Source organism: Varanus komodoensis, unplaced genomic scaffold (assembly GCF_004798865.1).
Source record: "Varanus komodoensis strain SLA01 unplaced genomic scaffold, ASM479886v1 scaffold29_1, whole genome shotgun sequence".
Lineage (NCBI taxonomy): Eukaryota > Metazoa > Chordata > Lepidosauria > Squamata > Varanidae > Varanus > Varanus komodoensis.
Window position 1 is genome coordinate 4,921,205 of NW_025335759.1, and position 68,673 is coordinate 4,989,877.

Below are 68,673 nucleotides of genomic sequence, written 5' to 3' on the forward strand. Positions count from 1 at the left end.
CCCATCCACCCCAGTGAAGCACTGCGAGTTCAAAGAATTATCTGGGGCCACTCGGGGGACATGAGAAGCGGAGGATGCAGCGACAGCCAGCAGAATGGAATCCCTGTCCTGGGACATGTTGGACCCAGGGGGCACTTCTCCAAGCCCTCTCCCAGGACACGTCTGAAATGGGCCAAGCAGACGGTTTGTTTGTGCTGCTCATCGGAAAAGAATGTTGCCTCGTTTTCCCCAGCCTCCCATGCACTTCCAGCAGATCACGCTGTCCTGCATCCATCACTGGAGACAGGAGAGGAAGACAACAAACTTCAGCTTGGCCTCACTATTCAGGGCTGTGGGTGGATTAAATGGTGAATGGTTTTTTTATTCCTATTTTAGATGCAGTGCACTTTTTTAATTTTTATTTTTTTGGTTGTTGTTATGGGTTCTGTTTTTTGGTTCGCTCTCTGTAAGCCACCCAGAGACTTTTTTAGTATCTGGGGCGGCATACAAAAACCTTAAATAAATAAAGCATCACAGTACCAGTGTACTATGACTCACTATTCCTTGTGGCTTATTGTCCGAGTCTCTTTACTAATGGCGAGAATGAATTACCAGGAGTCACAGGGAAGAATGAATCGCCTTGACCCTCAGTGTTTTTATTGGTGAATTTACTTACAACAGCATGCTCTGGGTAGTGGTTTCCCCGGCCAACTACAAGCTTTTAGAACATACACAGAGTGTTTCACAGATTCTGAGTCACATGGGCCCGGCAGCTGGGCACTTGATGACGAAATAAGGGGAACACAGTCAGAAGAAGGGGAGGGGTCTGCAGAGGGGGCTCGATACAATGGCATTTGATTGCAGGGCTGGCGTGGAAAGGATACCACAAACCAGAACTCAGAGGTTACACATACCCTGTGGCACTGCCGCTTTACCTCGCACCTTGAGTTTAGCTAGATGGCTGTCTAGAAAAAGCGCCAAGGAGAGGAAGTGGAAGATGCCAGGATGCCGGGAGGAATTCCAGCCTCTGCCCTTTTCATTGCTCTCTGAGGTGCATCAGGATATGGGCATTTGAGCGGGGGGGGGGGAGGAGGGGGATCAGGCTATTCTTTTTGCACTGGCTCAAAGAGGGGGCTCAGCGTTCAGAGCTCCCGCTCCAAGGTATCAGGATCTCAGACCTGGGATGCCAAATAATCCCCCCATGCCATCCCCACAACAGAGGGAGACCATAGGATGAGAAGGCCATGGAACTTCAGCCACTTGCAGAAGCCAAAGTAATCAAGTGGGAGCAAATGAGCCGAGGCACCAGCATGGTAACTCATTCCTGGGCAGCCTGCATTTCTGAGTAGATGCAGTAAATAAGCCCCAAGTATCAAACCATGAAATAATTAAATAAATGCACAACGCCATAAATAGTCGTAACATAAAAATAATCCATGACACGCTCTGCTTGATATTTCTGACCTCCTCTGGCTGCCTGATATGCAAAGGCGGCAGCTTTCTGTATAATGCCCCTATTTCTGTTACCAAGTGACTGTGCAAAGGTTCCTTCCCCAAATTCAGCCTGATTTGTGACTGCGCTTTCAGAATTCTTGACTTGGAGTCAGGATTTCCACGAAGGAGAGTGCACACACAGCTGGCATCTTGCCAGCTACCCAACCTAGCTGCTGATTTGTGTCTCTGGTGCGCGTTTGTTCTCAGCATTTAAATGCCTACGTCATGTTGAGAAACGGAGCCAAGCCTTATGCTGGGATCTTCAGATCAAGGAGAGCTGCTCTGGATTGCAAATTAGCTGCATGCCAAGCCTATTTGTCCTTGGGGTTGCTCTCTGCATGGTTTTGACTGTTCACAGGGAACCCCAGCAGAACTCGCCCAGTTCTAACCGTGAGAACCTTCCATGCTGCAAAATCCTGACTGAGTTTTCCAGCTTCTTTGGAAAAGAGAGCACTGAAAATGATCAGGAAAGATGGGGCTGTTTATCAAGCTTTTTCTTGGCCTTGCATGTGTGTGTAGTTATATTTCCACCCATGTGCAAACACATTTAATAAGTATACATACACAGACGATGTCTGTCTGAATGGACCAATTGTCCAGTGGAGAGAAACAATTCTTTTTTTAACTAGTATTTTTATTATGTATTTATTTATTCTATTTCTATACCACTATACTATTTCTATAATAGCCAAAGCTCTTTGGTTAGTTCACAGTGACTGAAATACAACATTATAAAATATATGTTTAAAACTACAGCATTAAGCAAAATAAAAACTACAACATAATCTTAGCAGCCATGCAGGTTGAAAATAACAGTAACATGTAAAACTGAAACAGTATTATTACAGCGCATTTATATCTCACTTTGTCCCTCTCATGAGGAACCCAAGTAGGGTGTTTAAGGATGTTTAAGGACAGGGTGGACATGCACATGGCAGGCATGTCAAGAGCAGAGCCAGCTAGAGTTGGCGCCAGACTAGATGGTCCAGGAGGCCCCTTCTGACTCGCGCTGTTTCTATGTATTTTAGTTAGCAGCGAAAAGGTGGGCGAGTAGATTACTCATTGGGCAGCATGCAAGAAATGAGCAGCAGAGAAGGAAATGGATTTCCTGATTCTTCTCCCCCATGACCTGTTGCCCCATCAGGGTCTGGGGTCACATTCCAGCTCAGTGTTATGAATAATAGTGAAAGGGGCAGCAGCAAGATGAATGCAACAGAAGGTACAGGCTAGAAGGTGTTCTGCCTGTTGCACCAGATTTGATTTATTCTAATAGGTTTTGGACAGTGTCCAGTTATGATTCCTTCCAGCCTTAAAAATCGCCATCGAAGCTTGTCTCCTCAGTTAAAGCATGCATAAAAAGAACATTTTCTTCTTCTTTTAATTGTTCTATTATTATTTATGTATGTTTTATGTATTCTTTGTGAGCCGCCCCGAGGCTTTGTTGCGATGGGGGCGGCATAGAAATGTTTTAAGTAAATAATAAATAAATTTAACAATGGCAGGATCATATAATAGAAGTCAGAGGCTTGGGACAGCTACTGATACCCTGAGAAGGAAACCATTCAGTGACTATTTGTTTCCCATTGAAGGATGTGATGAAATGTCATAAAGTTTTATCGATTTTTTTCCTTGCTGCCCAGCACCCACCCCCATTTTCATGACAGGGTTCATTTAAATTGATGGGCCACGTGCTTCCCTCCAAACTCCGCTTGCAAATAATCTGTGAGCCTCTTTATTCATTGTTGTTGGCACTGGATCTTCCACTGGTTACTCAGCCACATCCTTCAGGGCCACTTTTGATAGCAGTGAGGAAATTTCAGCATGTGCCACTCTTATTACTGTGTAAAACTGACCAAGAACATTTGGTTCCATAATCAATATTAATCTCTTATTTACTCCAGCAGATTGCAGTAGCCGCTCCATAATCGACAAACTGTGCTTTAAAAAAGGTGTAAACAATTCAAAGCAAAACCTTGCAACAATAAATACATTAAAACTTTCAAACAGTAATTTTAATTTAAAAAAGTATTTTTAGCATGCACTTGCAGACATATATAGTGGTTTGAAATTCTGCACAGACGATGTTGGGCAAGCCATGAATGCTGTTTCAATTTGCTAGCTGCATCATTATTCTCTACAAAAGCAATAGCATATTTAAGCTTATACTAACACAACGCGGGTTTTGTTTTGGGGATTTTTTTTTTTTTTTGGTGATTCCCAAGAAGTACCACCAAGCCCAGGCATGCAGGCGGAATTGCCCTCATTATCCACACCAGGCCACCCCAAGCTGGGTTTGGTGTGTTACCCCAGGGCCCCCCAACCCCCACCAGCACGCGTGCGCAGCCTGTTAGGAACTGGGCCACGCAGCAGGAGGCGAGCAGTGGGCGAGCGAGCAAAGCTCCATCCGTATTTACGGCCGCCGCCCCCGCTTTTTAGCGCCGCCCCCGAACTTTCAGGCGGCCCACGCGGGGTTCTCCGCAAGGGCACCGCGCGATCGCGCCCGCCCGCCCGCAGGCCTGCCCTTGCTCCTCCGCGCCGGCAGGGGCCGCTGCGGGCGACGCCGAGGCCTACCTGAGCCCGAGGCGGCCCTCTGCCCCAGCCCAGCCGCTCTAGCGGGAGGTGGCGCGGCAGCTCGTGCCGCCGGAGGAAGCGAGGACGGCGGCGAGGACGGAGGAGGAGAGCGGGCCGCGGCGGCGCCGTGAGGAGGCGGCAGCGGCGGCGGCGGGGCGGCCCAGCGGGGTAGGCTTCCCCGTCGCCCGCCCCTCCACGCTCGGCCCAAGCGCGCTGCGGCGGCGGCGGCGGCGGCGGGAGCAGCATGGCCGCCAGCCTCTGGATGGGAGACGTGAGTGAGGGAGGAGCGCGCCCGCCGCGGGGGCCATTCCTGGGTGGAAGCGCGGTGGGTGCTGCGGGAGGGAGAGGGGCGAAAGCGCGGGCGCGGGGGCCCGCGGCCTTGCCCTTGCCCCCCGCGCCCCCTTTTCTCCCCGCTGCCTGGCGTCGATTGGAAGCTCCTTGCAGGCAGAGACCTGCTGTTTCGCGGATTGGGGCCCCTTTCTTCAGGGCTAGAGAGTGTCCTCCTAAGTTGGCAGGTGGGTGTTGATGTTCGCTGTTAAACTTTCGTGCACTGGCAGGCACTTCATGCTGTAATAAATTGGTGAGCCGTTAAGGTTGCCCGGGAGTTCGGAAAAAAAGAAAGGTTTTGCTGCAATACCTCTCTGGAAAAATAATATTGCTCCCAATAATGTGCTTCTGCAACTTTATAAGGTGTGGTGGACACTGAAAGTACTAGTTATCGTTACTGTATTAGAAGATGTCAAGTACAGAGATGAGGATGATTAATTACTGCTACTACTGCTTGAAACTTAATAAGATGCCAAGTTTATTATTACTGCTACCACTAATTGAAACTTTTTAAGATGCCGTGGGCAGTGATGATGCAGTGCTGCTGCTACTGCTGTTGTTGCTACTATTTGAAATGTTATACAATGCTATGGGCGCTGATGGTGTCTTTTCCTACTCCTGTCCCCACCAGTATGATCATCTCGTTTGCTGTACTGCATAGGGGCAATAGAGAAGGGAAGCATGCTCCAGCCTCTGCTATTGGCCAGGGGATCAAAAGCCACTGGAAGGTCATACTCTCTACATCCAAGAAAGACCATCATACCCAGAAAAGCAGTTTGTCCACATACTGTATTCTTTTCACATGAGCAACCACCCAGCTCCCTTTTGCTTGATATTGGACCATCTTGTTTGTTTGCTTACATTGCAGCCAAGTTTGTGAAGTTGTGAGAGTTTCAAACTGCTGCAGCTTCACTTGCATTTTTTTCCTGTTCTGCTTGTGTGCAGTCATCTTGTTTTCCCCTGAGTTAGTTGCTTTAGTTTTACAAATGGCTAACAGGTATACTCATGCATGCTTGTTTGGACATTACTGTCCTGGGAAAACTATGCTCCACTTCTCAGATGAATCACCGGGCACCATCCTATGTGTTTCCCCAGCTATCATGGCTGGCTAGAGAATGCTAGGAATTGCAGCACTTTCAATGTCTAAGTATGCATCAGATTGTGCACTTAATTGGAAATTTTGTACTGTATGCCACATTATTTCCCCTCTCTTTTCTTCTTCCTCTCTAGTTGGAGCCATACATGGATGAGAACTTTATTTCAAGAGCATTTGCTACTATGGGGGAGTTGGTTCTGAGTGTGAAAATTATTCGGAATAGATTGACAGGGTATTTATTTACTGCATTATTGTACATGGTGGGGAGGGGGGACTATCTCTTTTAAATGCAAGTATGGACAGATCTGTCATTTCTGTACTTTGGGTTGGGTTATGGATTGTTTAACTGGTCAGATATTATCAAGTGACAACCTCTTGTTTGTTGCAGAAAGTTACCTTATGTAGAATCAGACCACTAACTCTATTTAGTTTAGTGCGGCCTATGCGGATTGTCAGCAGTGGTCCAGAGGTTCAGAAGGTGGGGTGCTGAAAGAATGGTAGGCAAATTTGTAGTGTCAACTCCATTGTCTCTCACTTTGCACAGATGAAACATAACTTTCTTCTCAAGTTATGAAATGTTGCTCTTTCTTCCAGGATTCCAGCAGGCTATTGCTTCGTGGAATTTGCTGATCTGGCCACTGCAGAAAAGTGTTTACATAAAATTAATGGGAAGCCCCTTCCTGGTGCCACACCTGTAAGTCAATTCCTTCATTAAGTAACCAGGGCTAGAATCCTAGGCACACACTGTCTTGGCAGTAACGCTCTTTCTACTTGGTGGGACTTATTATAGGTAAATGTACATAGGAAGGCATGCTGCACAAAAGAGAGAGAAAATGAGCTTAATGAAGTTTTTGTAAAACTCAACAGTCAGTTGGCAAGGGATGTGTTCCCAAGTAAGGCTTAGGAGTGGGGTATAAATATGCTGCTTGTCCAGCTTGTGTGCTTGCTTCTGAAGAAAAGTCAAAGCTATAGCCAGCGGTTTCTCTGCCACTCTTTTAGTTGGATGTATAATGACCCATCCTTTTTGAATTCCTTTTTAACAGCTGTGATGGTGTTATAAGCCAGAAAGACCCTAGCTTACCCTTTCCCAACCTGCCACCCTCTTAATGCGTTGAATGAGACTTCTAGCATTTCTCAAGTCAGCATCAACATCCATCAGCATTGGCTCCCTGTGTGTAATACAGGAATAATGAATACTGGCCTATGTCACAGAGCTGTTGTAAGAATGACTGCCTAAAGGAATTGTGTAAAGTGTCTTCACATGCAGAGTAGTAAAATCTGCATGTGGCTTGGTGCAAAATGTCCCAGCCCACCTCTTCACGAGGAGTGAGCTGCCAACAGCACATTGTACCAACATCTCTAACGACTCTGTCTTCAGGGTGTTGGCTTGGGCCCTGTGCACACACCTCCCCATTAGATATTTTCTGATTCTGCCAGCTTTTCGTTAGACCACGACACATTAAACAGCCATTCTCTATGGAGTATGCTGCAACCCTACCCTGTTAATCCTAGCAGGTTTAATTTTAGCAGCCTAGAAGTTGAAGTTGCTCTTGTGTGCTGTACAGCTTTTCCTAGTTTAAGTTCTCAGGTGGGGTGGAAAGCATATGGCCCTCCAGATGCAGCCTGCAACAATAATCTGCCCTAAGACAGCATCGCCAGTGCTGTGGGGGTGACAGGAGTTCAACAACATCTGGAAATCTCCATATTTTTCCATCACTGCTCTAAATATATGATGCGAGTGAGCTTCTCAGTCATTAATGTCCCTGGGATTAACGTCTAATATGTTGCCTTTCATGCAGAGGTAGATCTTTTGAGCCCCATTTCTCTGTGTTTAGTGTTTGTTAAGCCTGCTGTAGAAAAGGAAAGGCTGCCCAATCTCAGCAGGGTAAAGCTTGGTTATGTATTCAACATGTATGTTCAAAAAGTGCTGAATGTAGCACAGAAATAACATGTTAAAGGGGCAGTCCTATGCATGTTTAGCTGGAAAAAAGGCCTACAACTCCCAACATGCATCAGCCACCCATGCTGGCTAAAGCATGTTTGGGGTCTTAGGCTTGTTGTTCTGTCTGAACATACATGAGATTGTGCCTGGAGAGCCTTTTCCTGATGACATGCATTGCTTCAGAAACATGCTAGAAGGGCATACCCATTAATAATGTGTGTTTGTTCTATTTCAGACAAAGCGATTTAAATTAAACTATGCCACTTATGGAAAGCAGCCTGATAACAGGTAAGCCAAAATATGGTCAAAAGTATGGACTTTGTAATATGTTGTTTTTCTTCTATTTGCTGTAAAGGAGTCCTATTTAGTATTTTCTTTAACTCTGCTATTCTGTGTAAACAGTCTAATAAACTGAGGACTGTCCTCGGTGAATTGCCGGAAAGGGCAATGCATAGTATGTAAACAAGTAAAATTAGACTAAGCATAAAATTACCCAAGCACTCACGTCTGCCTAAAGGGGAGCTGGGAAATGTATAGCCTTCCAGATGTTGCTGGAATATAATTTCCGTCAGCCCTCACCATTGGCTGTGCAAGCTGGGCCCCAGGGAGTTGTAATTCAATATCTGGAGGATAACAGATTTCACCAGTCCTGGCCTAACATCATCTCTTTGAATCCAGCCAGATATTCTATATTATGCATTGGTCTTCAACAAATACTTGCCCTCTTAATCACCAAGTGGAAAGTCACCCATAACTGAATTTTTGTATTAAAATGCAACATTTTAATTGGATTGTAGTGAGCTCTCTTTGAGCTTTGCCAAATGACTGAGGCTGCAGTCCAAGGCATGCTCGCTGGAGTATGCTTAGAATTGTGCTATAAACTTGCAGCAGATTGCTTTTTAATATAAAGAAGGGACACTAAAGCAATGAGAGGGCTGTAATTTGGTAGCAGAACACAAAAGTCCCTTAGTTCAATTTGCAGTGTCTCCAAGCGGAAAAAATACCTGTCAGTACTGGGCCAGGTGGAAGAAAGGTCTGACCTATGTAAGGTAATCTTCCATTTTCCTATCATATTTGTGTCCTGTTTTGGCATCTCTAGACTCCAGAGAATTGATTCCAAATTTCACAGATTTTGTTAAGAGTGCAAGGTTGTTGCTCCTGAAAAAACATGGACCACAAATAGCCAGTAATTGTTGTACAGTGCATTTCAGAAAGAAGTGCCTACTTTGTGCCAATCTTGTGTATGCTGAACTCTGCATTAAAAGAGGCATTCCCATAGGTACGCAGGCAGCCTCCAGGTCACAAACAAGTTCTTTCAGAAAATGGAAATTTGTCTTTAAATCAAATTTGTATGTTAGTCAATCACATATAGTTGGCCCTCCAGATCTGTGGGGGTAAGGGGCGCAGGACCCCTGGGAGAATGGGAAAACTGCAGATTCCCCTTTCAACTCACCAGTGTCTCATCTTTCTAGCAAGGAAATGCCTGGGAGAGTTCCCTTTCTGGATGGGTGGGGTAGGAAGGCATGCTGTGGAGACCTCCCTCTCTCCCCTTTTGCTTCCCCTCTCTCTATGGTGGTGATAATTTTCTGCAGTATTTTTTTAAATTAACAGGCTGTATGGGAGTTCATTTGTAAGTACAGGTTGTTTGGAACTTGGACATTTGTAACTTGGGGACGGCCTGTACTTGTATTTCATGTCATATTGACTTCACTCCATAATTCTTTGTGTCTGATTTATGCCCACGGAGTAATCCTTCATGCATGAAAGTTTGTTACAATAATATTATTCATCTTCAAGGTACTACTACAGCCCATCATCCTATTGACCTTTGTTGCTGGGGGATGATGGGAGTTGTGGTCTAAAACACTTGGGGTGCATTGGATTGGGAAGCCTACTCTAATTATTATAGAAGATGTCCCTCTGGTTTTACTAAAACAGATTCCTTAAAGCAGACAGTAACGCATAAAAAGAATGCATAAGTTGTATTGCTGATTAAATTCATATGATTTCTATTCTCAAATTCACTCCTTGTTTTCTTCCTTTAGTCCAGAATATTCACTGTTTGTAGGAGATCTTTCCCCTGATGTAGACGATGGGATGATATATGAATTCTTTGTAAAAGTGTACCCGTCCTGTAGGGGTGGCAAAGTGGTTGTGGACCAGACAGGCGTATCCAAGTAAGCATCTTGATCCTCGCTTCTGTATTTGGTTCTGTACAAGGCAGCTTTCCACAGTCTAGTGCCCTCCAGATGTTTGCAATTCCCATAAACCCTTGATTTGGCTTGTTGGGGCTGCTGGGAGCTGTAGTCTAACTCACTTGGAGGGCCCTGGGTTGGAGAAAGTTGGTATAAGGAAAGGCAAGAGAAAGCTGCCTGAATGCAAAGCTGTTTCTTCTTTCCATAATGTAGCAAAGAGAAATGAGATCCAGAAAGGGCTTTATTTTGCTAGTTTTATAGCATCACTAAATCTATTCCTGAATATTTAAATGGGCAGGTGCTAATCCAGGGGTTTAGCGTAATACGTGTTTACGTACATTCCTAAAATATTTGTGTCTTGATATATAAGTGTTTACTTGACTTAACTCTTCAGTGCTTCATTTTGATGCATACCCTAAGAACTGTATGCTGCTGCTGCATTCAGTTGAGTGGCCTGAGAAAAACCCATGGTATTAATTCTAGGCCTTAAGCTATTTCATTCAAAGAGCATTTGTGGCTAGTGTAAGTTCCATTCATATCTTTGCTGAATTGGCAGCTTTCTCATAGGGCTGTCTCAGCATACACAGATGCAATGATATTTATATTTAACAATGTAATATGTGGTAATAGCACCACCATCTGTAGGTCCAAATGATTATTTGTAGCCCAATCCGTATTTTGGCTGAACTCAGAGACATCACTCCTTAACTCTCTAAGTGCACAAATGCTTTTAACATTAGATTTTGGGGCAGTTTTCTCTCTTCCTCCACACCAGTGGTGCAGTAGCAATTTTTTGAAGTGCAGGCCTTCGTTATGACAGTTCCCCTAGCCAACCCCCTAAAGAGATTTCAAAAAAAAAATTAGGTTGCATTGTTGATCATTATCAACTGTTCTAGCAGTTTTGCTCTCCACCAGGAAAAGATCTTCTGTAAAGCTAACAAGTCTTAAGATGCAGTCCTATGCCTGTTTGGACCAAAAAAGACCTACAACTCCCACCATCACCCAGCCAGCTGGGAGTTGCAAGCCTTTTTCTGCCTAAGCACGCATAGAAATATGCTCTTAATCACCCATTCAAGACCAAACCCCAAGGAAACAATATATTGTTATTGCAAAAATTGCTTTCTCCCCAGCTCCTGTGGGAATTGCAGTTAAGCACAGAGAGAAGAGCAGATTCTGAACGGATAGATGTGTGGGGCTGATGACCTCAGTGTCAAAGATGACACTTGTCAACAGTGTCATCACACTGGCCTCCAGGCCCTGGTTCCATGGCACCACTGGTCTCCATTCTGTTGCCGCTGCTTTCTCCACACTGAGATAGGAGCCTGCTTCAGCTTTAAAGGGCGCTCCTCGTTGGAGTACTCATCCTGAGCTCCATACAGTGTGCTGTATTCTTTGGGACTAAACCAAAGTCCTTCCTCTTAATTTTCAGACTTGGGAGGGGGCTTTATTCCAAGCCCCTGCCTGATACAAGAAGGTCAGAATTAAAATGCCTGAACAGATGGCAGCCCTCAGTTTCAAGACTTCTAGCATAGGATAGCCTGCCATCCCTCTTAGTAATTGATTCCATTGTCAAGCTGTTCTTAATTTTGAGAAGTTTCTAAAATTATTTTTAAGGGGTGGACAGCGATGTCAAACAAGTAGGAAGATGTTCGGAACGGCGAAGTCGTACTCCTGAGGTTTGGAATGGGATTGTTCACTTTTTCTTTTGCTGTCTCTTTTCTTACTCCTTGCATCTGACTGAACATTTGTCTTTTGGCAGAGGCTATGGCTTTGTGAAATTCTCAGATGAACTGGAACAGAAAAGAGCACTCGTTGAGTGCCAGGGAGCTGTTGGTCTTGGTTCTAAACCAATACGTTTGAGTGTTGCCATCCCAAAAGCGTGAGTATATTTGCAAAGGTGTGCTAAATTTAGCCATTTTGTACCCAAAGAAAACCTCACCTCTAGGAGAGAGAGTCCTGCCTTAAAGATCAGAGGTTGTCCCTTTGTACTAGGAGCCCTGAATTACTAGTGTTTCCTTGTACTTAAGAGCTGCTAAGTCAGTTCTTGGGGATCTATGATATGTTAGGATTGTCACACATCTAGAGATATCCAAATTAGTCTAGTGCACTGTGCTGTATATACAGCTGCCTAAAAGATGGGTTGGAAATTTCAGCCTGTGCAGAATGCAGGTACCTGTTAGTAGGGCTTGGGCAGTCTGAGCATTTGATACCAATATTGGATTAATTGTTGGTGCTTTTCAGACCCAATCCAAAGTGTTCATTTTGACCTTTAATGCAATAAAGAATTTGGGATTGGGTCTTCAGTAGTTTGAAGGACCAGCTATGCATCTATCAACCTGCCCATTTTAAAAGGCCCTATTTCTTGTGCTTCCTTGTGCATACAATTAGGTGGTGGGACACAAAGGGGAGAGCATGGAACTCCATCATGGAGGTTCACATGCCCCAACACTGGCAGGCTGCCATATGTCATTAAAGATGATTCTGAGGTGCTTTTTGTTGATTAGTAGCTTATGCTCACTGTTGAATGATCTGGTGCTGAATGATTGTATTTGTTTAATGACATTGTGCTGAGTTGGATATCACTCTTTAGTGCAAAAGGCCATTTTGCTGCCCTTTCATTATGGCTTAGTCTGACTGCTGTCTCTAAGGCTGCTTTTATGTTGATGGTTTTCTTTTATGTTATGTTGGAATTTTATGTTTGTTATAATACTTGCCTTGGAAAGGCTTGTCTGTAATGCTGGGAACTGACTTAGAGGCGGGATGACTAGAAGAGTTAGCAGGACATAAAAATGGGCAGAAATGGTACACATGACCATTAAGTATAATGCAGTTGTGGAGATTCTTCCTAAAGATCTGGCATAGGAATGAATTCATTACAAAAATGTTACTTAGATTTTTTTCATAAACATTCTGGAGTTTTAAAAAATTAAACTTCTTGTCTTTCTTCTCCAAGTAACCGGCTGAAGACAGTTGAGTACAATCAGATGTACAACTATAACTATAACCAGTACTACCAACAGTATCAGAATTACTATGCCCACTGGGGATATGATCAGAATACAGGCAGTTACAGCTACAGCTATCCACAGTATGGATACACGCAAAGTACCATGCAGGTAAGGGCAGAGCAAAGCAGATTTGCGGTCTTGCTAGACTTTATGTCAAGAGATCCTTAGTCACAATCATAAACACATTCACTAAGGAATAAGTCCTTTTGAATACAATGGGACGCCTGAGTAAACATGCATAGAATTCACCTGTAAGAGTTACAAATGGGGAGGAAACCGTTTTCATTGGGATAGCCATGTTAGTCTCTTACAAGACAGGGTTTCTCTTCATTTGACTTCTTTGTCCCATGTCAAAGCAAAACTAGTTTTCCTCTAATAAGCTCACCAATTTATGTTTTTGAATAGTTCTCACACCTAAAGTTTATTCTTTGTAGAACCATAAATTAGTGTAGTGCAATACCATGCAGATTTGCATGCAGTCAAAATTGTCTTATAACAATTGTGTGACCTGTAGAATATTTCCTGGAAATATAGGTTGATGTGTCCTCAACTCTTTGTGTTCACCCCCTGGCAATAGCTCTCTGCTGGTAATTATAGTGATGGAAAGTTCGTTCTTTCGGTTTACACCACTCTTTTCCATAACTAGCTGCCCAAGTTGGCCAATAATAGTGACATATTATCAGAAGTAGTATAATACGCCATCAGAAGAGAAGATGGGAAACATTTGCTGCTTTGTTTAAACTTACTGTGGTTTTTCATTATATTTAGGCTGAGCTAAACTGTGGTTGATTTTAGGCAAAACATAATATAGCCTGGTTTGGATTTAACAACAAACCATAGTTAATTTAAGCAAGGAAGCGGGGTGGATACAATCTCCTCCTGGCATGGTCCAAATTAAAACGGGAAGTTTTTAAGATAGGCCCCAAACAGGGCAGCACACTAGAAACAGCAACCAATAACAATGAACAGTAAGAAAAGATAATTGCCTTGGTAGAATGAAGACCTGACTAATCCAACAGGTTTTTAGCTGCCCACGGAAGACCATCAGGGGGACTAAAGCAGGTCCCTTAGCTTGTATGCCTATGATGCATTAATTATAAAAAAGAAACATCTTCTGATTCCCTTCCCATTTGTAATTCTCAATTTTGCAGACATATGAAGAAGTTGGAGAAGATGCACTAGAAGGTAAGTTTGCCTGTTGTGACTTTGTATTAGAAATAGCCACTTGTATTTATTTGCTGATCCTAAAGTACCCCAGTCAGGAGAGGTCCTAGAGCAGTAACTGGCTCTGGGAATGCAAGGGCTTAAGGTGCTCAGGGATCCCTATGAGGCAACCTATCTATTATGCTAGGTGTGGTTCACCTTACTACTGAATTTTGGTCTGTGCTTCTGCCCCTTATATATATTGTTCTGACAGCTGTAACCATACTTTCTGTGTGTAAACTATGTTACCAGGTGATAGAACAAGCCATGTTCTTCAACAACAGTTTAAAATTTATTTAGATCCTGGCTTGTTTTGTGGCTAAAAACTATAGTTTCCCAGCTTGCACAAAACAGGAAACCCTAGTTAAGAGATTTTCTGGTTTTAACTGGGACTTGCACTGGGGAACTGCATGTGTGAGCAAAATGTTTTTTTCTGTCGGGGCAGGTTAAGCTGAAACTCACTCATACAGGCTTCCTTTCTTTTTCAGACCCCATGCCCCAGATGGATGTGAGTGAAGCCAACAAGCAGTTTATGGAACAGAGTGAAGAACTCTACGACGCCTTGATAGAATGTCACTGGCAGCCTTTGGACAGTGTCTCTTCAGAGATTCAAGCCATGTAATTGCCTTGTTGCTCAAGCACCATCTCCAAGCAACATGCCAGCGTGCCCTGGACTCCTGCCAAGCACATGGATCCTGCCGCTGCGAGTGGCTTGCCCTGCTCCTTTCCTCCGAATTCTTAATTCCAGAATACAGGGGAGAACTTGCCAGACTTTCTGTATGCACTGAGGAGCAGAAGAACTTTGTGGTCACTTTTATTTGTGACAAAACTAAAACCCAGACACTTAAATTTTTTTCTTTGCCGCCCCCCCCTCCCCCCACACACACTTTTTTGGTCCTGGGACAGATTGTTCATCCTTGTCAAGGAATTGTAATTTATAAACTTTTAAAAAAAAGATGGTGTGGTAGGGAAAGTTTTACTTCCATGTACAATAAAAGAATATCTTTTACACAGTAGGCAGGATATTGGTATTCTCCATGGTTTAAATGGCAATATAAGTTGCCAGAGAAGATTCATGGAAATGTCCCAAGATCATCATTTGGAAGTACTGCCATAGAAGGGACCAAGTCTTCTACAATTGAGGGAAGGGCGTGTTTCAGCAGAGCTTCTGGTTTATTTTCAGAGTGGGTAGAAACCAGGTTTAATCATCTTGCTTGTTTGTCAGAAGCATATCCCCTTAGGCTGGTGGGACGGACCTAAATGGATCATATCACGTAAGTGGCAGGAGGAGAAAAATGTGGGGGTTTGGACTACCATGGCTACTTTTGCAAGCAGGCATTTCTGCTATCTCAAGCTAGGTCTGTCAAGGGGGAAAAAACCTGGTTGAAACCCTGGAGAGCTGCTACTTGTTAGCATCATGTTGTTGTTAGTCACAAAGTCATGTCTGACCCATCGCGACTCCATGGACAACATTCCTCCAGGCCTTCCTGTCCTCCACCATCCCCCGGAGTCCACCCAAGCTCACACCAACTGCTTCAGTGGCTCCATCCAGCCACCTCATTCTCTGCCATCCCCTTCTTTTGCATCTAGAGGAATTCACAGACCAACTCACAATATAGCAGCTTCCTCTGCTCCTATGACATGGAATTAAAAACCTCAAGCGGAGGGAGTGGGAGCAACCTGCTTGGAAGATATGAGTGGTAGTTGGCAACGGGGCAGAAAAAAGAACATCGTATCATAAAATCAGAGTATTTCCTCATTGTACCATTCAAGTTATTGGAAGATAGTACTGTCTCCATAGAGTGTGTATTTTGCATGCATAAGGCATGAGCTTCAATCCCAGCCTTCTTCAGTTAAAACAGGGCTGACCCACCTGATTCCCAACCAGTCTAGCTAATGGCCGCATCTGGAGGGCTGCAGGTTTCCTAGTACTGGGTTAGAATAAGTAGGTGATGGCAAAAGTCTATATGAATACCTTGGATATCTACTGCCAGTCAGTGCTGGAAATATTAAGATGGACCAATGATTTGACTATGTTAATATCCTGTGTTCCTCATCACTGAACAGTGCAAAATAATTTTTAAAAGCGAGAGCCTCTTGTGGTTCTCAAATGTTTTGGACTACAGTTCCCATCAGGTTTCACCATTGGCTAGACTTGCTAAGGCAGCTGGGAGTTCTAGCTTGCCAGCTATTTAGGCCTACAACTTGTCCACCCTTAAAAAAACAAGCTATGGGCCCAAGTTCTTTGAACTTCTAACCTGATGCCAACAGCTTTGCTGGATGCGAATGACGAAAGTTTCAGTCCAACACATTTGGAAGCACATCCACTTGGGGAAAGGTGATTTAAGCTCCTCCTCTCCTGGCAAAATATATTTCCTGGCCTAACTTTTTGCACCCCACTCTTGATTTTCTTCTGACAGTGGTGGAGAAGACAACCACACTAAGAAGGGACTGGGGAAAAAAACTACATTTCCCAAGAGCCTTTTCAACGCTCCTTTTTTAAAGGAGCCAATAGGCGGCAGTGTTAGCAGAAAGAGTGTATAAAAGGCCGGGCCAGGAGGTCTGTCTTTCTTCTTTCAATTGGGTTGCTGGATGGGAAAAGGTAGGTAGCTACTTGCATGGGCGAGATGCGGACAATCCGTCGGCATCCGCTTTTCTTCTCGAACTAATTCCTGTTCTGACTCTCACTATAGCCCCTTGAGAGCCCCCGTTTCCCGTTTAGGAGAGAATTGCAAGCAAGCGGGGATCGATGTCCTCCGTGGGGCTGCAGCAAGGGCCGATCCATGCAACCGGGCTCCTGCATTGGAGATCGGGGAGGGGGGGGTGCTTCGGAGGTAGGGCCAGAGCCTGACTTTAAAGTCCTGACTTTAAATGTGAGTTCAGCAGCAACGTCTTACTTTCTTACTCTGGAGAAGGCGCGGGGTTTTCAGACCAGATTTTATAAGCCACGCACGCGCTCGAGTCTTGATCGCAATCAGGGGCTTTGCGTCTGCTCGAGAGTAAAAATGATGCGGGGGAGGGTATAGCTGCTATTCATGGACTAAGATTCGTTGTCCGTAGCAAAGTAATCGCGTAAATATTATACATGCAAATATTATAAATTGCAACACCATAGTTTAATAAATACGTAATTAGTAAGACTCTAGATTGCCTCCACGTGCACATGGCTTAGATAAGTCTAAAGGTGGCTCGGTAGCCCACAGTTTGATGCTGCCAGCCCACTCGAAAATGAGAGGAGGGGTCTTAAAATAGCAGCTATTTTCAGAGACAAACTCTTTTAAAAGCATGTCCCCCAGTCGCAAGGCTTCTGCATTCTGTTTTCCTGCTGTGGTTTATTGGGAGCTTTCTGCTGCTTGGAAAGCTTTTCAGTTTTCCCACTCCATGCTTTAATAACCAGAGGTGTCTCCCTCCTCCTGTGCTCAGTATTGCCTGCTGGGATTGGCATTAGCTCTCTCCCAACTCCCATCACTTCTTCTTATGCTGACTTAGGCTGGTGGAAGGTGCCCAGTTTGGAAGGTGCCAGGGTGCCCACTGCTGCTCTGGGTCGTTGGACAAAGGACTTCCCCATTACCAGTTCACTGATATTTCATGCTGGGGATGCGAGATCAGCCAGGTGATGGCTGCAGTGTGCCTTCAGAATGCCCGTAACAAACCAGGGGCCCTCTGGACGCAGCTTTCACATCCATGGAAACTTGTTTGTAAGGCACCATGTTAGTGGAGGAAGTTTCAGACCATAGTTGACTGGGGAGACCAGGTGTTGCCGTTGTGGTGCTTCTGCGGGGAAACCAAGTTAGGGAACACAGTATTCATACAGACACTTTCTCTCAAAATTCTCATAAAGCAGCCTAAATCCGCATCACTTTTCCATCCAGGCCTGGTACTATAGCATCTTGATAGCTTGTCTTCTTTTCTGTCTCCACTTCTCACTCTTCAATTTGCTGTTATTTTTTGCGACTGGATGTAATGTAACAAAAGCATGGTTTTACTGTAGCAAATTATTCTTGTGGCCAAGAAGTGTGGTTTTTACCACTGTAAAAACAAACAAAAACTCCCTAAAGCTTAAAATGTGTTTGGCCGCGTCTTGAGCTGAAGGCTGATCAGTAATTTCAGAGCAAGGGAGGAGGAGGAGTGGCCTTGTAGCAGATTCTGCAGTTGGACATGTTAGAAACTGATATTCAGGGATTAAACAAATAATCATTTAACTTTTTGTGGTCCAGCACAGTGCAAAGAAAGCTGAGGGTATTAGCTGCAGGCTTGCATGCCCTGGCATTTCGAAGCAGGACTGCAAAAATATGTCTGAAGCCTTGGAGTGCACTCTCAGTCAGAGCACAAACAGTTATGAGCCTGGGTGGAGCAGCTGTTTGGCTTCCTCTGTTGTGTTGTGTAGTGTAGACAATCAGGTGTGGAGCACAAGTCCTGACCATTACCCATGCTGGCTAGGGGTGATGGGAGTTTGAGGGCAGTAAGTTGCTCTGTCCTTCGTAGCAATTCCAGGTAAGAGTCTTTTCCCAGCCTGACCTGGAGATGCAGCCTGGGACCTTCTGCATGAAAACAAGTGTTCTGTATCATTGAGCAGTAGCCCTTGGGTTTCCTTCCATGATGCTGGCATCCCCCGCTTCAGGGACCGGAGAGGGTTTGGAAGCGAATTCTGCCTTTGGCAGATGTTCTCAGTCATTGGATGACTAACCCAGTTGCTTTTCTAGCACCGGTTGCCTGTAATAGTGACCTTGTGTTCCTTCTGTTTCAGCCATGAATGCCGCTTACTGGAGCAGAGCCCCAAAATGGCTTGTGAAATTGCAGGTTGGCTCTCTTGCCTTACTCCAGTGGGACCAGAACAGGTACTGTAGCATTACTGGGCTGGGCTACTCCTGGGGGAATCAGAGAGGCTCATGGTTGCTGGTTTTAAATGATTCATTGGGGCACTGGGAGGGATTGCAAGGCCAAACCCATTGCAGGCCACAGTAGAAAAGGGGCGTTTGGGGTGGATACAGACATGGTTCTAGAACTTCTGAAGCCGGTGGGGAAAAGGCCTGTCTAGTAGAAGTTCAACTGATGTCAGTGGGCTTGCTCTTCAGTATGACAACCTGGTTCCAGCCATTTAGATGCAAGGGGAAGTTTGGCTGAAGCCACCCTACTTTGGACAGCAGTATTTGGGTGTGGCTTTGTATTCAAAGAATCTTGTACTGGAAGAAAGGAGATGAATGTGTTCCAGCTTTCCCATCCTACTCCCAAAATAGGAATTTATACTGCTTCCCTTCCCAGCTTGTGGCTTGTTTCTTTCTTGTCCTTTTTGCCAGCTTTTACGGGGCTTTGTTTTCCGGATTCTCTTGCTGGCTCCCATTTGTTTCAGGACAGCAGCACAAACAAGCCAGGGATAAGCCATGGTTCTGAGTTCAGACATGACGAGCTAGTTTTCTTGTCAACAAGATAGCATGACTTCTATTTGTGTTTCATAGCTGGTGAAGAAACTGAGTTGTTTGCAGGATGTTTATAAAAAGAGTTCTGTCCTTTGAATGCATGGCAGCTTCCATTTAAAATGACTGTCCTGCTAGTGAGGAGGAGATTTCCACAAAATAATTGGAAAGGAAATGCATAGGTTCTTTTTTCTTTGCAGGTGACCTGAGCAATGGTGAAATGTCCTGATGGTGTGCTTTAAACAGAGGTATGCCGCCTTGTGTAATCATACAAATGTTAATCATTATCCCCATTGCAACTCATCTGTTGAGTTTTCTCCTCCCTGTGGCTTGTGTCAGTGCCTGCTGCAGAGTTCCCTGATTTACCAGGCTTGCTTGTGGAGCAGTGGCGTCATGCAAGAATGTCGCTGCTCCCATCCTGGACAAGACTGGGGGACTCAACCAGCCTCTCTTGGGGATATTTGCCTTTGAAAGCCCCTGGTGGCCCTATCGAAGCTGTGCCTGTCTCTCCTGTGGCAGGTGTAGTCAAAAAGGTGCCCACAGTAACTTTTCCCTTGACGGTCGCTGTTCAGATTGTCCTGTAACTGTCCAGCAACATTTTCAGGAAAATACATATTTTTCCATGAAACCTGGAGGCAGAGGAATTGGTTTTCAGTTACAGAAGAACATTCTGCATTTTCTAGTGATGTAATATTGGGCCATGGGCTGGGGAGAGTCATTCCCAGGTCATGCATAAAAGCCTCGCTGTGGACTATTGGCCTAGGCTGTATTTCTTAGCCTAACATACCTCACAATGTGGTTTTGAGGGTATCAAAGTGGGGGAAGAGCCATGTATGCTACACTATTGGAGGAAAGGTGTGATTAAAATGTTGAAACCAAGGTAATTCTTGTCTGTTCTCAATCTGTGTACAGCCAAAAGAAATTCCTAATGGTCCATGGTCCTCTGCAATAGGGAAATGGGTCAAACCTATATGGGGAAGAATATGTCTGACTTCAAGAAATGTGGGGCTGGCAAGAATGTTTTGGTACCGTTTCCCTCTCATGTTTTTTCTCCCAATTCCTTTTCAAGGAACAAGAAAACGAAATGGAGTTGGATGTTTGTCTTCACATGGAGATCTGTAGAAGTATGTTTGGAAGACAGGTGAGAGATGTTGCAGATCAGGTCTTGAGAATTCTTCTCTGTAGCTGGAAGAGAAGCTTCACAGCACTGTGCCTTTAGTGTCTACGCCAACTTAGCCCATGTCTTTAACAGGCCAGTGGGCTGCATGTTAAACCAAGAGCTATGGCTTGGCAAATAGCCACAGAATCTCCAACAACATGCAAGAACAAGATGGGAGGGACTTTGACATCTCAGGCTTTTGTCAGCTATGGATGTCACTCTACCCTCCGACACACAGCTGCCTTCTGGAAGGCATCTGTCCATAGACGCAAGTAATTGGACGGCATACAAATTTTATAAACAAACAAACTTATCTGTAGATCTTTCAAGTCCTGTTTTCTTTATACCTTTTGTGAGTTCTTACAGGAAGCTTTGTCTCTGGGAACTTGCAAAATAGTGGTACCTCCTGTGTAGCACTATAATAGAGTCCCAAAGTAGCCTGAAACCATGAAGACTTGAAAGTTGGTTTGTTCAAAGTGACATTGTCTTGAGTTCTTAATAGCTTGCAAAAGCATAAGATGCAAGCAATCTTATGTTCAATATGATAAGGCAAACTCAGTGTTTTAATCCTGGTATGTTTCACATTTTTTCAATATTTGATTTTTTTTCCCCCTGAATTGCCAGGTGTCATCCAGAGACTTCAGTACTGGAATGGAGCCCTTATCGTATTACACCTGAGAAGGCTAGTTGCTGATCCCACCAAAGGTACCATAAGGTTATCTGTCATTACATGTACTGTTCGTATAAGATGCAAAGAAGATGTAGAATCAAGGATTGTAGCTGCTGGTACCCTCCCTATCCCTTTCCCATCAGATCTGAATACTGATCTTATGGTCAAGAAGGAGGAAAAGTAAAATGGAAGCCAGCCCTTGCATCTTTGCTGGGGAATATCCTGCACTGAACTGGGCTGTCTTGAAACAGTTTGTCTGAACCCTAAGAGACCGAAACGGTTTGTTATATATTTATCTTGCCTTCCTGTCCTGGGAGGTGGGTCAGGATAAGGCTCTGTGACTGGCCGAGAGTCACCCAGTGAGCCTAATGGCAGAGTGGGAATAGAACCTGGATTTTCATCCTCCTAGTCCAGCACTTCCAACAGCTACACAACTAGTGTCTGTGGTCTTTCCTCATCTCCATCTGTCTGCAAGACTCCTGCAAGGTAGGCCAAGTTGAGACCAAGTGACTGGACTAAGGTACCTGCCAGGAGTTTTCCGACAGAATGGAGAGCTGAATCCAGGTCTCCCTGCTCCAAATCCCCACTATGGAGTGAGCTTGCTAAAGAGGTTTGCCTGGTGCCTATTCTACTCTCTCAGTGCCAAGTAAAACCCTTTCTATTTTCTCAGTATGTTAACTGTTAACTTTGGTTTTAATACTGCATTTTATCCTGTACTGCTGTTACACACGTTCAGTTAACAAGTCCTGTGGCTTTATTGTCTTAGGTTATTTTTTGTTTGTTTGCGTGTTTAACGTTTGTTAAACTCACAGAGAGTCAAGGTAAAATGGAGCACTTAGATATAAAAACTCTGGCTGGGTGGGAGGCAGGGATAGGATGAAAGTAGGGGTGAGTGGGCATTTGTTATAATTTTTCCGGATTTAGGACAGATTTTGTTTAATTCCTATCTTAGATGAGTGGCAGTGTTTGATGAGCTTCCATTCTTCTTTGTCCAAGAAGAAGAAGAAGACTGGACAGTTGTAGGGACAACCTCTTCAGGTAAGGCCCTACTCCCAATGGCAGGAGGAGGAGTGTGAATACTCCTCATAGATCTGTGTTGATCAACAGGAAGTCGACAGCCATTTCACGGTCAGCTTTGCTTGTTCTGGGAAGTGTACTGTGGGGGGAGTAGCACAGTACCACATCTGTATGGTCAATGATGACTCATGTTTCTCATGGTGACGGCTGGATGAATCCTGCGGATATGGGGCTGAGACCAAGCAGATAACACAAGTCGAAGTCGTGCTTCCAAAGGCTGGTTTTGCTCCCTGCCCATTGCGAATGGATAGTGTTACGCATGCACAAGAGGAGTTACTGGTGGGCTGCAGATAGTGACACCTGTGGTTGACTTGGCACAGAAGCATTTCCAGCTTTTCCTTTTGAGCCAGGGCATTCCCTGTAACGATGGGAACATTAACAGGAGCAGGGAGACTTCCTCCCATCCGTCTGGGAGGCCAGGGATGGGAGAACGTGGCCTTCTAAATGTTGTTTCCAGCAACCCTCACCATTGGCTATGCTGGCTAGGGCTGATGGGAATCGCAGCCCAGTGCTATCTAGAGGTCCCCCTGTTCCCACCCTTACAGTAGGCACTGCCAGCTCTCATTCAGATTGGTTTTTGCAGGATGGATAAATTTGCTTATTTGACTTGCATGCTACCTGGGCATTCTAAACTGTATTTTCTGAGCATTAGAAGAAAAAAATCAAGTAGTCCCCAGATCAATAAAATCTGTCTTACTTTTAGGCCTGCAGAATTGCCTTGCATTTGTCAAAGTGTTGAAGAAAGAGTCACTGGCAAAGAAGTTCCTGAGATTGGTCAGCATTACTGAGCCATTATTGAAATGGATATGTTTTGTAATAGTGTGGAATTAAAGGACTTTTGTGAGAAGTCTTCAGAATACTTATTTCCCCTCTTGTGCAAGGCATGCCTTTACGCAGTGTTTGTGTCCTGCCATCGATGGTTAATGTGTCAGTCCAAACAGCGTCTGAATTTTCTCCTATTCCAAAGTTTCTTGGAGTAGCCCCATTGCCTGGAGCCATACGTGCTGCTGGATTGCCACCATGCCAACAAGGGCCCTCAAATCACTATGTGGCGGTAGGCTGTATTTATGTGTTACCTGGATCCGTGGAGGGTCTCCAGATGAAAGACCCTAGCCAGGTCTTCCACAGAATGCCATTTCACATACTCTGGGGGTCTGCCTCAGGGAACGAGGCTGGTTTACGTGGTCAAGGGATCCAATTCAAAGCCAAAATCCTCCTTCCACACATACAGATCTTCGCCTTTAGAGGCTTGCCACCAAAGTGCTTCATGAGCTCTCTGTCAAGTTGCCTGCCAGATATGGCTTGGATGGCTTGCAGCAGTTGCAGGGGAGGCAGAAGGGCAACGAGAAGGCCAAGCTTGTGATCATGGTGTGCGTTCTGTCATCTTCCCTAAGCAGAGGGAACAAAAGGCTCTGAAAGAACCCTGCTTAAGTGAGGGAAATGTTGCTCCTGGTCTTCCCTGGGAATGATGGGAGAGTTTATAATACATTGCATAGACAGTTTCTATCCTTGATGCATCCGCTAAATTCTGTAAAGATTGCATTTTAAGACAACAGCCCCATCCAAATTTAGATGGAAAAACCTATGAGTAGGAGTGCGCTGCCATCCCAAGTTAAAGCTGCTGTCTCATGCACTCATTATACATCCTGTTTTGAAAAGAGGCATCCTAGTACTCTAGGTTGGCATGTTTGCTTGATTTCCAAGTAAAAACATCCACATTCACTACAGGCCTCTCCACAAATCCCACTGGGCATGAGCATCTTAAACATGCATTTAAAAAGTTGCTTTTAGGGGTTTGACCAAGGCAATACTGCCTCCTTGTGGTTTTGTAGTTCCTGGTCTCCTTCAGAGTTAAACCTGTACATGTATAAATTGTAGCAAGAAAAACCAGAGTCTTGGGGATGTACAAGCAAAAGAACATTTACAGTTTATGCAGACATACAGATATACATGCAGCATGTAGGTAGCTTTCCAAAGGGAGTACCAAGATGGGAGTCAGTACAAGATAACCTATCAGTTACAAGTTTGGGGAGGGTGGGGGATCATGTAGGCAGTTTGCTAGAGGCACATGAAAGTAACAAAGGGTTGAATGGATTACTGCAACACACACTTTCAGGACAGTCATACCTTAGCATCTCTAAAGTGAGGCAAACCTTAGCATATCTAAGGTGTAAGCAGGGAGCAAGATCAGGAAACCCCTCTTAGGTCTAAAGCTGTTCTTACACTGTCAGGCTTTCAGCAGCCATATTATGCATTTGTTAATTTTCTTCCAATTGTTATGGCTATCCTTGTGTAATTAGCAATGACAGCCATATGTATGGTTATTCAAATGTACATACCACTGAGGAGGGAAGGGGGAGCTGAAGAGGGCTGCCAAGGATAACACAATTTGGAGGGCATTCACTCACAGGGTTGCCATAAGCTGGAGACAACTTGATGGCACATAACAAGAGATATATACACACAGACATAAATTTTCTTAGCAGCATCTGGGCTTGCTGCAAAGTAAGTTTGTGTTGGTGCTGAAAACTGGGTTCAAAGTAGCTTTTTAGTGTGTAGGGTCTGTGACTTGGCCTTGAACCTTTGGGCAGATTACTCATCTTTGGTTCTACTGCTACAGTATCTCTTTTGTGATGGTGTTCTAGATAGTCACTAAATGCATTCATAGCCATCCCTACTTAGCATCTAACTAAATGAAGAATTCTGGAGAATTCCCAATTTGCTCATTATTTTGTTAAACTTTGTTATTGCCCCATCATAAATTTTCATTCTAGCCAGTCATCATCTCGGGTTGTTTCTGAAAGCCTACATATAAATTCAGTTGATTGCCTTCTGTGGAGTTGAGTTGCCTCCTGTGGATCAAGACTTTAACATAATTAACTCCCATTGTAGTCTATGCAGGTTTACTGAGAAGTAATTCCAAATGTATTTTGTGATGCTTGTTCCCTGGTACGGCAGCCTCAAAACATTCTAAATAATTAGCAATGCATCCCTTTGATTTTAGAGGTTTTGCTGTACAAAACTTGCTCAGCTTTTTATATTTTCTTTTTATTTGTACAAAGGTTCCAGTACTTACTGAACAGAGGGGCAATCCAAAAATATTCTAAACAAACTGAAGCTCCTACCACAGTAGTCAATGTACACCATTTGCTGGACAACATGTCAAGAGTCCTGCTGTAATCCTGTCCTGCACATGGGATCCTGAGGGCAACTGCTTGGCTACCCATGGGAACAAAACCCTAGACTACACAGACCCCAGTTCTGATCCAGCATGACTCCTCTTATGTTCTCGTGTGGGCTTGAGCTAGCAATTTCTTATTTCTTTTGTCAGGACAAACCAAGCAAAAGCTTTGCCATAACATGGCTGCTAAAAGAACGGTTTTAGGCTTAAGATGGGATTCTTGATCTGGTCAGGAATCCATATTATTTACTATTGTATTTATATGCTGCCACATACCCTGAAGGGCTCTCTGGATGACTTAACAATAAAAACAACAAATAAAAGAATAAAATCGATTAAAACAAAACAGCATCTGGCACTCAAGGTGAAGAAGGTCACAGCAAAGCACTCATCGATTAAAATTAAAGCACTGTTAACACAGTGTTAAAAACCAGTGTAGCTACTAAGACACATGTTGCTGCTGTTGTTTTTAAAAGTCTTTGCCTGGTGCAGGAAAGAGAGGAGTGAGGGCACCAGGCACACCGGCTTGGCGAGCGTATCCTGCGAGCGGGGCGCAACCTCCGGGAAGGCCCTTCTCACCATTGCTCCCCTCACTTGGTTGGGGGCTGGTTCTCAGAGAAGGACCTCCGTGGAAGATCTTGATGACTCTGTGAGGATATATGGAGGCAGGCATTATCTCAGATGTGTTGGCCCCAGGCCAGGATGTTACAAGCCTTGCTTCCCACCTAGCCTTAGACATGCGGATGCCGGCCTTTCCTGAAGGTTCTTTCTGCATGGTGTTGTCCGAACCACATTCAGTTAGTTATTTTGTGTCTGATCTTTCCTCCGAGACACTCAAGGCAACCTCCAGGCTTACCTTTCACAACATCCCTGCGAAGTAGGCCGACATTGGGGCGCCGGCGGGGAGAGAAAGACACAGCGCGGCGTAGCCCCGCCTCCTTGTTTGGCTCGCTGCCCTCGTTGCTCCGGAAGTGGGTCGCCTGTATCCAGGAAGTGACGTCGCCTCGAGACCTCCCCTTCCCTTCCTCCCGGTGATGGAGGAAGAGGAGGCCGAGGTGGGGAAGATGAAGCAGTTCCACGGCGGGATCGCGGTGGGGGTTGGCGGCGGGGCCGGCGGGGCCGGCGGGGCCGGGCTGGATCCTGAGCGCGGCCGCTTCCCTTACTGCGTCGTGTGGACGCCCATCCCCGTGCTCACGTGAGTGCTTCGCCCTGTGCCTGGGACGGACGGGGGGGGAGGGAGACCGTCCTGCCGGGCAGCCCCTCAGGTGGCTGCCTTCGGAGCGCTCCCTGCGCAGGTAATGCGCTTGTCGTGTCAGTTTCGTCGGGGCAGAGACCGGAGCGAGTGCATGGAATGAAAGTTAGAAGGCGGGCAGAGCAGGATGCACGTTCTTCCTCAGCCCGGGAGCGCATGAAGCGCCCCCTTTCCTTCCTCCCCCCCACTCCGCCGCGCACATTTAGCTCGACCTGTACAGCTGTGCGGGGTTGCCACCGGCATGAACGGGGGGGGTAGAGACTGTGCGTACTAGCCCCTCCCGCCCTTGTTCCTGCTAGATGTGTTGGACAGCAGCTCCCATCATCCCCAGCCAAGCACCGCCTGTGCTGGCTGGGAATGATGAGAGAGACAATGCAACACATTCAGAAGGCACCCCATGGGGAAGTCTGGTGTATATGCTCCTCGAATCCTCTTTCTCAGACTAGTCTACCTTACAGGAATGTTAGGGAGATGGAGGCTGTGCAAGTGTAGAAGGGCTGTGGCTGAGTTTAGGCGACACAGTTACCCATATTCAAGCGTTGTTTATGGGTTGAGTGTAATGGAGGCAGGTGCCTTCAGTGTCAGTGGGCAGTGTATGCATTCAAGGGTTTGAGTGTGAACTCTTAAGGAGCTGTCCGTGCCCTAAAATAGGTTCTGCACAAGTGTTGAAGGAAAAAAGCTTCCATCTCTCTTGCAATTTATGAAGGTTTTTCTTCATTTGGCTGCCTGGAAGGGATTCTTGCTTGCTACAAATGGCTGGAAAACTTAAGCATATGCTATTCTAATAGATTGTAACCATGGTATGTGAATCAGAAGGAGACCACATGAAAAAGTAAAACTCTGTGAACATTTCTGCCATGTGTGATTTGTGCTTGGGAGAGCCCTGCTGATGTGTATGGGCACTCTCTCTTCCTGTCACTTACCAATTATTGTTCCGTTAAGCCCAGTCTGGCTCTGGGCTGGCCATTCTCTACAGCCTTCAGGAAACAACTTTTGTAGTCAGCGAGACAAACACAGGGCCCTTGAATGCTCTTTTTTTTTCTGCAGTTGGCTGTTCCCCATTATTGGTCACATGGGTATTTGTACCTCGACTGGAGTCATCCGGGACTTTGCAGGGCCTTACTATGTCTCTGTAAGTAGAAGCTTGTTCCTGTAGGATGCACCATGGATGGGGAATGTCCAGTCTGGATGTGGCCTGCAAGAACTCTCTGACCAGCTCATTAACTGATTGTCCCCTAGAGCAATTAGGCTTGGGGAAAAAAGCCTCCTACTGGAACCAGTGGGTGGCTCATTTATTTATTGTTGCATTGCATTGGTGGACAGAAACATCTTGGTGTATGAAAGTTTAGGACAGTGAAGTTTGCGAGTGGTTCTGGCCCTGTCCACTGTTAGCAAACAGCCTCTCAAAAAACTACCCATGAGGGAGAAAGCAGCCCATGGGGAGAAACATGTTTTCCTTGCCCTGCTGTACAAGCCTTGTTGGCAGTTATACTTTTTAACAGGGGTTGTCTTGGGATTGAACAAGGTTCTGCAGTAACTCCTACTGGGATTGAACAAGGGCTGGAGGTTCTGCAGTAACTCACTTCCATGTGGGCTAAAGTACAGAATGGCTCTTTAACCTTCTTCACAACATGAATTGCTTTTGAAAATCCATTCTCTTAATCTGTACCTGAGCTTCTCCATCCCTTTGCTCTTCAGTGTTCAAAAAAATATTTCCTGCAGATGCTTTGATACCAGCAGCAGAATGTCCTAAAAAAGTGCACCAAAGCTCTTACCAAACCTTCTCCATCCTAGAACCTCTAGGTAGCTTGGACTGAAACTGCCATCATAATCCACATGGTAGCGGGTTCATGTGAATGGTATTTTCAATACATTTACAGGGCATCAGGTGAGGGAAAGGTGAAGATGAACCCATGGTGAAATTCTCAGCCCACTGGAGAGGAGGCAGCATGAAGCTGGGCTGCTTCCTCTGCTTAAGACCTTTGAACTCCAAGTATTGTGATGGATGGTATAAATAGCTTTGTTTTCTGATGCTCATTAACTGAAATATGCTTTATATTTCCACTTCTATGCCCATGCCCTCTAGGAAGACAACATGGCTTTTGGGAAGCCTGTGAAGTAAGTATTACTATGTGTGTGCTATGCTGTAATTTATTAAACTGCCTAAATATTCAGGTTACAGCAGACAGGTAGGGCCTGCACTTCCTAACTGGGAGCATAACATAAAACCTCTTAAGCAGTGAATATAGAACTTTTTGTACTTCCATTCTCCTACTTTGAGAATGAAATGAAGATACTTCCATTTTATGATGGAAGTGCAAACACTGAATTTAGTGCTGCTCTTTGAATTCTAGATTTCAAATTCATACTGCAGCCTCCCAGGCACCTTTGAACTGAGTTGGACATGCATAGAAGCTAATGTGGGCTTTGGTATCCCAAGAACCTTGGCTTCTGTCCATCCAGATTTTGAGATCTTCTGGCTGTGCAGACATCCTTGGGAGGAAAGTATTGAGAAAGGTTGGGTAAGTGGGAAGCAAGAAGTTCTTCCATTCCAAAAGGACTGGGAACTTGCACACATGTGTGGATTCTGAGGATGTGGAGTCACTCCATCACATTTTCTTCTCTCTCGTGATAGAACAGTGAAGTCATAACACAAACATGCATATGCAAATTTTATCAGAACCATGTTTAAGGATATGCTGTTTGAAAATCCTAACAATCAAAGAGCTTATTAGAAAGGAAGATATTCCATCGGGGAGGAAGGTGTGGAAAGAATAGACTGTACAGCATCAATACATGAACTGACGTCTTCAATTCTCTCTTTTCTCTTTGCCCCCACTCAGATACTGGAAGCTGGATCCCAGCAAAGTGTATTCTTGTGGCCCTAATGCTTGGGATACTGCAGTGCATGATGCCTCTGAGGAATACAAGCACCGTATGGTGAGGTGACTTCAGCACTCAGCTTGGAGTGCTCCCATACATGCAGAATTGGGAAAAATTAAAGTCCTTCTCTGAAAGGGTGATCTTGCCTTTGGCCAACAGAGTTTAACTGTGCTACTGAAGGTCATCACAATAGAGATTTAGATCTGCCCTTTAATTGTTAGATCCCTACATTGCAATCTTTGTAAAAAAAAAACAAAAAAAGGCAATCCATTGCATTCGGATACCCCTTTTATTTTACTTTTCCTTGTAGGATTCTTGTGGTTTTTTTTTAAGCAACTACCTGAAGCAGAAATTACTTTGTATGGCAATTAAGTGATGGTAAAAGTTTAATCTGATATAAATAATGCACAAAATCCCTGCCAAGGAGACAGAAAAGATTGAAAAATGAGCATAAGCCCCTGAACTCAGAGGATGACACTCACCTAATGCAGAGCAGGAGGAACGATGGAAGCCATCTTCACCTCCAGGCTTTTCCCGCTCTGTGTTTTTGCTGGATGTCTGTTTTTGGCCATCCAACTACAGCATCCCATAGGAGAAGCTGGAGGCATCCACATATCCTGGCCTTTTCAGTTTCCTCCTCTCGTTTCCTTCATTTGTTGCCATTGCACCCTGTACATGCCTCAGAGCTGAATGGTTAATGCTAGAGCTTATTTTCAAATGCTAATGTTATATTAAGTTGTAGCTGATCTCTTGCAAGTTTGTGTTTTATTATCTTGTTAAAGAAAGGAAGTCAAGGAAGGAGTTTAATTTGGATCAGGCAAGCTCAGTTCTAACACTTTCTAGTCAAGAGTCTTTAGCAAATATGAATTATGAATATTTCCATAGTATCTCCCATAGTATCCCCATGAACATACCAAATAAGGAGTCTGTTCATGAGAACAAATGATGTATTAATAGCATTAGGAGATCATGTAGAATAGCCTTCCCCAGGTGCTCTCCAGATATTTTAAACTATAAGTCTTAGGTGGCTGGGGATGCTGGAAATTGTAGACCACACATTTGGAGGGCACTACACTGGGGAAGTCTGGATAGAAAGATTCTTCCAGAAGTGCTGTACCTCTGTTACTTAAAGTATTAGAATCAGAGAATCGCAAAGTTGTTTACAGGAATGCATTTTTAAACGTTTGATCCAATTTGATTTACCACCTGTATCTCAGGACTCCCTGAATTTTTTTTAACCTCTCAATTCCTTGCTAGTTATAACTGATGAGACATTCTTGTCTATACCCGTGAAACAATTGTCACAGTAGTTTCATATACAATAATGTGGGAACAGAATGCTGGACTAAGTAAGCCTTTGGTTGGATCCAAAAGATGAACACAGGTTAATTTGGTTGATCACATCCTTGCTGTCAGAAGCGGCACATACACTATCACCTTTTCACACATAGGGGTTGTTCAGGCAGGGAATTGTCCTTGCATTATAACATGACACAGTCCCAGAGAGACTGTACATTATTTCTGTTAATGTATAAACTAGTCTCTGCTTATTTTCCTTCCCCAACCTTGCAGCAATGGACAGAGTCAAACTTGGTAAAGGATGGAGGGAACCTTACTTAGAGGAGAAGTTGAGTGTGTTTCTTTCTTTTCCATTTTTCTGTTAAGAACATAACCCAAAGTGTTTTGCATTTGACCAAGTGAAATACATCTTCACCTAGACATAATGGTTTCAAATTAAAGAGCGGGTCAGTCAGCCTTGATCTGGTACACCAACACTGCATGTTAAGAAGGCAGTAGAAGAACTTGAGGCATGAGATACAGCTGTCCTCAATTGTACGTCTTCTATCCCAGCACAACCTCTGCTGTGACAACTGCCACTCCCACGTAGCACTGGCCTTAAACCTCATGAGATACGACAACAGCACGTCCTGGAATATGGTCAAACTTTGCTTCCTTTCTTTGATATATGGCAAATATGTAAGGTGAGTAAAGCATTTGGGTTCTGTAAATGCCACTGTATGGGAGGAGAGGAGGACGAGACTTTGATCAAGGGTTGGGTTCTCCACTAAGCTTCTCCAGAATGTTATGCTCAAGTGCTTGCATCCCAGTGCATGTGAATTTCAAAACTGTTTGTCCTTTAAAAAAGAAAAAAAGTTGAGCCACTTGGGGAGCTGAAACATCTTCCCTGTATTTTGCCTGTCATGCAGTGTGGTCACAGAAGACATAGAAACTTGTGATGTGGTAGAAAGGTCACTCCTTCCCAAAAATGGGTTTTAGGGAGTCACATCTCTGCTTCTTTTCCACTTGTGGCTGGCTGATTTAAATGTTGCCTTTTGATAAATTATCCCTCAGAATTGTACTGCTAAACACACTGAACAAAACAACTCCCTCCCAAAAGTTTAGTTTAGCAGGGGTGGTGCAAAGGGGAGGAGGGAAGTGCAAGAGAAGCACATTCAGGTACATTAAGTGTACAGAGTGACTAGCTGGAGTTGTCCTCTCTGCTCGTATTGTGTGCAGAGCAGTGTCTGTGTGCAGCGTATGAGGGACAGGGACCCGTCCTGACAAGCCTACAGTCTTAAACACAATCAGGGCAGAGGAAGGAAGTGGATAAATGGGGAAGCAAATATGCAGTTGTTTCAGTTAGACGTGCTCAGGTTTGGTTGCTGGCTTTGTGCTGGGAAACACAGTTCCTCTCCTCTTTCCTTTACGAACTTCCCAAGGACCCTTTCCTGTTTCTGATCCTTCATGGTCTCATCATCTGTGCTTCATATGCTTGTACAGCCTCTTCTTTCTTAACTCTTTTTTCTTCTTCCTTGTAGCATAGGGGGCTTTGTGAAGACCTGGCTCCCCTTCATCCTCTTTTTGGGGATTATCCTGATAGTCAACTTGACTCTTCATTTGTCATGATGGATGACACCAGTGTCCCTGTTCCCCTTTTGAAGTCAGATGTTGAAAACGGTGGCTTTTCAACTCAATAAATCCCGGAGCAGCGTACCCTGGAAGCCCTTGGAAAAGACATTCGTTTGTGCTTTGTAACAACTCTTCCTTTACTCTTTCATCATTCTTGCCTTTGAACGTTCAGGGATTGGGGTGGGCAGGGGGAAAGCCCTGCACCTTGGCTCTCACCAAAGTTCCCTTGTGACTGAAGGTTCCTGTGTGAAAATAAGCACGGGCTTGGGTTTGCAAGCTGGCTCCGGGGCTTGTTGCAGAGTTCCCTGGTCTCTCATGAAGTGATCCCGGAACGTCCTTAATGGAAGTGGTGGTCAAGAGTGTCTCTGCATGGTGAGTGGGGGTGGAGAGGGTGTTCTGTTTGCTTGCACTTTGACTGGTAAATTGCTGCATTCTTGGCTGTACTCCTTTCCTACAGCTGGGTGCCTCGATATTGGCAACTTCACAACAGAAGGATGGCCACACTGCCCATGCACATTTGGAATGCTGTGCCTAAGATGTTAGCTTCACTGTCTGCTTTTGCAGATAGTCGTTTGGCACAGAGTGGGGCTTGCATCCTCTTGTTTGTTGCACAAAAGGTGCATGTTCTCATTCCTCTTTTTTTAATGTGATGTACTAGGAAACATTCTATTAAAAGCAGCTAGTTTTTCTCAATCTCCCACCAGCTCAAGCTGTCACTTGCACAGTTGTCAAAGGTGGCCTTGTGTGGTCCCTGCAAAGTTTTCTTTGAGAGATCTGTTAAGATAGTCTAGTTCTCTCGATTGAACCACAGTCTCCAAAGTTCTCTCTGTGTGTCTTTGTGTCAAAGAGGTACAGTCTGACAGTTAAATGATTTGGTTTTTATATAGATATGTGCTATACTGTGCCTTGGAAAAGACCGGAAGCATAAACCACATGAGGTAAATGCTTGGTTTTTCCCACCAAGTGTATTCAAGTTAGAAGCCCTGCTAGTACCGAGTCTCTGCTTGGAGGAAGAGAATAATTCATTCTAGGCCCATGTTCCCCAAACTGCTTCTAGGAAGCTTAGGAACAGTTGGGAATCCTGTGTGTTTACCACTTGCTGTCCATTTCTGGCTTCCAAACAGACCATTTTGGCCCATGGCCTTAACCATGTTCCAGTAAAAGAGGCAACCTCTTTTGCCTCCTCCTCTTTAACTGAAGGGAGCATTAAAGGTTGCTCTGCTCTTGTTCCTCCCCTTGCCCCTTCCCTGTGCTAATCGCCATCCACCCCCGTCCTCTTCACCACACCTCCTGGCATGCCAGTTGCTTTGTGCTGTGCTAAGGAGAGGCATTGTCTCATGCCCTACACCTGTGGTTGAGCAGATCCTCTCAGTGTCTTTGTTGCATTCAACCATTTTGAGCATGAACAAATGGCAGCTTTTGAGAGCCAATCAATAAACTTGAGGCTGGTTAGAGATCAGAGGTCTTACATCAAAGTGAATGCATGTGGCGTTTCCATCAAGCTATCCCTGAGCTGTTTCACGTACTCCCCAGCAGGGATTCTAGTTCTTATGGAAATAATAGACCAAGTCTATTGAATTGAGAAACTACACACACAATCCTTTTTGCTTTCATTTTTCCTCCCCCTTTCAGTGACTTGCCAAAAAGAGCTCCAGGAAGCCCAAATGATTCCCAGACCTCACACTCAAAGCCAACTTCCTTTCTACAGTAGCATCACTCTTAACTTGTCTTTTGAGTTAATTAAAAAGTGTTTTGCTGACATAATGAAACGATACCAGCATTGCCAAAATAGAAGGCTGGCAGTGGTAACAGAAAGAGCAGAGTTAGAAATAATATTCCTTCCCCCCCCCCCCACTCTGGCAACCTTTCGTTTTTCCATAATAGGTGTTCCAAGGTCTGTATTCTAGAACAAGCTGTTTGGTGATAAATTGACAAACCCGAAGAAGAAATTGAGGGGCAAAACAAAGACAGTTTAATGCAGCTGTGGGTCAAATGTGCTTTCCTGTTGATGGACCAAGGCTGCAGTGGCCAGGAAGGCTTAGCTTGTCTTGATCTCACTGGATTTTGAGTTGTCCTTAAGGGACGGCCATGATCGGCACAATGAGATGATGGAAAGCAGTTGTCCTATTTCGATCTCTGTAGCCCTCCTCGTCCCCTGATTAAAGGCCTTCTGCAGTAATTGCTTCAGTGGGTGTTGGTCATGGACTCGACACGGCACCCATGGCTGTCGTCGTGTCTGTAATGGTGGTGCTACTGAAAGAAGCTTCTGAAAAGGTATTGGCAAAACCATGTGAAAATGTGGGTGAAGCGGGACACACAGTGGAAGAATTGTACTCATGACATCTTCACTCTCAGCCCAAATAGTACAGCCAAGGGAAGGGCCCTCCTCTCCCAGCGCCTGCCGAATTAAGTGCCTGCCTTCAAACCATTGTGTTGCAGTTTACGGACGGTTTTTTGGACTGTCTTGTGAGTTAAAAACTCCTCTGTGGAAAGCATTCCTATGCAGGGATTTTAGAATAAGTGAGTCAGTCCTGACTTGCAGAGCAATGGGTTTGTTGGTGTCTGTACATGCATGTGCACACAGCCCTCGGCTGCAGATTCATGTCAAAAATGTACGGGGTGTGAAGCCACAGCAAGAAACTTGCACATCGTCTCGCCATATGCAATAATCTGCTTATTCGCACTGGTTTTCATACTCATGTCGGCATAGGAATGTCCTTCCTGTAAGCATTGTTGTGAGGTGCAATTTACTTCTCCAAGGTTTTATTCTTGACCTGTTACCTCCCACTTTGAGACACCCTGGCTGTGTATATATACATATATATAGGGGGGCACCTCTTTTCCATTCCCCTTTTGTTCAGACTGCTATTTCCCTAGCAGGGCTTCAGTGATCCCCCGCTTGGGGTTCCCCTGTCTCCCCCCACTTCTTTTCCCTTCACCGGTGATTTAGGCAGGTGGGCCTCTGTCCTTCAACTGGATTCGCCGGGGGTGCTGGGTTCCTTTGTACATACTGAACTCTGCTGCTGTGATTTCATAATCCTGATGATGGTGAGAAATAAATGCTTTTCTGTGAATGTCTCCAAGCAGCAGTGGCTTTATTGTTCTGGCCGTCTCCTTCCTTCTCTCCCACCCTCAAGCTGTTGGGTTCTGTATTTAAAACGAGTAAGAGATAGAAGGTTTCTTGACCGTGATTGAGTACCAAGGTGGGCAGACTTGATTCTTATACAATAAGTTTTGTTTTTCACTGAGGAACAAGGAACCTCTGAGTACATGATCGGCCTGGTTTGTGTCTCCAAAGCAAACATAAGCGTCCCCCCCCCCATTGTTACACTTTTAGAAACTGAAAATGTTTTTGTTAAGCTGAGTTTGTTGTACTTCAGACCTATCATGCGAAGGCAAGACTCATTGAGGGAGACAGTAATTTGATAGAAAGTCAAGGCAGGAGAAGAAAGACAAGACTAACTGTGAAATGGGTTAATTTCATAAACAAGCCACAGCTCAGGTCTACAAGAGCTGAGCAGGTTTGTCAAGGGCAGGCCGTACTGAAAGGGATTCATTCAAGGGTCAATTTGACAGAATGCAGCAAGTTACTCTATATATTCTGTTTTGCCTTCTGCCCACGCTTGACCAAATACACACATGGTTCCACCAGAGAAGAACTGGATATTATTTTTCACAAAGGTCAATATTATTGTAAGCCGCCCCGAGGCTTCGGCGAATGGGGCGGCATAAAAATGTTTTAATAAATAAAATAAAATAAAAATAAAAATTTTAGCATGGGTGTACTTAAAACCCATTACTTTTTCAAGTAGCCTGCTTCATTTTATTAGAAAGTGTTGCAGGGGAGTAGGGGAGACCCATGGAAAATTGATCCACGCTCATTGCTATCCAGTCGTTAAGTCCAAAATGTACTTTCTATTCTTGGGTATGGGAGAGTAAAGCAGTGTGGAACGGCTTCATTTTGTCCTTCAATCTGCAGGGGCCGCTTCCTTAAACAGTACAGTAGACTCTCGCCTATCTGGCTTGTGACTATCTGGCCTCCATACTATCCAGCCTAGTTAAAAAATAACTATCAATGAACAGTAAAATAAGCTTAAATAATTTTTGTAAGAATTAAGCCTACATTTTACGTTAATGTTTTGTTTATTTTAAAAGTGTATGTATTCATACTGTACAGTGTACATGATTTTTTTATTTTATTTATTAAAACATTTTTATGCCGCCCCATTCGCCGAAGCCTCGGGGCGGCTTACAACAAAAAATTAAAATAACATTTTAAAATATATACAGTAAAATACAAATATATAATATAAAACATACAATATAAAACATGATTTTTAATGTTTTGTATATTGTATGTATAGGTATAAAATATGATTGTATAAAACATACAATATAAAACAATATAAATACATGATTTTATGTTTCCTGCAATTAAGTTAGACATTATAAAATTTATCTTAATATGTGTACAATATTTTTATCCTTGGAATTCCTTTTTCTTTAATAAATTTTTAAAACGTACAGTACAGTACATAAACATTTATAAAGTACTGACCTGTACTAAGAGGTCAGAAAATATGAATAGGAGTGGGTTTAGTTATAAAAAGGGTGTTTTGAATGGTATGGGTGGAAGTGAGCATTTAAAAAACTCCGGCCTATCCGGCTTTTTTGTTATCCAGCCCTTCCGCCACATTAGGCCGGATAGTTGGGAGTCTCCTGTACAATCCTGCATCTTTCTGCTTAGGTATAAGTCCTATTAAATGGCCAGTGGGATTGTTGACTGCTTAATGGGACCCAAGTGTCCTCCTCAGAGTTAAGTCATTCGTGTGCTTTTGAAAGAAATCATGGTGAATAGAAGTACTATCCTAGCAATGGGGTGGGGGGGGGGGGGGGGGGGAGGAAAGCTGCAACCCAGAAGTTCCTTTCTTTCCTGGCATCTTTTTTCTTGGTAAGAAAAAAACGGATGGAAGAAGTAGTGAGAAAACGCAAGGTGGCTACAAATCAAAGATGGCTCTATCTGGACCTTCTGCAGAGTTCTGTGAATGGGGTGGAGTGATTGCCTGATAAGCTTTGTCTAGAAGCACCCCAACCTTTTGTTTTAGACCATTTTGTTCTATGAAAGCAGAGTAGCTGTTGCATTCTGTAACACAGCTCCCACTGTGTGAGAACAGCGTCTTTTTTTTTTTTTTTTCAAGACTCTGCTTTGGCTTAGAACGGCTTTCCAAAGAATCGGTTTTTATATAGTAAGAGCAAACTCATCCAAGCATGTGTGTGTTGTGGCACCAAAACAGTTCCATCCACACACGACGGGAGTCCCGCCAGATTGCGGCAACTACCGCATTTGCAAATTACAAAGAGGTGGGGGAGCCCGAAGGAGTGAAAGGACCCTCCAGATCAGCTCAGTGAGGGCAGGCATGCTCCGGCCTCAGCACGCTGAGTGCCTGTAGGGTGAGCTGATAGAAAACCAGCTGAAAGGGGGGGTTGGAATGGAGTCTCCCAAAAAGGGCAGGTCTGGCTGGGACAGGAGCAACACAAGCTGACGTTGTTGCAGGCCCCCCACATTTACAGTGATGTGTATTATTTCCGTATTGTGAACATGCAAGCCAGCCCTGCTCTCCTTTGGGCCCTTGTATTCATTCTGCAGGGAGGGGCCTAATGGCGTCTGTTCTCAAGGGAGCACTGAGAGGAAGAGAGTGGGCATTGATCCATGCCCAAAGATCACCGTTGTCATTTAATTGTGGCAAGCAAATAGAGCAAGCCAGCCTCCAGGAACGCATGGGTGCCCCTTGCCACAGCGCGGCCTAAGCCAAGTGTCGCGACAATCACGGCATTACTGAGTCCGATCTGGTTTGAAATGTCATACCCGTGACTGCTGAACGAGGAACCCAGGGAGCGTGGCCTGTGGGCTGATGTGGATGAGCAGCACCACCACATGCCTCCGTTACACAGAATCGGGGATGGTGGGAAACCAAGCGAGTCAAGCAGAGTGGCTTGATCTGCAGGCGCTTGGAGCCTTGAGGAATTAAGTCGCTTCTGAGTGCAGTACCAGCTGGAGAACAAGGCAAGAGGTATGGATGGGGCTTCAGAATGGAAAACCCGGATGGCTGGCACACGAATTGGCCATAGCACTGCATTGCATCGTGCAAGGCAATGGAAACCCACCATTATGCTCTCAGGTATTTTCTAGGTATGGCAGGACACACAACTGAAGATGGTCCAGCCTCCAGAAGAAGAGGAACAAGGAGGAGTACCCAGTTACTGCCTTCTCTTAAGTTGCCCAGCCTTAAAGACCACATTACCTCTTTCCCAACTTCTGCTACATCTGTGGCCCATTCCAAACCCTTGCAGAATGGAACGTGTAGTAGAAGGCAGCAGCTGAATTCTGGAATCGACCTTTTCTTGCAGCTGTGGGAGCTCCTACTTTTATTTTAATTGTTTGTATAAGCATCGTAGTGGTAGACTGTGGCTGCCCCCGCTCAACCCATGGCCCACTTGGAGTTTGGGAAGCTGCTGTGGGTGCCACTACAATGGCTAACGACACAGTGGCTGCTACATGGATCCAGCTAGTCAAAAGAGGTGGGTGAGAAGACTTGAGAGGCTCCAGGCTGGGAGGGAGGGAGAAATAGCGGAGCAAAGGAGTTGTGGAGAGAAGAAGTGAGGCTAGAAGACGGGATGATAAAGAGCTGGGTGGGAGAAAAAAAGCAAGGCGTGACGCTAGGGAAAGGAGGAACCTAGGGAGGAGGAAGGAAGAGGAATAGAAAAGCCATGCTCAATAGCCAAACCAGCGTATTTTCATATGTAGGCATCTTGCCATGGGTACATGCAAATCTACATACTATGGGGAAAAGCCACCATGGGTGCCACATTACGGATGCCTTTGCAAGTGCCATCCCATGGTACCCACAGGTCCTTGTGTTAGGGGCCCCTGCTTTATACTACTAGTGCAGAAGTGAGGAGAATAACAAGCAACCAGGAAGGACCCAGTTCTCACGAGGGTACTTCCCCTTGCCACGTAGAAAGGGCAAATTCAGTCGTAAGGACACCACCTCAGAAGATTCGAGTCTGAGAAGAGAAGTGGGTTCTTTGCACTGTCAGTCACTCCTGCATCGCCAGCTGCAAACCAGCTGTGACTCCACTGCCTTTTCTTCCCCTCCTTGCACTGACTGGTTTATATGTCAGGGGTCCCAGGTCAAGGAGAGCTCACAATGGCACAATAGCTTGGCTAATCTTAGCTGGCGGGCTCCATCCTTGAGACCCTGCGGCTTCTTTTATTAAAAATTCCTCACTGGACCTGCTGCCTCCTCCTGCTCCCCCTCCCCACCCTGGCTCCGAGGCTCAAATGTATTTGTGACTGCCGTTTCTACCTCCCCCTTTGCAGCCTTGATTTATTGCAAATGCTCGGTCGGTCTGTCTGGGTGCTGACTGGGGGAGGCACCAATGACCTCCAGACTGGATTACAACTCCCATCATCCCCAGACAAATGGATGGAGGTGTGGGTCTTGTATTCCAAGTCATTTGGAGGACACCAGCTTGCCTACCTCAGTGTTAGACTCCTGCACACTTTCTCCCTCGTTTCCCCAAATGTTAGACCAATTTGCTCTAGCCCTCAGAACCATTCTGGCTGCCCTTTGCTGCACCTTCTCCAGCCCTCTAATATCAGGTGCCTGCCCTGGACTCTCCATCGCAGGCAGCTGTTCTGCAAGCAGCATTTTCGTTTATCTCAGCGCTGCCAGCAGTGTGGGAAGCCGGCTAGCTTGCAGGCTTCAGGATGGGCCACAGAGCACTAAGAATGGGAGAATCTGTGATCCTCGAAATTGCCAGCATTCTCCAAGTTCCACCCTGGAACTCAGACATCCTCACTCCTCTTTTCAACTGCAGTCTGTTTTGTTGTCTTGTTTGCAGTTCAGATAAGACAAGTGCACACGTCGATACTCATTTTTTAAAATGTGCACCCAAATGCATACTTCTACTCCCTCTATAGATTAAAGTGTGAAAATGCATGTTTTAGAGGGAAACGGTAAGAAGCTGTGTTGAAGATTCAGCTGCTCTTCTGGTTAAGGGGAAGACATCAGGAGTTGTCTAGGTATACAGTGTGCCTGAAGATTAATCCCAAATGGTTGCAAATATTGCCAAGAGAAGGGAAATCGATTTCCCTAAATTATGCTCCCTAATATAACAGTGCTGGGCAAAAGAGAGCATTAATTTTCATGTATGTATACAAGGGCAGATTTAGACACAATAACTAAAGTTTTAAAATCAGTATTTCTCACCATGGAGAAAACTGATTCAGTGACTTGTGTGCCTTCTCATTCAGGGACTAACTCTGAATCAGCATTTTCCATACTTGTGCATCACCTGTTCTTTATGGTTCATTATCTTTAAATAGGATAGGAGACTCCTTCAGACAGAAGATGCATCCAAACGGCTTGCTGTCTTCTGCCAGCAAGAAGCAAGAAGCTGGCAGAAGGACAGTTCTGGGTGAAACAGGACACTTACAACAGTGCTGCAGTGCTTCCCTGGAATCTATATGTCTCAAGAAAAACGGGGGACCATACTTCTGGGTAGATAAACCTAATTAGGCTGTTGGGCTTTATAGGCAGCATGTGTATTTCCAAAAATTTTCTCTTTCTTCCTCAGATATTGGATCACATTCCTTGCTTTGCTCCTGCCCCGGAGGGGGTGGCTGGGGAGGTGAAGACCAGAAGGGGACCCCTTGATCGCCAATGCAGAATTGCCATTCTTGGTTTCTTTTCTTTTGTGTTTTTTTAAAGTATTTATCTCTTTGGGGGCTGAGAAAGGAAGGGAAAAGAAACAACCCACCCAGCAGGAAGGCTTGTGAAAGTGAGGGATGGTTGTGCTGGAAGAAGGCCGGCATGTCCCAGCAGGGGTCAGCTGCCAGCATCCTTTGAAGTGGGCTGGGGGTGGGTCACAGCTGGATGGAAGGAGCTTCTCATCCTGTTATCAGGCTACAGCGTCAAAGGTCTTCCTGGTGCAATGATATCAAGTTGCACTTAAGCTGTGTGCATTTGGAATGTTGGGAAGGCAGAAACAGCCTGAGAGGTTGCTTTTCCTCCCCTGTCCCAAAAGGAGCCCGAATCCTTCGGCTAGCAGCTTCCTTTGACCTTTTTCATAGCAAACTTCATCAGAGGATCTTGTTTATGTATGTATTTGACTTCTACCCTGCCTTTCTAGCAAACATGGCAGTCAAGGCAGCTTACAATCCCTGACAAAACTAGATAAAAATAATTATGAAGCAGTGTAACAACATAACAATAAAAGAGTAAAATGGCTTCCCAGCTCAGCAAACCAGCTTATTCAAGGCTCACTCAAATAAAGCAGTCTTCGCATGCTGTCAGGAGGGCAACATAAAGGGAACAAAGCTAGTCTCCTTCAGCAGGGAGTTTTGCAGCCAAGAATCAGACAATTAGAAGTTTTCTACCGAATGGACCTCTGACGGTGGCAGTCTCCAAAGAGCTTTTCCAGACGCTTTTAAGAAACAGTGTTCTGGTTCCAATCTATGCAGGACTTTATGGATCATAATCCTTCTGATAGCCAGCACAACACTTGTAACAAGGGAGTTTCATGTCAGCCAGCCCCAGTCCTGCCCATAGCATTCGGGGCCACCTGAATACGAGCGTGTATGTGTGGGAGAACTGAACACACGCGACAGCCACACACTCTTCACAAAGAACTGGAAGCAACGCAGGTATGTGTGGATGGCTTTCTTCCCAGCATCTCCTTTTGTATGGGTCACACGAGCGCTGCTGGATCAGAGCAAAGGCCTATCTAGTCCAGCTTTCCGATCCCACAGTCGACCAGATGCCTCTGCTGGGAAGCCTCAAGCAGGACACGAGAGCAAAGCCACCTTTGCCACTGCAGAAAGTCCTGGCGTTCCAGCCCTGCAAGCCCTGGCTTGGCCACAGCCCTGAATGTTGCCATTTGGCACTAAGCATGGCATGAAGAATTGCCTTTCCGTTCGCACGTGTGTGCCGCACACTTACAGTGTAGCATCAATAGAACGTCTTGCATTTTCTTTGCTTCCAGGATCGCATACCTGAACAGCCCCACCTTAGCTTGTGAGATCACCACAGCAACTGTGGACTGTGAAGGTAACAAGGTAGGCACTGCCTGTTTTGAAAAACACAAATTTTGCCCTCCTTCATCATACGATGCTTTCTAGACGCTATAACCTGAGTCGCACATGTAACCTACAATGGACAAAGGGACTTACCTGTAGCACTCCTACCATGCGCTTGCCATGATTACCTTATCTGCCATGGCATCATCCCACCCATGCAATGTTGTCCTGGCAAGAAATCTCGACTGGAGACGAATTTGCCTGTTTTCACATCTTAGCTAAATTGTACAGAGAGTCTTGCTTGCTTCGTCAAGCTCTGTTTTCCCTCCTGCTATCATTTATCTAGCAAAAGCTGGATTGCATTATCACAGACTCTCCGCCTCCCCTCATAGGTTGGAGAGCCTCAGGAAGGGATTTACTCAGACCCCCCCACACACACACACACACAGACCATCACAGCGACCAGCTGCCCTGATTCCAGCCAAGATGACCCTTTGTGTTGATTGATAATCTGATTAGGAAGTGCTCCCCACACACACCCAACAAGCCCGCTGTTTAAAAGCTAACTAAAAACACTTTCCTATTGGAAAAATGTCATCCATCTCGTTGCCACCAAACTGCCTCCCCTGCTCCTTGTTTTGTTGGGGCAGCAGATTGCAAAAAATGGCCCACGGCGCTCCCAGCCCCACTGTGCATGGCGCCGCCACTTGTAAGGGGAGATCAAAGGGAAGACGGGCATCCGGGGACAGCTGGGGCGGATACACCTCTTTGGGCATTTTCATGAACATACCCATAACGAAGGGGATTGGAGAGCTCACGGGGAGCAGCAGCAGCAAAGAAGGCAGCTTAAGTCTGTCTTCCAGTGAAGAGTGGCTGAGGGCACATGCTAAACCTGAGCAAACCCCTGTAAAAGAACTGGAAGGGCTCAAAAGGTACACAATTTGTATCTTAGACTGTGCATTTTTGGGCTGGTACCACCTGTGCAAGAAGGAGGGATCAGCCAGCTCAGGGCAAGCCCAAGGTTTGCAGAGATACTCAATTTTTAGCAGAGGGAGAAACCTCAGAACAATCCAGTGAGGACAGAATGCACCCAGTGGCCACAGAATATTATCTAGGGGAAAGAATAGAAACCCGGTAGGCAGGTGAATGGAAAAGAGTTTCTGGAACAAAATCATCCAACATTGCAATATTTTGTGACAGATGATACTTGTAAACATTATGCTGGTTTTATACTATGGGTTCAATCATTAGGCACCATCCTCAGGAATCCTGGGCATTGTCATTTGGGAAAGAGTACTGCAAATTCTCTGGCATGGATCCTTTCATAGAACCACACTACCCAACAGTCCCTGGAGAAAGAGGTGGCCCACCAGTGCCTGCCATTCTCTAAGCACAGCGAGCAACTACTTCTCACATGCATCTGAGTGTAAATTGCAACTTATTTATGACAAGTAGTTGCAAAATTATATGGCTAAACTGCTGTTGGTCATTAACAAAGGCAAAATAGCTAATAATAACAACTTTCATCCTTGAATGGAGGGATCCAATTAAAATAATTGTTTATCATCACAGAACTCAGTATGCATACTAATAGAAATACCAAATCATCACTAGCAAAGGTGTAGGTAGCCTTCCTTCCTTCCATAATAAGAGCTGCTAAGAGCTTGATGGTGCTTGGAGTATTTGGAAGGGAACTGGCTGCACTGAATGTAATCTAGCAAGAAGCACATCCGGCATCACTCCCATCCAGTTCTGTGGTGATGAGTTTGCTAGGCACTGGATCAGCACATGTGCAGTGTCTCAAAAAGAACTGGCTGCACAGAACAGCACCCAGCACAGCTGTCTCCAACCTGGCGCCCTCCACTTGCTTTGGATTACAACTCACACTATCCCCAGCTAGGATGTTCCTTGCTGGCCGGGGATGATAGGAGTTATAGCCCAAAAAACCACCTGGAGTGTTCCAATTAGGCAAGGCTGATCTAAGAATTCATCCTGGCCCTAAGAAGAAAACTGCTGCAGAGTTGTGGCAAAACCTGCAAGGAGCCCCCAGTACGCACCTGCAAAAAATGGAAGTATCTCTTACGTTTTTTAAATATATGTACCAGGTTTTGCATGAGATGCACCAACTCCTAGCAATTATTTGTAGGCTTCTAGATCAAATAATCAAGTATGTATCCATTTGAAGTTGAGTCCCTTTCCTGCAGCCTGAGGGCGTCAAGGGCTGGTCAGAGGGCGCTGTTCCTGCCTGCACCCGCCAAGGGGCCCGCAGCCCGTGCAAGACGCTCCTCAGCTCTTCTGGGTTCAGCCTGGCCCTCCTTCTGGCTTCGCTGCTGCTGGCATAGGTCGGTATGCAGGGCCTCTATGCAGAGCCGCGGGGCGGGCGTCGGGCGGCGTCGGGAGCAGGCGGCGCATCAGAGCCCGGGCAGCGGCGGCAGGAGAGCCCGGGCAGCGTGGCTCGCCGGCTCCGCCCCCTCGAGGCACTTTCCCATTTATTCCATCCTCTTGGGCGCCCGGCGGCAGAACCGCTCCGGAAAGCGGCGGGGAAAGAAGGCGGCGCGGAGCAGGCGGCGCATCAGATTTTATGTTTTAATTTCTGATTTAATACTGGGCGGCGGGAGGTGCCGTGTTTGGAGAAGCAGACAAGCTCACAGAAGTGCTCAGCTGGCGAAGCGGGGCGAGAAGGTGCCACTTTGGGGGAGACGGAGGGTAGTTCTTGCTTTCTTGACGGGGGGGAGGGGCAGGCAGCCCGTCCGATCGGCTGTTTGGCTGGGCTTCTTGAAGTGGAGGCGGGACGGGGACGGGAAACGGGTGCCGGGAAGTTTAGCCTGCAGAGACCCTTGGGATGCGGTCTGGGGCGTGCGGGGAGAGGGCTTTGCTGCGGGGTGGAGACCGCCTTCTGGCTGAGCGATCGGGTAGACTGCGCCGGAGCAGAATGAGACTCTCGAAGTAGCAAAGTGGGCCAGGGCGGTACCTTTACAAAAGTGCTACTCAGTATTAAAAACGAGAACTACTTCTCTTTAAGTTGAAAGACTGGAGGTAGCGGACCTGCGGGGGAGGGGGGGGGGCTTCCACGGTATGATTTTAACCCGGCCTGCTCACTTTTCTGCTGGATTTCTGCTTGCAGGGAGTGCTTTAAAATACCTCTCAGGAGCTGTGGATTCTGATGCACCCTTGTCTGTCTTCAGCCAGGACCCTTTGCCATTGGAGGCGTGTTGGAAATGACCCCCCGGGACCCCCCCAGTGCCATTCTGGGCTGCTGGGGGCTCCTCTTCCTGTTTCTGGCTCCCCTTCCATGTCACCTGTGCCCCATCCCCTGTGAGTGCTCAGAGCCCGCCCGCACCGTCAAGTGTGTCCAGAAGGAGCTGACGGCCATCCCAGCTGGCATTCCGGGGTACACCCGCACCCTCTACCTAACTGGGAACAAGATCACCTGTGTTGGCAGCCGGGACCTCCGGGGACTGCCCAACCTGGTCACTCTTTCCCTGGCCCACAACAGGTAAAGTGTGCCGGAAAGGGGGGCGGGCAGTGCTTACACTACAAAGGAACTGGGTGAGGGGTGGGATCTGGCCCTCTTAGCTCATGTTTTCGAAGGCTTATGTGCTGGGAACATGAAACTAAGAGAATGTGGGAATCAGGTTGATAGAACTTTTCCCCTCACTGGAGAACTGCAAGGGATGAGGAAGAGGCAGGAGGGTGACTTATGGCCCGCCAGAGTTTGGCCTGTAACTCCCATGATTCCTCAGCACTGGCTATGCTGGGTAGACCTGATGGGAATTGTAGGCCAAAGCATCTAGCGGACCACTCATTCTCCACCCTTGATTTTAAATGTGTATTTCTGTCTTAAAGGCTTAACACAAAGGTGGGCATTGTAAATGAATGCCATTGTATTTAAAACCCCATGCCTTTTTCCAGACTAAAAGCCTGAAAAAATTTGGTGATGGAACAACTTCCAAATTTAATGCTGGAGAAAAAGCTTCCAAATTGCACCTACATTTAGGTTTTCTACAGTGTTTAAATTTAAAGTGTGGCAGTTGTACTGAGTAATAAAATGGTTACAATAAAACTTTAAAATGTGCTAATCCACATAAATAAATATTTATAATTTCCACCACCAAATCCACTCCTTATCCTTTCCTAATACTTTGGTTTGAGAGCAATAATATAGCAAGGATATCTGCTTGAACAAAACACTGCGCATATTCCAAACTGGAGGACCTCATGCAACAGCTTTCAGACATGCGTCTCTATACTGCAGCTGAGGGTGCTGTAATCTTGCAATGCTCCCCTGTATTTTTTTATCCTCCCTGCAAGTACAGAGGTGGCATATCAAGTAATGCATCCTGCTGCCATGCTAGTTTTCTACTTGCAGCATTTGTGTAAATGAGAGATCATGGAAAAGAATCCAATAAGTGTCACTTGGATCTAAAGGCTGAGATACTCCACTCAGCTACCTTTGGTTTCCTGCGCACAGCAGGGCTTCAGGCAGTGTGCTTGGCTTGGGGGCCAATGCCTGGGCACCGAACACGTTTGGAGCATCTGTCATTTCACCTCCACTGGCCCTGACGAGCTGTCCAGGCACTGGGCTTCTCTCCCAACTGCCAGAGTTGTCCTGGGACTTGTGGTCTCTAGGTTTGGCCATCTGTTTTCAGAGTTCCACATTTCCAAGTTGTTCTTTGAAGCCATAGGATCTAGAAATTTATCCTAACGTGTGCTCTCACTCCAAATACATAACTGCTGAAAATTCACTGCCCCAGGGATCTGCTCAGTTCCCTGCTTGCGGATGATGCCAGACCTTTCTGCATTGCGCTGGCTGTCCACCGAGGTCGCCCCCCCCCCACTGGTCTGTGCTGCGTGTGTGTGGCGTCCCACCTTTGGTCTGGATGTGCAGGCATTACCATAGTAACCAGCTTGCTGGCACTAGCAGTCGCAGCCCCGCACTGCTGCTCTGCTGCTCGCTTTAATTTCCAAAAGATAACGGGGTGGCGGACGGCCATCCAGCACTGGATCCAAGGTGGGGCCTCTGATGGTCTCCCAGCTGTCTGGTGGGCTACCAGAGGTGACAGAAGGGCTCGCAAAAGCTCAGGTGTGCAGGGCTTGCTTCACCTGGCAAACGGAAGCCATGGAGCCGAGCCTTTCTGTGGGATGCCTGACTCTTTGGTAGGTCTGAAAACTGTGAGCTGCTGCTGCTGCTGCTGCAGTGGAAAAGAGAGCAGCTGATGGAAACTGAACTCGCAGATCAGACACTTTTTATTCAGTTAAACTGCAATAATTTTACCTTTAAAGAACAACCACCAAAGCTTCTTTTTGGGCGTGTGTATAGAGACGATAAAATGAGGGTAGGTAACCTGGTGCCACCTACCTGTTCGGGACTGGAACAAACCATGCCCATTGGTCCTGCTGGGTGGCACCAATGGGAACTGTACTCCAGAGCCCCTGGGAATTCCGGGCTCTCTACCACTACAATACAAATAGGCTTTAAAAAAAATCCTGAACTGAGCATTTTAAAAAGCAGGCTTGTTGCCAGACCCTGAAAAAGTTTGGAACCCAGGCCCTAGGACCACAAGTCTCCCTAAAACTCTCACATGCTGTTTTATATCGATACATGAAAATGTAGAAATAATAATAAAGGTTTATTTAAGTTTTATAGGTGGCAAAGCCAGCTAAATAATTTCTTACCAAAATGAAATAAAAAATAAAATCAATCTCTCAGTTACAATCATCCCAAACCAATGGAATAAGTTTTTTCTAAGCATAAGTGCCAGGCAGGGTAAGATAGTTGTGGGAGAGGTGTTAACTCTTCCCTCCCCAGCTGATTCCTCTAAAAAATGGCCTCCTTTGTGGCAGCTGAGCTAACAAAAAGATACCCTTTCACTGGCAATCCACCACACTCAAGGCTCTGGGGAATAGATCCAGGACACTCCGAAATATATTTGGTGCTGGAGCTGCACAGGTCTAGGCTTAGCATTGCCCCCATCCGTCCACTGGGCCACTAAAACTAGCATCCAAATAAAAGGAATCTGCACCTTGCTATTGAAAGAACCTCACGGTATAGCTCACCTTTTAATGGCTTCTTAGGTGTGTGTCAAGATGTGTGTGTGTCATGATTAAGATCGTGTCCCTTTCTTCTCTTCAGGATTCACACGGTGGAGTCACAGGCCTTTTCTGCTCTCCCAAGGCTCCGTTCCTTGGACTTGAGCTATAATCACCTGGCCACCCTCCATCTCGATGCATTCAGTGCTAGAAACAACTCCATCCAGGAGCTAAACCTTAGCTACTCACTGTATAACTCCTCTGCCATTCAAGCTGTGGCAGCTGCCCTAGTCCAAGGTGGCTTCCAGAATCTCTACTGGCTGGAACTTGCCAGCAATAAGATTGTCTACTTGCCCAAGGGCATGTTTGCCGGTCTCTCCAAATTGGATCACTTGGACTTGAGGAATAACTCCTTGGTGGACATCAAGAACTCCACCTTTGCTGGCCTGGACCTGAGACACCTTGATCTGACCATGAATGCCTTCAAGACCTTGAAGAGGGGGGCATTGTCTGCCCTTGAGCAACAGCCTCATCTCTTCCTCTTCCTGAAGAACAACCCTTTCATTTGCAATTGTGACATCGAAGACCTGGTGAGCTGGCTGAACCGAAGCCAGCAGGTAGCAGACATGGAACACCTGGCCTGCGCCTTCCCTCAGGAGCTGAAGAACACCTCCCTGGTGGAACTGGTGGGAGCAGATCTGGAATGCCGAGTGGCCCAGCCTGGAGAAAATGCGCTGCAGACATCCTATGTTGTCTTGGGTATAGTCCTGGGCATCATTGGAGTCGTCTTCCTCTTTGTGCTTTGCTTAAACCGTAAGGGCATCAAGGCACGCATGAACAATGTGAGGGATACCTGTCAGAACCTGATGGCGGAGTACCGCTATGAAATTGACTCTGATCACCACATCACACACGTCCCAGGCCTGGACATATGATGCAGTTAATCAAGATCTGGTTTTTGCGACTGCACCTGTCAGAGACTCAGCAGCAGCATTTTTATCCCCGTGGGAAGAATTCTGCCTCTTGGGAGCAGCTACTTTTCCATCAAAACCCAAGCCTTTTAAAGAGAATGGACCTGTGGCTTGAAGGATGAGCATGGCCTTCAGGGGTCTCCTTTCTTATTCATTCTCAGTGTTCTGCAGGAGCAGGAAACTGGCTAGGAAAATATATATCACAAACATCTTGGTACCAGCTCTGCCAACAGTCATAACAGGATGCGCCATCTTCCACAAGGAGAAGGGGTCCTAACGCACATTTTTCTGCAATGGTGACCATTTCAGAGCAGTGCTGCAGTGCAGGGGCAGGCAGAAACTAGATTTCCAGATAGTTTTGGATTTCAGCTCCCAGCATTTCCGACCACTGACATGTTGGCTAAGGCTTCTGGGAGCTGAAGTTCAGAACAACCGGAGGGCCACCTTCTGCCGGCATCTGGTATGACAGGAGTTATAACCCTTTTGCTGTTAACTTTCCCCCCACCCAGGATTTTCCTGGTGCCTCTGAGCTTTGCAGACCAGGGGTCTTGGGGAAGCTAAAATTTTTCTCAGCCAGAATATGTCGCTCCTTGTTGTCATGCAAAGTAATTTGAGGCTGGCTTGCTCCGGAATGGCCCATCAAGACCCAGTAGCTTTACAAAGGGGCTGCTCTGGGTGGAAATGAAAACTCCTAGATCATTGCTGTGGCCTGGATTTTGGAACTCTTGCTCAGGGGAAGGTTGTAGCTCAGGGCATCCTGCTGCATCATCTAACTTCTGTGTCTTTGGGTTCAGCATATTTCTGCTGATCGGATCAGGTGCCTCTGTTCTGAGATGTATGCAATTGTATTTAGGTCAGTGTTGCCAGTGTGGTACAGTGGGACTGGGACTCAGGAGATCCAAGTTTGAGTCCCCACTCAGTCATGACGCTCACTGTGTGACTTGAGCCAGTCATAAACTCTCAGCCCAACCTACCTTGCAGGGTTGTTGTTGTGAGGATAAAATTGAGAGGAGGAAGAGAATGATGTAAGCTTCCTTGAGTTGCTTGAAAGGAAAACAGGTGGAATATAATATAGAGAATGAACAAATCAAATGAAGTTGTGCTTGAGAAAATGTGATTTATTTTTTTTAGAGGGAGAAGAAAATCTTGTATTCTTTCTCCCATTCTGAAATGCTTCTTTGTGTATAACAAAGTTAGTTAAGATGAACCTACAGCTTTTTCAGGGGAAAAGCCTTTATGTCAATCAAGCAAAATTTGGTAAAACATTTTAGTGTATGTAGATACCGATTACTACCATTTCCTTGTTTTCCTGCAAAAAGCAAGGGAAAATAAACAACCCTTCTGCCTGATTCTGATCTTTCTCTATAATATGAATGACCAAAATCTTAAACCTGCTTGACTGCTGCCGCTCTGGTGAGAAATTTCTGGAGAAGATGCATGCACCTGTTAGATGGCAGCATCCCGTTATTTTCCCCGAGGTGCCACGGGTCCCTGCATGCCCTCCCTGGTGCACCATGGAAAATGAGGTGTCCCGTGCTTGCTGCAAGAAGCTTTCTTAGATCTTAGTCAGAGCAAACTCCATGTTCATTGTAGCCGCGTGTTGTCTGCTCGGACTGGCAACAGCTTTTCCGGTATTGTCACAGAACATTTTTTATCCACCGGTGGATTGAACGTGGACGCCTCGCACTGGCACATGGTGTCCTTGCTAATGAGATCGTGTCAGGGGAATAGGCACCATGGGGCTGAACCCAAGCGCAACGCTAAAGCCCATGTTTCGCATGCAGCAGCTCCTCACAGCTCCAGAAAGACACCTGTCTGAATGTCTGGCGTACCCCTGCCACTGGGCAGTGTAAATCACTCTTTTTCAGCATGGTGGACTACATGCCCCATCATCTGCCTTAAATTTTCCTCCAGGTGAGATTCTTCATGCACATGTGTGTGCGTGTGCGCACACATCACAGTCAGACATAATCTCTGAGCTTCTGTTTTCAGTCATTTCTGCATTGATCCAGGTTTTCATGCAGCACTGAGAAATTAGTTTCTTGGGCTACTGCTCTCTGGAATCCTGATATTGTCTGAGTTGTAGAAGACATGGAGCCAGGAAAGGTGGGGGGGGGTCCTATCTTAAGTGCTGGCATGAATTCTTGTAGGAGGGCCTTCCAGTTGTTTGGACTTGTAGCTCCCTGGATCCCTCCTCTCTGGCTATGCTGGCTAGGGTGGGTGGGAATTGCAAGCCACAACAAGTGGCTCGCCATTGCAGAATTACTGGGAAAAGTTGGGCATGTAGGAATACTCACAGAAATAGTTTGAGAACCAACTGTTCTGTCCTTAGCACTATTCCACTTATAGCTTTGAGAACATTTTGGGAGCCTTTCTGGGGCACCACTGATGCTCTTACAGAGGTGATGGTTTATTTTGGTCCCATAGCTAGGCAATATTAATAGACATGACAGAATTTTAGCACCTTGCCAACTCAAGGGACAAAAGCAGTCTGAATTTTTGGGTAGGTGAGGACTTAAGCTTTTGAAGTCAGCTGGAATTTGCCTTTTTTTTTTTAAACTGGGGAAGTTTGTGTCGAGTTCAGCTGCAACTTGTAGCAGCAATTTGCACAAACTGTAGCTTAACTTTACATAACTTTCCCTGGCTCTCTAAAAAAAAAAATGCAAATCTCAGTTTGCTTTACAAGCAGAAGCGTGAATTCTGGCTTAGTTCAATTCAGGATGAGTTGTAGCCAAGAGATGGATGGGTCAGAATCTGGTGGACCCAGGCCAGGCCCATCAGCTGAATTTTGAATCCCTTACTAGATTCCTCACCCATCCCCACTGAAAGCCGCTGGCTTTGTAACAATCTCTCAGTGCTGCCCTCTTGTGGCCAGAGAACAGCGAGACGATTAGACATGGGCTGCTTGCTTTTATGTGCCATTGCCTTGCCTTATTCACAAAATTTTATTTGGGGGTGCCTGGGCCGCCTGGCAGAAATCATCTTCCATTTGTAAACCTCTTGTGCTTTCTCTCCACTGCTTCTGCCTTGTTTTCTTTGCACGGAAACATCCATCAAGGAGGACTAGTCAGAATAACTCTGCAATGCCTTCGGATGGGCAGCAGGAGCAACGGGAAGCAGCCAGGGGGAAGGACGGAGCAGTCCGGCAAGGCCTTCTAAGAGGAAGGGGCCTGCTTTGTACGGAGGCGGCTCCCCGGCCGCTCGGGCTGCAAAGCCTCCTGCCAGAAGCCCCGGAGAGCCTGCCGCAGCTCCTAATAAACGCCGTTCAGGGAAGCACCCTCAGTTCATAATGGGCAGCACCCCGGGAGCTGTGTGTGAAACAGACCGGAATGTGTTTGCTTAATTTTCATGTCAACGTTTTGGTTGAACATTTGGAGACAGTAATCGCAGGCTGAATAATGGAAGAGATGATGAAGAAGAGGGAGAAGGAGCTCCAAGCGCCTGAGCTGGATGGGGCGTTTGAGGATGGCCGAGCTAAGCTGGGAGCCTCTATCGCCCTGACCTCCTGGGCCTCTGCAGACTCTTCCTCCTGGCCAGCGCTGGCAGATGCAGGGGCTGGGAAGGTAGGTCTGCTTGCCACAGCAGCAGTGCTACTGATCCTAATGGAGGCCCCTGAAGCTGCAGCTTGCAGATGGGGGGGGGGGGGGAACCCCACCCTTTAGTGGAAACCCCCCCCCCCCCCCCCGCAAGCTTCAGGCATAAGAAGCCCAGCCCAGGGCGGGGTTAAAGCCCCCATCGCTGACGCTCCACATCAGGGTCCTGCTGTGGATTGGGCCCCCCACCTCCTTCTATTTGCACCCTGGCAAATGCAAACTGTAGCGAAAGGCCTTTGTGTGATGGCTCACATTCAGAGCTGGGTGACCACTCAGCTGGCAGCACTCCTGGCTTTGCCTCCCCTCCAAGACTGTGAAGCAGAACCTGAGACATACACGCTTCCGGCTGAGAGAAGCGGTGGGGGAGATAAAGTTGAGATTAAAAAAAAAAAAAATCCTTCATCTTCCTAAAATTTAGACTTCCCCCAGAGGCTTGAAAGAAAACTTTTCTGGGGGGCGGGGCGGGGCGGGGCGGGAGCGCCTGGAAATCCCACAGCCTTGTGGTTTCAGGGCAGCGTCTCCAGGGCTTGGCTGTCGACCTAACCCCTGAGCGTGCAATCCTAGGCATTTTCAGATCGAGAAAGCGCTCCAAGTCCCGCAGCTGCGTCTTGCAAGCCTTGTCGGGCTCGCCCAGACGTGCGGGCGGAATCCCGGCGCTCCCAGCGAGCAACAGGCGCCCTTTCAAGCCGCCGCCAGAGCCGGAGCCAGAGCCGGGCGCGCGCTCCAATCCGGCCCAGCCGGCAGCCCCGGTTCCAGGCCCGGGTTTCCCAGCAGCTGCGCGGGGAGGCGCTTCCTTCTCTCTGCGGTTGACTCAGCCTTAGGTCCCAGCCGAGGCTGCCGCGAGTGCACGTTGAGAAAGCACCGAACAGGCGCGGGAGGAGGAGGAGGAGGAGGAGGAGGAGGGGCGCGGCGAGGCGCTGCCGAGCGAACTTCTGCTTCCCCAGAGAGCGCGCGCCCTGCGGCCGGGCTCGCCGAGACGGGGAGCCCCACCTGGCCAGGTAACCCGCCGCCGCGGCGCGCTCTCCTTCGCCGCCCGCGCGCGAGGGTCGGGGGCCTCCCGCCCCCCCTCGCCCCCCCCTCCGGCCCGGCCGTTCCGCCGCCGCATATGGGAGAGCGGGCCGGGCGCGGGGCGAGCGGGGGGCGGCGCGCCTCGGGAAGGGGGCGCGGGGCGGGCGAGGCTGCGGCATCTGCGGCCCCCGCGCCGCCCCGGAGGCCACTGTGTTCTTGTTCGGCTCAGCCTGCCTTCCAGGGTTGTTGTGAGGATGAAATGGAGAGGAGGTCCCCCTGAGCGTCTTCGCAGGCGTGAAGGGTAAACGTAGCATAATAGGATACTCTTGCTTGCTTGCTTGCTTGCTTGCATATGCCGTCAAGGAACTCCCTGTGAGCGAGGGTTAGCCGGGAGTCGGTGGCGAGCCCAGAACGATTCAGGGAGCTTCTTGGTTAAGTGGAGGCCAGCCCTCGGATCCCCTGAGCACTCTCACCATTGCACTACACTGCCTTTTTTTTTTTTTTTTTTGGCAAGGAAACTGTTTGGTCGTTCATTCCCCCTCCTTTTTAGAAACCCTTTAGGAGACTCAGTTTCATCCACAAGTCCTAAAATGTAAGGTCCCAAGCTCCTAGTAATATTGCTGCTCGAGTTATTTTACTCAAAAGTAAGTTCCACTACTAAGTTTATTTTCAAGTCGCTGTGCACGGGATTATTTGTTTGCCTATATTTATGTTCTGCCTTCTTCCTCTGCCAAGGAACCCCAGGCGGGCTTTATCATCCTCTCCCTCCCCTCTGTTTGCTGTCTGGACAAACCCTGGGGAGAGAAAGGAGGACTCCTCGTGATCATGGCAGGCTCTTGAGCAACCTTGCACTGAACGCCCCGGCCTGCCTATTTAGATGGAAGGAGTCCTGCCATTCCCAGGATTCCCCCACAATCATGGCTGGCTGGGGCATGTTGGGAGCTCCGGACCATTGTTGTTGTGGTGGTTGTTTTGTGACTGTGTATAGGGTTGCACTCTGGGATAATTTCATACTTTCAACCATATAGGCTTACACACAGCCCTCCAATGTAATGTGAGTGACTTCCACAGGTGGAAGACCAGTCTTGTTGCATTTGGGGACCCTCCTGCTGAACGGGGCCTGCTCCCCTGCCCCAAAGACCCTGCCTGGCTGCACCACTGGCTTCGCAGGCTGATTGGGTGGGGCAGCCCTTTCCCAGCCTGACTGTTTCCCCCAAGGCAGCAAAAACCGATCCTAAGTTTGAACAGCCAGACTCTTCAAAATGGAGGAGGGCCACCAAATTGCATCTCTTGCCGGCGCCACAATAACCCTGATGGAAGCAGCAAAGAGGGTGTGTCCACGGCCTGTTCCTTTTCTCTCAGGACTCCTGAGCTTGTCCCCGCTGCTGTGCTGCAGGCAGAAATCAAACTGGGGGAATGCCACACCTCTGAGCCTTTCGTGCCTGGCCCTGTGGAAAGGCTGCCTGCCTGCCTGCCTGCCTGCCACAGAGATGGTTCAAAGCCCAGGAACTGTGTTGGGGTTCAAGCCAGCAAACTGGGTCCAGGTACCCTCTCAGGCAGCCAAATGTAAAGCACTTTGCTGCTGTAAAAACAAGCAAGCAAACAGTGAGTTTGCTGGGTGTCGCTTATGGGGTGACTAAAGGTTAAAATTCACACGGCTTTCTCCTGCTCTACTGCTCAGCACATGCAGTTTCTTTCTGGGTTCTTTCTGTTTATGGTGGGTGTACTTCACTTGAGTTTTGTAAACAGAAACCCCCCTGATAAAAACAATGTTATAATTAAAATGTCATTTTATCCAAACAAAAACAAAAAACCTGTTTCCATTCTGCACAAAATAGGGAATACCACAAGAACTCAGTCCCTTCTTTAGTTCAGGCCTGGGGCTCCTGTAGCCCATGAGATGTTGATCTACAACGGTCAGTAACCGTGGTCATGCTGGCTGGGGCTGATGGGAGCTGGGATCCATGCCATTGTCCTTAACAGCTGCTATCATTAGCAGGTCTTCTCAGTAGCTGCTAACAGTTTTATTTATTAGATTTATATCCCAACCTTTTCTTTTTTAAAGAACTCACCATTCTCCTCTTCCTCCTCTCAATTTTATCCCCACAACAACAGCCCTGTGAGGTAGGTTGGGCTGAGAGTCTGGGACCGGCCCAAAGTCACCCAGTTGGCTCCGTGGCTGAGCGGGGACTAGAACCCAGGTCTCCTGAGTCCCAGTCCTGCACTTGTGAGCCCTATACCACACTGGTTCTCAGGTAAGATTTACTTACCTGCTACCTGAAGGTGCAACAGTTGTACCAGGTTCTGGGAACTGTTAAAGCTTTCCACCTCATTCCATCCTGAAGGCAGTTGCATTACAGGATGCAGAATAATAAAGTGAGTCATAAGAAAACCAGGGCAGCTGATCACACATTTGTGTGTGTGTTTCTCTCTCTCTCTCATTTGCATCCCAGCCTTTGCGTTTAGATCCTGAAACATGGGTTAAATAGTTTTGTCTTTTGACTGGTTCAGCTGAAATGTGGAACTTAAGGGATCCGTCTCCTTTCTTTCCCTGTTTATGAGAGCTTTAGAGCACACAATTCTCCTTTTAATTTGCAGCCTTTCTAATGATCAACTAACTGCTAAACATGGGTTGATCTACTGAATAAAGGTGCAATCTTATGCATGTTTAGACAGAAAAGAGGAAAACAACTCCCAGTACGGTCCAGACAGAACAGGATGCTGTTGCAGGCCATCTTCCCCCTTAGACAGCTTAAAAGTTGGCAATCATATTTTTAACAGCCCTAGTTCAGGTGTGTGATGTGTGTCCATAAACCCATGTGGCGAAGGGTGTTCTCTGTTTGTCTAGGTAGGGAGTGTCTTCATATCCAACAGGTGGGATTTGTAAATACTTAGAGAGGCACCTTCAGTGTGCCACAGGAGCATTTCCGAAAACGTGGGCTCCTCTTCTATCTGGTTGTTTTTGTTCCTGCTGTGTTTGTGTGCACTCCGGGTACCAGGCTTCTCCACCTTCATACCGCCCATGGCTCTGGCCATCCCCTCTCTCGGAATTTTCTGCATGATCAGAAGCAGAACCACAACCTGAACGCTTTTATTATGGGGGTGAGACTTCGGTCATTGCTCTGGTTCCTTCTCTGAGGATAAGGGGTGTTTGGGTGTGTTTAAATGTTCTGGTTTTGTGTAAACAGGACGTGGGCTTCAGGAGAACCCTCGCTTTGGGGCTTTTTCCTTTTGCCTTAAGAGCATTGCTCAGTCAGACCGAAGGCCCTGTCTGGTGTTGGTGAGGAGCTAGTGTGCACCCTCCCAGTGTGAAAAGGCCCTTCCTTTAATCTGTCTTGATTTCGCACCACTCTGTTTCATGGGATGGCCCTTTGGGTTTCTAGGATAATGGAACAGGGAGGAAAATGTCTCCTTCACCACCATGCGTAATTCTTAACATGCATGCAAAGATTCAGGAGTTAAGCAGATGCTCTCAAGCAAACGTGGGACTGAGGATAGTCATACCACTATCTGGGAGAGAGGAGTGAGCAAACTGTTGTCATGTGCCATCAGGTCTTCTCTGACTCATGGTGACCCTATGCATGAAGGCCCTCCATAGTGTCCTGCCCATGACTTCCCTGTTTAAGCTGTTCTAAATTCAAGGCTGTGTCTTCCGTTCTGGAGTCCCTCCATCTCTTATTCGGCCTTTTCTTCCTCTGCCTTTCCCTAGTATGATTGGCTTCTCCAGGGGTTCTTGCAATCCTCTGTTTTGTGGTGCTCATCTCTGGAAGATCACTATAGAGATGGACAAGACAATCCTCAACAATGGATGTGTTTGGAGTTTGCACACACTAGAATTTGAAAGGAAGGTGGGGAACTTCCTCATGAGGTTCATCTTGCTCTGTTTTGTCCACTCTGCCAACTGCCAGCAGGGATGAAGATAGGCAGCATCTTTTTCTTGCTCCTGGGGGAGACGCCAAGGACTGAACCTGCAACCTTTAGCTCACGAAACCTGCTCGCTGCCACTGAGCCACAGGCCCCCGTTACCATGAAGCCTTCTGTGCGCTGCACCCGCTTTTCTGGTTTCGTGCAGAATTGAAGGTATGAGTGTCACACAAGGAATATTTCCTGTCCCGCTTTGCTGCTATGTCATCTCTAGGTGGCCAAGAAGACATCACATTTCCTTTCACCATCAGAATTAAAATAATACCCCACTAAGAAAAATCTAGTGAAAAGGGATGTTTACAATCTGAAGCAAAACTGAAATCATGCCAGCGTCTAAAGCATCCATAAACAACACTGATAAGAGAATGGAAGTGCACAACAAAAGCTTCCCATGGAAAATCTCTCAGTGATTCTTAGTATTTAATCTTCTTTAGCTTCTTCAGTTCTCTGCATGGAGGTCAGGCACAGCTGGTTTCCAGTCAACATCCATATAAACAATAATGCATGGATACGGATGCATGGCCTCCATTTCACAGAATGTGACTTTGAACAGTGTGTGTGGCATATTATCGATCTATTTCTACCTTTCTGGTGTAACACTTTTTTTGTTTTAAGTCGTGACAAAATCCAGACTGAGTGTGACTAAGCTGGGTCCTTCTGGGTGGCCTATTTTCAGCACTTGGCTTTTGTCTCCTGTGCAGGTGCTGATGAAGATACTCAGCACTGCTTGAATGCAGCAGCCCAGATGCACTTGTGGACTGCCGTTCCCATCCATTGCAGGCAGCATGGCCAATAGCAAGGGATTATGGGAGCTCCAGTCCTAATCGCCTGGAAGCGACCCAAATTGCCTACTGCTGTTTTAATAAGTTTGAGATTTAGCAGACATATGATCATTGCAACTGGATGCAGTGTGATAAAGTGCAGCTCTATCTGGCTGCAAACTCATATTCGGGAGTGGCCTTGATAGACCCAGTGGGGCCTTACTTCAGAGCAGACTTATCTGGGGCTGCACCATAAGCAGCCTAGGAGGCATGCTTGCGTTTCACAAAAAGGAAAATGCTTTTATGATCAGTTTCTGGGCACACCTGTCTTGGAAGCCAGTGCAGTTCAGGAGATGGGTAGGCTGTAAGATGGACAGAAGAGCCACGCGACCAGCCTTGTGTAACGAGTGGGTGCAGAGCGCTGGCATGCGAACAGGGTGGTCCCACATACAGGAGCCTGCCACTACTTTTGTTCTGGGAAACACGGGCGCAGAATGGTGAGCTCCGGTTTGTCCAGCCTAGTTTCGCAGCCACAGCACTGCCGGTTTCCTTTTAGTACGCTGGTTTCTGGGTCCCAGCTGCCACTTGCTGCAGGCAGCCATGGAATCACAGTAGAGCTGGACGGGGCCACAAAGGCCATCGGGTCCAGCCCCCCGCTGTTGCAGGACACCAAGTCACACCATCCCCCTCGGAGGGCTGTCCAGTTTCTTCCTGAATGACTCCAGTGTGGGAGAGCCCCCCACCTCTCCATGCAGCTGGTTTCACTGTCATATCGCTCTGACAGTGAGGAAGCTTCTCTTGATGTCCAGCCTGAATCTGGGTTGTCCCAGCTTGAATCAATTATTCCATGTCCTACACTTTAGTATCAGCAAGAAGAGATCTTGCACTTCCCCTTTGTGACAGTCTTTGAAGTAGTTATAGAGTGATACCATGTTCCACCTCAGTCTTCTCTTCTCAAGGCAGAACATGCCCAGTTCGCTCAGTGTCTCCTCATAGGGCAGTTTCCAAACCTGGATCATTTTTGTTACCCTCTGCTGGACCCTTTCTAATTTACCTGCATCTTTCTTAAATCTTGGTGCTCAGAACTGGACACTGTATTCCAGGTGAGGAGGAGTAGAGGAACTACTACTACTTGTGATTTGGAAGTAATGTTTCTGTTAATACATTTCAAAATAGCATTTGCCCTCTTGGTGGCTGCATCACATTGTTGGCTCATATCTAGCCTATTGTCCACCATTACTCTGAGATCTTCCTCTTTTTCACGTATTCCCCACCTAGTATTGATGCATTTGGTTTCTCTTTCCCAGGTGGAGGTCTTGGCACTTGTCCTTATTGACTCTCATTCTGTTGCTTTCAGCCCAGTGTTCAAGTTTATCCAGGTTGTCATTCTGTCTTCCAGGGTGTTTGCTATTCCACCCAGTTTTGTATTGTCTGCAGATTTGATTATCTTGCCTTGCACTTCCTCATCCAAATCATTAATACAGATGTTGGGGAGCACTGGGCCCAGGACTGAACCCTGTGGCACCCCGCCAGTTACCTCCATCCAATTTAAGAGGGTGTCATTGATGAGCACTCTTTGCGTTCAATTTAGCAGCCAATTCTGGATTCACCTAATAGTTTTCCCTTCTAGTCCAGTTTTTGCTATTTTGCTTATTAGAATATCATGCGGCACTATGGCAAAAGCTTTGTCATGCATGTAGAAGCCCTCAGCTCTGGTCACCTGGCATCTCCAGTTAAAAAGATCCAGGTAGCAGGAAGGTCTCTCCTAGTCTTATCCTCGGCCTTCTGCAGGCAAGGGTCTGCCTTGGGCACTGAGGCTCTCCCGAGGAGGAGTGCTGCTCTGAGCGGCGGCAGATGTCACACCCATGCTGGCCCAGGCGTGATGCTGATCCCTCCCCCACAATCCCTCGCTTGCCATTTTGTGGAGGCTCCTTTGAGGCCTCACCTGGACTGCGCGGGAGAACGGGCAGCTTGGGACCTGCTGCAGGCAGCGCCCTTGGTCTCCCGGCACCAGCACCTCCCTGCAGAACTTGGGCAGGGCAGGGCAGGCCTTGCTCCTGCTCACGCGGTGTCTGGGGATGAACCCTTGCGTGGTAGCGCTTCACACCCGCCTGCTGGCTGTGGGAGAATGCAGAGTTGGAAGGGGGAACTCCATCTCTGCTCTTTGTCCCAGGTGAGTGAGTGCCCTGGGGTAGGAAACCAGGCTTTGCTGCATTGGCACAGCTTCAGAGAAGGAGTGCAGCTTTTCTGGAAGGGAGCTGGGCAACTCCCGGACTGGATTTCAGGGCAGAGTGAACATGCAACCTTCTCTTTGAATCCTGCTGGTGCTTGGCACTGATGCATCTCCTGGTTCCTTGGTGACGCTCTTCCATCCTCAAAAGATGAGACTGCCCACTGCATGCCTGCTTTTCTTAGGGGGTGGAGCCAACCAAGGAAATATTTATTTACAAGATGCGTATAGCATTCCATATTCCAGCATGGAGATTTTGGAGCAGAGAACAATAAAAGATAGAACAGGGAGAAGCACAGAACACAATGCTAAAAGTAATTGCAATACAGATGTGGTTTAATTAGTTCAGGAAGCCTTCCCGAAAGGAAAGTTTTTGGGAGGCGCCAAATAAAATACAATGTTGGACTTGAAGTACAATTGGGCAAAATGAAACTGGCATAATTTGCAAATGGCAAAGGATGTGCAAGCTTTGATTCTGGGTGAAAGCGCTGCCAATTTGGTGACTCTGTAGATGGACATGCAGAGCTTTGAACTGGAAGAGGAGTGGCCTTCCTGATCTGGGAAGTCTGGAGTAAGCAAGAGCGTACAGCTCCTTTATGCTTCCTTGTGTGTCAAAGAAGTTTGTTGCCTCAGTCTGCAGGCTGGGATCTTTCTGGCTCTTTCTCGTGCTATTTTCCTCCCTTCTGTTACTCAACTCTTGCCCAATACAAACTGCAAGAGGATCACGCTACAGTCACGCTGGCTGGAGGGAGAGAGAAACTAAAGCAGGGAAATGCAGAAGTGATGCTCAGATCAAATGTTGTTTCTTTTACCCCCAAGTTCATCTGTGCTCCAATTCAGCAGGAAATATTAGGGATCAAACGCCCAACCCACTCAGACTTAATTTGCTTGCTTCTTTGAGCTGTTGTTGTTAGTCACGAACTCGTGTCCGACCCGTCGTGACCCCGTGGACAACATTCCTCCAGGCCTTCCTGTCCTCCACCATCCCCCGGAGTCCACCCAAGCTCACTCCGACTGCTTCAGTGACTCCATCCAGCCACCTCATCCTCTGCCATCCCCGTCTTCTTTTGCCATCTATTGTTCCCAGCATCAGGCTCTTCTCCAGGGAGTCCTTCCTTCTCATTAGGTGGCCAAAGTATTTGAGTTTCATCTTCAGGATCTGGCTTCTTTGAGCTATATCTGTTCTTACCAGAGCTTCCCGGTGGCCATCCGTCCAGAGGGTCACCCAAAGCTACAGCTGCTTGGCTTCACTGATATTGGAGCATCTGGTCTTCCAAACATTCCCTTACACCTGTTGGACATCTGTTCATGCTTTCCTCTTTCCCTGCCAGGGATTGTCTGAATGCACATGAAGCAGTCGCCTTGCTGAAACTGAGCGGGCTGGGTCTGGCCAGTGTTTGGAGGAAAGCAATGTACTGGCCTTGAGTTACATGGTGGAAGAAAGGTGGGATACAAATGCAATAAACAAATAAACACGCAGTGACACCGTCTAACTATTAACTATGTTGAACAAAGCACAGAGTCCTGGGAATCAGGTTAACCCAGCTTAACACGCTTCTCTTGTCCAGTGATAACATTAACCTCCCACAAAGTACATCTAGAAAGGAACGCGTGTGTGTACATACATCTGCAGTGAGAAACTTGTGGCCACTCAGCGGTTTTGGCCTGCAAGTCCCATCATCTTTAGCCAGCAAAACAGCTGGGAAGCGTTGATGGGAACTGTAGGTAGAACAGCTGAAGGGGCCATGAGTTGCTCAACCCTGGTATACAAGAAAGGTGGGTCTGTCGAGGAGCCTTCCCCAACAGGGGGGGTGCTCTGGGTGGGCAGGATCACAATGCCCATCATCCCCAGCCAACTGTCCCATTAGCTGTGTTGCCTGGGAATGATGGCAATTGTAGGCAAAAGCCCCTGGAGGTCGCCAGGTCAGGGATGGCCGCTGTAGAATAGCGTGGCCCCAGAACGCGGGGCTGAAATCCTTTGTACAGCAACAAAATGTTGCAGTGCGAACGGTTCCTGTGTGCAGTCCCAGCCACTCTGTTCCCTGCCACAGTCTGCCAGGGTTATGTGGCCACTGGGCATACCTGATCCTGCTGGGCTTTTCTGAGTAGGGGCTGGGATTTCCCCCAATGTGGTTTTCTAAACTTTATTTTGCTTTGTGTTTGGGTTAGTTTTGGTTTGGTTTGTGGTGCTTCTGCAGAACTTGGGAATTCCTCCAAGCCTTTTGATAGCTCCCTTTTCTGAGTGAGTGGTGCTGCCTTGGCCCTTACATCCCGACAACGCTCCAGTGGTTTGGAATGCTCAGAGCACGCCATGCAACTGATCTCAGTGATCCTTACAACCCTGTAAGGTAGGCCAATATAATATCACAGGATAGGTTTTTTTCAGGCTGCTGCTGGGCTCATGGGAGAGGTAAATCAGGAACTTCTTGGTTCATAGTTGATTTTTTAAAAATGCATTAACTTATCCTTCCTCCAAGCATCTTGCACATTCCATCCTTCCATTTTATCCTCACAACAGCCCTGTGAGGTAGGTTATGCTGCAAAATAGCAGCTGGCTCAAAGCCACCTCATCAGCTTCATGGCAGAGTGGAGGTTTTTGCACCTTCTGAATCTGAACCAGCCATCGAATCGTTAACCCACACTGCCTGTTCACTCTCTGTAATCCCGCTCTCCTAGAACCAGTCACTTTTGAAAGTCCTGGGGCACAAACCTGGGCAGGTTTCAGCAGAAAAAGCTGTGGGGGGCGCTGAGGGTCGCAGACCTCCTTTAAGTCGCAACTTGCATAGGATTGCACCTTAATGGATTAAGCTGAGATGCTGTACAAGCTTAGACACAAAGGAGTCGCCAGCATTCCATGAGTTGAAAGGCTTCTTTATGTCCGAACATGCACAGATTTGCTTCCTGAGTCGCTGAATGCAGAAACTGGATCTGCAGGTGTTTTGGACTTCACCTCTCAGGCTTCTGGATTATTGGTTGTGGTGGCAAGGGATTCTCAGAGTGGGATTTGAAACATCTGGAGATCTTGCATCTCCCCACCCAGTTTAATAAATGCATTCTCTGAACCCTTCCCCTATGAGGCAGCGGCTGGCACAACCGGGGCTACGAGGCAGTGGCTGGCATCTCCCAGAATCATGACCGTAAAAGCTCCTGCGTCCTTTGCTTTCTGCGGGACTGGGACTGCTCCATCCCACTGCCCGGCGCTCTACACGGTGGTGGGCAAACCTGCCTTTTCATGTGGAAAGGGTGGCTGGGGTTGCTCGTCAGCAAACCGGGTTGGCCTGGCACGGAGGGAGGAACTGTGTTAGCACAGGGTGTGCATTCGTCCCCACAGCAGGATCCACCCTGACTCAGCCGTGGGAGGCTGCAAAACTCCAGGATGTAGTTGTGTGTTTGCAAAGAAGAAAAGTCCTTGAGCTCCAGCCATGGACAGAGGCCAGTGTGCCTGTATGCACAGGCGCCAGCCAGAGTTTGGGAGCTAATGAGAAGTTGCAGGCTGGCCCAAATCTGCCTCTTTGTGTGCGCTCGCTCGCTCTCTCTCTCTCTCTCTCTCTCTCTCTCTCTCTCTCTCTCTCTCTCTCTCTCTCTCTCTCTCTCACACACACACACACACACACACACACACACACACACACACACGAGGGGGGCGCATAGGGAATGCTTCTACTCTACATGAGGAAAGAAACAGACTGCTACCAGACTGCTGTGAATTCACCCATCTGCCACAGGTATAACTGCAGATCTCGCCACATCCTGTGATCTGTCTTGCAGTTTCCTGCTTCATGGTGCAACCAGGTTGTTTTTTCTGACCCTTTTTTTAATGCTCTTACATGCACACCCCTTTTCGAAGGCCATTTGGATCTCCATACCTGAAGCACACTGGCAGGTTCGCCTCTCTTCTCTGCCCTTCAGAGAAGCAAAACCCAAACAGCCCCTCAGCCCAAGCCTTTGCATGTATCTGTATCTGTTTATGCATAAGAACATCCTAAGCATGAGCGGGTTTGCCTTTTAAGCTTACTGGAATCATGGCACCATCACGACTGTAGGAATAAAAGAGCGTTTTCTCCTGTTTCTGCTGAAGGCATTGACTTGGCAAGGACCACCCACTTGTTCTAGAAAAAGATGGTGTGTTTTCAAAGAAGATAAAGACGGAGAGTACCTGGAGGAAGGCCTTCTCTGTGGTGGCATCCCAACTATGGAATACACTCCCCGGAAAGGTTTGCCTGGTGCCGATGTTATATTCTTTTCGGCATCAGGCAAAACCCTTTATTTTCCCATTATTTTAAAGTTTAATTGATTTTAATTGGGGTTTTAGTATATCCTGGTTGGATGCTGTGGGGCTGTTCTGTTGTATTTATTTATTGGAAGCCATCCCGAGATGTTCTGTAGGGGATGGGATAGAAAAGCTTTTAAATAAATAGATAGATAGATAGATAGATAGATAGATAGATAGATAGATAGATGGAGAACAATCCAATGAGTACCTGCAAGCTCCCTGGCCGTACTTTCTTTGAGAAAACTTCTGTTCCCGGAATGATCATCCTTCCCTGCCCACCTCTGGATGGTGTCATAGTAACACATTCCCAAATGCCAGTGTGCATCGAGGCGGGCTCTGCAGCCGTGCCACCAAAGCGAGCCCAGAGAAGCAATCAGCTGTGCTGATCTGCCGTTCCCATCAAGACCGAGGTGCCCTGAAGCGCTTTTGCACTGCCATCGCGATTGCCCACAAAAATGCATTCTTGCTGAGATAACCTATTTCCTCCACACGGTGCAGAACCTGGAAGCAACACAGTCTTTTCTTTTTGAAAACAAGTGCACCGAACTTGTTGCTTTGGGACAGGCTTTCCCTGGCTGATGCCTCAAGATACGGTGGGCTGCAGTTTCCATTTTTATTTCTGGACACATTGGGGCGGCGGGGGGGCGGTATCAGCTTGGAGAAGGCAGCGGGTCTGGGGGGATGGAGGTGTCCTTGATTTGCTTCATTTTTGTACTTCCCAGCAGCCAAAGCCTGCGGGCAGTGTCCGACAAGTCATAAAATACATTACAAAAGATAAAGAAGAGGGAAAACGTCATAACAGTTCGAGAGATTTCAAACTACATTTTAAGTGCCTTAAACAATTAAGGCACATCTGTGCAACCGGGCCTGTTAAAACAGCTGGCAAAACACCCCCTCCCACTGTGTCCAAAAGTGGCCGGAGAGCTGCAAATTGGAGGCGTTGACACTGCTTGTGAAAAGGTTTCCTTTGGATGATTGTGACAGGCACGTTCGTTGCTTGAAGGGCTTTGTTCCTGCAGATGCAGGAAGTGCACCCAGAAAGTTGTAGTCTGAGGCATCTTGCACAGTAGCAAGTTGTCAAAAGCCAACAGGAATGCAAACCCACATCCGGGTTGTTGTTTTCTTTTTTTTTCATATTAAAATTTCTGATTAAGTTTCTCAGCCTCTAAAACACATGTCTTTCTTTTTCACTGCGGATGGGTTAAGCATGGATACACTTGTACAATCAGTATTTAAAAAATATTTTAATTAAAAAAATTATCCTGCGCTGCAAACAAACATCTCCCAGAGCTGCTTATAAATACCTGGATTATGGCAGTCCCTGGCCCCAAGTTTACAATGTAAAAGGACACCACACACAGGGGAAAGAGGAGGAGGAGGAGGGGGAGGAATAGTCAAAGAAGCAGCACCCTGGGGACTGGTTTTTACAGTTAGCCGTTCTTGGCATGACCAGCTATGATGAAACCAGTCCAGGTGCTCTGATGGACTGGCTCCACAAAGAAGGCCTCGTATTGACGTGCAGTGCATGTGCTCACAAATGCAACCTGCGTTAGGTCTAGGAGGTTTTCCCGTGTGTTGTTGCCATGGCATACAGCTCTTGCACAGGCCCTTGTCCAGTTCAGCGAAGCTTGCATGGGAGAACGTCCTGGTGGATTGCCCGGTCCAGTCGGGCTTACTTCTGTTCCCCTTCTGTGCGCTCGCTGGGCTCACACAGAGGCTTCTTGAGGTATTTTGGTGCCTTAATGGCAGGCACACTTCTATGCTCTCATCTCCTGACTTCCTTTGGAACCACATCCCCCTTTGTGCCCCTCCTCTTCTCCCCTCCTTTTCCTCCCTTTGGCCTCTTTTTGGGCAATTAGTAAGTGACCGGGCTACAACGGTCTGCAACTCCCAAGAGTCTTCTGAAGAACCTAGGTGTGTGAGATTGTGTTTGTAAGATACCAGATTGTGTGGTGTCTTAGAAAGTACAAGTGGTGCTGAAGGTGATTCTTTCTGTGTTTTCTCTGCTCCAAGTGGGCTGTGACCTTGTCTCTCGAAAGGCCATCAGGATGGAGAACAATCGTCCGTGGAGCCTCATCCAGAACTGAATGGTTCCGTCCTGAGACATCTTCCTGTTCCCGTGGCCATGAGTGGATTGCTGGTGCTGGTCTCCTGGCTTGACCTCCCCTTTCCACGCCGCTGATGTGTTGACAGGGCTTACCTGAGAGGCCGTCAAGAGAAGTGTCTGCCTCTAGGCGTGGACAGACTCGACTGGGCACGCTCCAGACCAGCACTTCCCATGGATGTGGACATCTCCATGGACGCCTTGCTGGACCTCAGCTTCCTGACCGAAGAGGAGCAGAATGCCATCGCAGAGGTTCTCCAGAGAGATTCACAGCTCCGGATGCTGGAGGAGGGACGGATCAGGTGAGACTTTCTCAAATGGGTTGGCTCAGGGATGGACAGACGTTCCGTTACCAGGCATGCCTCTCCCCCATCAGGCCCCTCCAGCTAAGCAGGCCCAAAACGCTGGCTTGTGCTAGCAGATGCAGGTTAGGCTTTGAGGAACAGGCTGCCTCAATCTAGGAATATTTTTTCATACCGAACCAAGATTATAAGTCCTTTCATGTAAGTATTGTTTTGCAATATCCTCACCATGTTCTTTTCCAGTGTCCAAATTGGGAAAGCTTTTTAGACAATGGGGAGTCAACTCCCGCCCCCCTCCCCCCATTGCAAACATGCCAGAAATCCCAGTGTTCATTCCATCCACCCCTGGGGCCATCTTGTTGGTCCACCCGCCATCCAGCCTTCAGCTTCCTGAGTGCACCTGAGCGCACTCTCCTGGGGTGATGGCGACCTCTGCCGGGTGGCAACATGGCCCACCCCATTGTCTTCCAATGCTCCCAGCTCAGTGTCCGCTGCAGGCAGGATTGCTGCTTTGGTGGGGCAGTCCTATCTGCTGGTCCCCCACTACTGGCACCTGCCCACCTCTGTCTCAAGGTAAGCTCACTTGTTGCTCGTAAGGGTGTTGCACAGAGACCATGAAGAAGAAAGCTGGGTTGCTTACCTGCAGCTATTGCCCGTGCATTGGTCATCTGTGCGTTCACACAACCTGCGCACCGACCCTGCATCAGTGCAGGTGGCTTTGGCCCCATGCTTTCCTTCGGGCCTGTATCCAGAAGTTGCAAGCTGGCCATTCTCTTGGCTCTCCCAGTTCCAAGGCCACAATGTTGGCCTGGACGGAACTGGGGAAAGGAGCAGGACCCTCTCCTAGATATACCAGTGGAGGGAGGGGAGGGATTCCCACCAGAATGAGTCTAGCTTGGAAGCAACAAGCCCACACAGGTGCAAAGCCATATGTGTGAATGCACAGTTGACCACCCGAAGAAGGATAGTTACAGGTAAGCAACCCACCTTTCACTCTTGCAGAGAGGCAGAAGCTGGCACAAAATGTGTCTCTTT

At 46.9% G+C, this 68,673-nt stretch overlaps 4 protein-coding genes, 2 long non-coding RNA genes and 4 other non-coding genes across 13 annotated transcripts in view; 9 read left to right on the forward strand and 1 right to left on the reverse strand.

Moving 5' to 3' along the window:
* The first annotated feature begins 4,171 nt into the window (after positions 1-4,171).
* LOC123025970 (tRNA selenocysteine 1 associated protein 1) lies at positions 4,172-14,831 on the forward strand. 2 transcript variants are annotated; one of them, XM_044435164.1, is made up of 9 exons: positions 4,172-4,315; positions 5,602-5,699; positions 6,062-6,161; positions 7,645-7,697; positions 9,455-9,586; positions 11,364-11,483; positions 12,558-12,720; positions 13,764-13,797; positions 14,304-14,831. In XM_044435164.1, exons 1-9 carry the CDS (start codon positions 4,289-4,291, stop codon positions 14,435-14,437), a joined length of 861 nt encoding a protein of 286 aa, XP_044291099.1. In that variant the 5' UTR covers positions 4,172-4,288; the 3' UTR covers positions 14,438-14,831. The 2 variants fall into 2 exon arrangements, with proteins under 2 accessions (XP_044291099.1, XP_044291100.1); XM_044435165.1 differs by lacking the exon at positions 4,172-4,315 and adding an exon at positions 4,438-4,559.
* Positions 14,832-16,360: 1,529 nt separating this feature from the next.
* On the forward strand, positions 16,361-22,982 carry LOC123026012. The gene is made up of 7 exons (XR_006415233.1): positions 16,361-16,417; positions 18,563-18,653; positions 19,430-19,477; positions 20,299-20,370; positions 21,013-21,093; positions 22,011-22,096; positions 22,839-22,982. It is a non-coding gene; the product is annotated as an uncharacterized LOC123026012 (long non-coding RNA).
* LOC123026121 lies at positions 19,708-19,845 on the forward strand. The gene has a single exon (XR_006415250.1). It is a non-coding gene; the product is annotated as a small nucleolar RNA SNORA16B/SNORA16A family (small nucleolar RNA).
* Positions 20,491-20,624, forward strand: LOC123026112. Its single transcript, XR_006415242.1, has one exon. It is a non-coding gene; the product is annotated as a small nucleolar RNA SNORA44 (small nucleolar RNA).
* On the forward strand, positions 21,177-21,311 carry LOC123026113. The gene has a single exon (XR_006415243.1). It is a non-coding gene; the product is annotated as a small nucleolar RNA SNORA61 (small nucleolar RNA).
* On the forward strand, positions 22,246-22,319 carry LOC123026117. Its single transcript, XR_006415246.1, has one exon. It is a non-coding gene; the product is annotated as a small nucleolar RNA SNORD99 (small nucleolar RNA).
* Positions 22,823-26,216, reverse strand: LOC123026013. Its single transcript, XR_006415234.1, has 2 exons — positions 26,173-26,216; positions 22,823-23,524 (listed from the first exon to the last, which is right to left on the reverse strand). It is a non-coding gene; the product is annotated as an uncharacterized LOC123026013 (long non-coding RNA).
* Positions 26,217-26,336: 120 nt separating this feature from the next.
* On the forward strand, positions 26,337-35,439 carry TMEM222 (transmembrane protein 222). 2 transcript variants are annotated; one of them, XM_044435113.1, is made up of 6 exons: positions 26,337-26,511; positions 27,616-27,700; positions 28,655-28,686; positions 29,412-29,508; positions 31,303-31,433; positions 32,271-35,439. In XM_044435113.1, the coding sequence occupies exons 1-6, from the start codon at positions 26,351-26,353 to the stop codon at positions 32,356-32,358; spliced, it is 594 nt and encodes a 197-aa protein (XP_044291048.1). In that variant the 5' UTR covers positions 26,337-26,350; the 3' UTR covers positions 32,359-35,439. The 2 variants fall into 2 exon arrangements, with proteins under 2 accessions (XP_044291048.1, XP_044291047.1); XM_044435112.1 differs by having other exon boundaries at positions 32,276-35,439.
* Positions 35,440-45,660: 10,221 nt separating this feature from the next.
* On the forward strand, positions 45,661-49,641 carry LOC123025911 (trophoblast glycoprotein-like). The gene is made up of 2 exons (XM_044435054.1): positions 45,661-45,938; positions 48,576-49,641. Exons 1-2 carry the CDS (start codon positions 45,661-45,663, stop codon positions 49,405-49,407), a joined length of 1,110 nt encoding a protein of 369 aa, XP_044290989.1. The 3' UTR covers positions 49,408-49,641.
* A 4,342-nt stretch (positions 49,642-53,983) lies between these two features.
* The window catches only part of SYTL1 (synaptotagmin like 1), a 33,704-nt gene continuing 19,014 nt past the window's right edge, over positions 53,984-68,673 (forward strand). Inside the window, exons 1-2 of one of the 2 annotated variants that reach the window (XM_044435051.1) lie at positions 53,984-54,034; positions 67,246-67,638. In XM_044435051.1, coding sequence (XP_044290986.1) covers positions 67,511-67,638 — 128 coding nt within the window. In that variant the 5' untranslated portion in view covers positions 53,984-54,034; positions 67,246-67,510. The remainder of the gene's footprint in view (positions 54,035-67,245; positions 67,639-68,673) is intronic. The other variant, XM_044435052.1, reaches the window with a different exon arrangement.

Coding starts and splice junctions, on each gene's coding strand:
- TMEM222 (XM_044435112.1), top strand. CDS start 26,351: ATGGAGGAAGAGGAGGCCGAGGTGGGGAAGATGAAGCAGTTCCACGGC. Junction 26,512..27,615: donor ACGCCCATCCCCGTGCTCAC/GTGAGTGCTTCG, acceptor TTTTTTCTGCAG/TTGGCTGTTCCCCATTATTG. Junction 29,509..31,302: donor AGGAATACAAGCACCGTATG/GTGAGGTGACTT, acceptor CTTCTATCCCAG/CACAACCTCTGCTGTGACAA.
- LOC123025970 (XM_044435164.1), top strand. CDS start 4,289: ATGGCCGCCAGCCTCTGGATGGGAGAC. Junction 7,698..9,454: donor GGAAAGCAGCCTGATAACAG/GTAAGCCAAAAT, acceptor TTCTTCCTTTAG/TCCAGAATATTCACTGTTTG. Junction 13,798..14,303: donor TGGAGAAGATGCACTAGAAG/GTAAGTTTGCCT, acceptor TTTCTTTTTCAG/ACCCCATGCCCCAGATGGAT.
- LOC123025911 (XM_044435054.1), top strand. CDS start 45,661: ATGACCCCCCGGGACCCCCCCAGTGCCATTCTGGGCTGCTGGGGGCTC. Junction 45,939..48,575: donor CTTTCCCTGGCCCACAACAG/GTAAAGTGTGCC, acceptor TCTTCTCTTCAG/GATTCACACGGTGGAGTCAC.